At 37.8% G+C, this 72,089-nt stretch overlaps 1 pseudogene; it reads left to right on the top strand.

The window, feature by feature from the left end:
- The first annotated feature begins 19,969 nt into the window (after positions 1–19,969).
- Positions 19,970–50,227, top strand: LOC131508593 (small ribosomal subunit protein uS2-like; annotated as a pseudogene).
- The last annotated feature ends 21,862 nt before the right edge of the window (positions 50,228–72,089 follow it).

Genomic DNA, 72,089 nt, shown 5'->3' with positions numbered 1-72,089 from the left:
CTTGTTTTCTATTCTAAAAATTAGGCTAATAAGTAATCCCAAAAGGTGCTAGAGTGTGAAAAGTTTCACTAATGTATCTAGCAGGCACTCAAAGCTATACAGTTATTTTATCTCAATAACTTGACCAAAATACCCTGAAAGAATCAAGAAGATTAAGCTTTAATACTTCTAGATATGCTTAAGGCATTTTGATAAAATAATCCAGCAGTGTTTTAAGAAAATCCCCTCCCCCAAATCTTGTGTATTTTAAAATAAAAATTACAGCAATAGTGAGATAAAAATGCTTGCTCTAACTTTGCCACTAAATTGTGACAAGATAAGACTATCGAACATGTGAAATGTGTCTCAGTTTGAACTATCAAGAATTACAACCACATCTAGAAATGCACTTTAAATTGTTGTAATGAGCACATGTTAATGATGAAACAAAAATTGTTGTTTGCTTTTGAAAGACCCCCAAACTGAATATTTAAGTACTATTTCAAAACCTATTTTCACAAAGTGCATCAAAATGTTCAGAAAGATTATTTGTGAATAACAAAACACCATTTCAAAGTCAGGAAGAAACTAGAGAATGGCTCACTTTTCAGTTCTCATATTATTAGTTTAATAGATTTATTTAAAAGCCTTTCTGGTCTCCTTCTCTGACTTACTGAAAGCAAATTTTGAAAAGTGAAGAACCTATAGAGGATTTTGTTTTCTATTAAGTATCATCCATATATCCAACATCAATAAAATATGACAGCCCTGGACCTGAATATGACACCCTTTATATTGTTCCTACACATTGTCTAGCCTATCAGCAGAACAATCAGTAAAGTCAGCAGGAAGGAAGATCAGTGAAAATAGGAATGTGAATTTAACTCAGATAGCTGAGAATACCAAGTTACTTTCACATATTCTCAGCACTGATTACTTTTAAAAATCCATAAAACTTAAAAAAAAATAAGTATATGAGTACCAGTGACTAAAGAACAATATATTTCATGAAGATAGTGATCATTTCTGCCCCATTAGACCCCTGGAGATATTCAACTAATATCTACTGAGCACCTATTATACACCCAGACACCTTCTAGATGCTGTGGTTATGGTGGTGAATAAGAAAGAAACACAAGATCACTGCTCTGATGATTTTAAAAGGGAAACAAATGATAAATAAATGGCCAAAATAATTGGACAACATTGTAAATGCTACAAAGCTACAAAAGAGGCTACCAAAGTGATCGGGTGATTAGGGGGAGGGTACTGATTTAGCTTCCACAGTCAAGGAAGTTTCAGGAGAGCTTCTCCAACAACCTGAGACCACAATGACAAGAAGGAGGCTGCCATGGGGATAACTTAAACACAAAGAATTTCAGACAGAAGAAGAAGCATTTTAGCAAATACAAGTTTGAGTTTGGTGTATTAGAAGTACAGAAACAGGGTGACTGTATCTGGAACCCACAAAGCAGAGAGGAGACCGATAGGAAATGAGATCACAGAGTAGGTGAGGCAAGAGAGAAAATTCAAATTCTGTTCTAAGAATAATGTAAAGCTACTGGAATGTTTTAAAGGAAATTTCAGGTGGACGGGACAGGAGGGAGGCAAAAGTGGGAGTTATCAGGATCTATCATAATAATCTACGCTAGGTATGATGAGTTTTGGATTAGGATTAAAAGTGAAAAATGGAGAGAAGTGGTCAAATTGGAATATATATCTGAAGATAAACCTTAAATGACCAGCTTTTGGACTGGGTATGATTAAGGTTAAGACAGAGAGGGGCTGTGTTTTTGGCTTGAGTCATTTATGTGGATGGCTCTAAAACTACAAGAGGAATAGAGATGGGTGGGAAGAGCTCTGTTTTAAACAATGTTTCTTTTCTGCTATGGATATCAACTAATATTCAGCCTTTATCTATAGCAAGATTAATACATTTGCACACTAAATAGCATATATATTATGTACTTTAATGCTTGCTTCCTGCCCAGTATCACTTTACAGCTCTATCCATGAAGTAATTTTTGTCAAATTATATGTCCACTTCTAACTACTTAAAGGTACACAGATATTTTTCTCTTTCACACCATTTGCCCTCCAAATGGAAATGACATTTAATTTATTGTTATTTTTAGAACTGAACAACCTAAATCAATCCTTGAAATCAAAGCCATAAGAAAGTTTTACCTATTCATGGGGATCTGAAAGATCGTAATGACCTACTAATGATTTTAATGTTTTGTTTCTGTGTGAAGCCTGCAGCACTGAGGGTGACAAATGATTTAATTATGTAAATAATAAGGCTCAATCCCTCAGTATCAGAAATTTCCAAGCCAAACTTTATTACACCAAGGTACTCCCAGGGCAGTATCACATGCTTGTCCATAATTAATATTCAGTTGGCTTTTATATTTCAACAATGACAGTAACAATAATAACAATAACAACAATGGTTAACAATTTCTTGAATACATGCTACAGACCTGAATCTCTGAACTTAGTACTTTACATATGTGACCTCATTTAATCCTCAAAAGAACCCTAGTCATAGTTTAGAAAACCAAGTCTCAAAAATCTTAAATAACTTCACCTGATCAAACATTAAGTAATAATGGAGCCAAGATTGGAATTCAGACACGCTGTATCTCTTTCATTTATTCATCCATATATGTATGCATTCAACAAATGAATCTTTTTCTAAAGATATGCCACTATAGTAGAAATATGGCTGCCAATTATTTCTCCCTGTACTAATTGAGAAACAAAGCCCATTTCCTCTCCACTTGAATCTGGGCTTGCCCTGTGACTTAATTTGACCAGGGGAATCTGTTGGAAATAACTGAGTCACTTCCAAGGCTCAGGCCTGGCCAAGGAGATCTGCAGATTTCTGCTATCATACTTGTGGAACATTCTTGGAACTATTCTGTAATAGAGAAGCCCAATCACATAAGAGACCACATGGAGAACAAGATATTCCAGTTAATAGCCCCAACAGGTAGGGCAGCATCAAACGCGAACTCTGTGTGTAAACCATCTTGACAATCCCAGGTCAGTAGAACATCATGATCATTATAGCTCCAATCAACACCACTGGAGCAAAAGAACCACCCAACAGAGTACACAGTCAACACACAGAATAGTGAGAGATAATAAACAATTGTTGTTTTAAACAACTATGTTTAAGTGTGGTTAGTTATGCAGTGACAATCTAAAGAGCCATAATATTTTTCTTCAAAGGAGAGTATGAATTATAGCAAAATGTAACTCTAAAAAGCAAGAAAATACATTGAAAAGACTGCTTTGCTCTTATGGCTGTGTATATTTTTCTAACACTCATAGTCTATTAAAGTAAGAAAATCAGAAAAGATCATGGCCCATTTCCTTCACTTGTTCAATCACTTATTCGTTCATTTACTTAGTCATACATTTATTTGTATATTCATTCAGCAAGTATTTCCCGTTATATGTGAGCCTCAGGGGATTACTGTGGGTGAATCAAGAAACTAACAAAAGACTTTTAAGAACTTTTTAAGAACTTTTTAATCTAAAGAATGGCTTTGGGCACCTGGGTGTCTCTGTCAGTTAAGCAACCAACTCTTGGTTTTGGCTCAGGTCATGATTTCACAGTTTATGTGATGGAGCCCCGCATTGGGCTCTGTGCTCTCAGTGTAGAGCCTGCTTGGGATTCTCTCTCCCCCTCTCTCTATCTCTTCCCCACTCTCTCTCGATCTCTTTCTCTCTCTCAAAATAAATAAACTTAAAAAAAAGTAAAAGAAGGGCTCAACAAATACTTCTGGCTGATTAATTCTTGTTCATTCCATAGGGAATAAAGTGAAATTTAGGAAAGTGGAAGAAAAAAGTAGGATAAGCCTAGTTTACATTGAAAATTTTTCTGTTCTGGGGCTTCTGGGTGGCTCAGTCAGTTAAGTGGCCGACTTTGGCTCAGGTCATGATCTCATGGTTAGTGAGTTCAAATCCTCCACTGGGCTCTGTGCTGACAGCTCAGAGCCTGGAGCCTGCTTTGGATTCTGTGTCTCCCTCTTTCTCTCTACTTCTCCCCTGCACTTGCTGGCTCTCTCTCTCTCTCTCTCTCTCAAAAGTAAACAAACAAAAAAATCCTAAAATTTTTCTGTTGATAACACAACATAGATAATGCAGCATGCACTGTATTTACATTTTACTACTTTATTCCTACCCATAAGATGTTAAATCCCCCCTTCCCCCCCCCCACACACACACAAATAGACATTAAAAAAAAGTACACATAAATTACTTTTGCTCTTCTGTTTGGCTCTCCTTAAAAGTACTGACTCATTTCCTAACCTATCTGAGCTTCAATTCTCTTAAATAAAAAAGTGAGATGATTCTAGCCCTATCGATCCCTAGAGATGCTGTGACATGCAAATGATAATAATTAGATAAATTCTTTAAAACTTGACATTTGGGCCAACAGTTAGTTGCATGACCATCTCATTCATTCAGTGAAAAGGTTCCTTTTTTTAAAAGTGATATTTTATGCACAAGTAAGCAAAGGATAAAAGAAAAAAAATAAACTATAAAATCACTACCTAGACTTAACTAAACAGTGTCTCCTGAAATTTAAATATGTGATTCTAACAAGACTGAGAATCTTGGCCTCAGAACTGGACATGTGATGCAACAGAATAAAAGTATCCCCCTAAGGATATTTAGATTTAGAACCAATGGAGGAAGTGCTTGGATTTTGAATCACTGAGACAAAAGGATGTGAATCAAATAGGCTAGCATCATCTTCCTTGCTACAAAAAGGAAGGTTAGGTCCAAGGAGGGAAGGGCTTCAACTAGAAGGTAAGGGGTATAATCAGGTTGGTGACTGAGGTCAAGTTATCATATGTCTCCTTTGTTCTAACCAGGGTCTTATTTTAAGATTAGAGATGCTTTTACCCTAAGAGATTAATTGTCCAATTTATAAAAGTCTCAGATGACTTCAATATGCCTTTTACGCTCTAATTTTTTTATTCAAACTCATTTGGTTACAACCAATAGAAATTAAACTTCTACTAATTTGAATAATAAAAGGGAATTCATTGGCTCACAAAACTTTGAAGTTAAAGGCTATTATGGCTTCAGGCATGGCTGGATCCAGTAGCCCAAGTGAGGTTTCAAGACTTGTCTTTCCTTCACTTCTATAGGAAAATATGAGGTCCATAGAGAGAAATAAAAGGGAGAGACAAATCCTGAAAATCTCACTTGTATCCTCTTGCCAGCCATACACCAACATAGGCTTTGTCTCACTTTTTCTTTTTAACTTCTATATCACAACATGCTATCCCCCTAGGATGCTACAAAATGAGCTCCAGGCTGGGGAAAGAGCTGAGAAAAGGAGGATAAAATTTAGTTTGCCATCTGTTGGCACAATAACTGATACCTCTAACCCTCAACAGATGCTCAGAAGTCCTGTGCCCAAGAAGCCTTATTCATTACCACTAAAGAAATTAATCTTACGCATTAGCTGCACTGAATATGTTAGGGGAATGGAGAAGCAATGCTATTTGGATAATCAACTCAAAAGAAAATTAAATTTACTAATGAAAACTACCACTAGTCATTTTTTGGATGCATATAAAGATAAAGACAGCTTAAAACAGCAAACAGACAACTAATCTATTAACCTTCAGATATGGTGCAAAAACATGACCTAAAAGGTACTTAATCATTACTAGTAAAGTAGGCTATAGTCACAAACTGCACCTTAGACCACTGAACATCTGCCTGTTTGTCTTGTGCTGCCCTTCCCTTTCAGTGCCCTAGATACCAAGGAACTTAGCTGCTAAAGGCTGAGGCTGTGATCAAAGTGCTCTAAGCTTTCCTACCAGAACTCCAATCATGAGGCAGAAGCAGACTGGGAAATAGATTCTGTCTAGAAACTGCCTGGCCATTCAAAATACTAGGTCTCTAAAATAAATTAGCATGGGGCCAAACTGGACTCAACCCTAGTCCTAGGAAAGAGCAAGAGTTTTGTGGTCATTCTGCCTTGTGGCCTTTGCTTACATCCAGAGCCACCCGAAGCTAAAGAAAGTCTCCTTGGTAGACCATGGTGAGCCCTCTTTTATCCTCCTACTGTCAGGGATGAAAGATTTCAAGCCTTGAGTGCAACAGAGCTGCAGGCGCTGACTTTTCCAAAAGATAGAAATCAAAACCCAAAAAAGACCACAAGTTCCCTTTGAAATACAGAAAAACCAGCCTTCTCAGAGTGGCTACTTTCCAGACACACAAACGCTTTAAAGATAAAAACAGATTGTCATATTTGTCAGGGCAAATAAAAAAGCCTAGAGCAGGGCTCTCAAGTCTCTCTTTTTGTGATAAGGAACATCTTTCCAATCCTTTGCAGCCTTAAGGCAAACGAGGACAGGGAGATGATGGGGGAAATTGCTGAAGAGGGCAAGAAAAGTGCCATATGTCATACACTAGCATACAGGGTCCAATACACAGGGGCAGCCAGAACAAAGAAAAGGAGTTTGGGTGTTCTTCCTGGAGTTTCCAAGTTTTTGGTTGCAGATTCTGTCATTCAACCAAATATCTACTGAGCACTTAACTGCGTATTAGGCAGTATTCTAGGTCCTGTGGATTCATCAGTGGAAAAAGAGAGAGAGAGAGAGAAAAGAAAACCTGCTCAAGTAAAAGTTGTGTTGGACTCCGGGGAGAAAGACTGAGAATAAATAAAATAAGAAAGTTGTAATACCTTAGAAAGTAATAAGTACTACAAGAAAAATTAAGCCAAGAAAAAGTACTAAAAGAAAATAGAAGTTCTACCAAGTACTCAAAGGAAGAAGTATAGGGAGTGCCAGGAAAGCAAATGGTAGGAGTATAATTTTAAATCAGCGTTCAGGAAAGATACCAGTCAGAAGTAAAGTCTGAAAAAATATTTGAAAAAAGATATTTGGGATGAAGAGTGTTAGAGGCAAAGGACACAGCAAATGCAAAAACTCCAATAGGGGACCTTGTGAGTCAAGTTCAAAGAACAGCAAGGAGACCAGCACGGTTAGAGAGGAGTGAGTGAGAGAGGCAGAGGTTAGAGCTGTGATCAGAGAAGTAGATTTGGACCAGACTAAGTATAGATTTATAAAATTTCAGCTTTTTCTCTAACACGGGAAGTCTTTGGAGAGTTTTAAGCTGAGGTATGATATGAACTAACTTAGTTACAAAATTGAGGACAGAAATAGGATTAGTTAGAAGGTGCTCTGGGAATTACATATGCATTTTCATTTTATCAGTCTACCTTCAAATAATATTAAAACACCTCACAGACAATGAAGATCCTCACAACAGAATGCTTACATTTCTCCCTCTTATCCGTTCTGCTATTGTCATATTTTATTCCTGCATGTGTTATAAACTCTACATTACTTTAGCTATAAAGAAAATTATTTTTCAAAGAAATATATGTATACATGGGGAAACAAAGCCTTTTATATTTTTCCACATATTTACCATACCCTTAATTCTTTTTTGTAGTTCCAAGCTTCCATTTGGTATCATTTTCTTACATCTGGAAACTTCCTTTATCACTTATTACAGTGCAAATATACTGGTAGTGAATTCTCTCAGCTTTTGTTTATCTGAAAATTTCTTTATTTCACATTTATTTTTGAAAGATATATTTCAATGAACATAGAATTCTAAGTGTTTTTTCCTGCCCAGGATATTAGAGATGCCATTTTATTTTCTTTTGTATTGTGTATTTTCTAATAAAAAAACAAGTGATTACTCTTATTTTGTTCCTCTGTATGTAATGTGGCCTCTCTGTAGCTGTTCTTAAGACTTCTTTTTAATCAATGGTTTTCAATAATTTCATTATGATGTACTTTAGTGTAGTTTTCTTTGTGTTTATTCTGCTTGTGACTCATTGGACTACTTGGATCAGGAGACTTAAAAAATTCCTTTAACTTTGGAGATTTTTCAGCCATTTTTATTATTTTTTTATGTCCCTGTCCCATCCTTTCTTTCTGCAACTCCAATGACATATGTTAGTTGCCTATGGTCCCAGGAGCTCACTGAACCCCTGTTAATTACATTTAAAACTTTTTTTTTCCTTCTCTGTGCTTCAGTTTGAATAGTTCCTATTGCTATGTCTTCAAGGTCTATGATCTTTTTCTGGGGGAGGGGTGTGAAGCACGTGCCTCAAATACTGTTAATTTTTCATTTCTGATATGGTGTTTCTCCATTTTAGAAGTCCCATTTGCTTCTTTTAAAAAAATTTTTTTTAACGTTTATTTATTATTGAGAGACAGAGCATGAGCATGGGAGGGGCAGAGAGAGGAGAGACACAGAATCCGAAGCAGGCACCAGGCTCTGAGCTCCGAGCTGTCAGCACAGAGCCCAACGCAGGGCTCGAACTCACAAACTGTGAGATCATGACCTGAACTGAAGTCGGACCTTTAACTGACTGAGCCACCCAGGCACCCCTCCATTTGATTCTTTTTACATTTTCATTTATCCCTTTGTTACATTCACATTTTCATTTAAATCCCTGAGCACATTTACCAGACTTGTTTTAAAATCCTTGTCTCTTGATTCCACTGTTTCTATCATTCCTAGGTCTGATTCTACTGAATGATTCGTCTCCTGGTTATGAGTCACATTTTCCTGCTACTTAGAATGTTTAATAATTTATGGTTAGATAATAAACATGCTAAATGTTTTATTAATGAGTGTCTGGATTTTGTTGCCTTTCTTTAAAGAGTGTTGAAGTTTGTTTCGGTAGTCAGTTAACATGACTTGCAAATGGGCTCGATCTTTTCAAGGCTTATTTTTTCTCCTCTGTTAAGGTAGGTCAAAACTAGCTTTTATTTTAGAGCTAGTATAGTCCCACTACTAAGACATAGCTCTTGTGGCATCTTTAATGATATGACGGGTGTTCCGTGAAGTCTCTCCAATATGACTGATTGGAACTTAAGTAGTTTGCAGGCTTTGTGAAACCCCAATTCAAGGGGAATATTATGCTGATATTTGGAGCTGTTTTTCTGAATAATTCTCTACTCTCTGGCACTCTGTACCATAACTTTCAGTGCCCCTGTCCACCACAAATTCCAACATTATTCTTTTCAACTCAGAAATACCACTGGGCTTTGCTCTGGTTCCTCATCTCTGGGATATAGTGCATAAAGTACGTGCATGATAAAAGCTAGAATAATCTTAGGGCTTATCTCTTTCTTTTTCTCAGTGAACACATCCCTACACTGCCTGTTGTCCACTGTCCAAAAAGAGCATTATTTGATATTTTGTACAGTTTACTAGTTGTTTTTTAATCAGATAATAAGAGTGACCTAGAAGGACTTGAAAGGGAATTCCAAGTCTTCATTTTATAGATGAAGCAACAGAGGTGCAGAGAGAGGTTGTGACACAGCCAAGATCACACACACAGCTACCAATAGCTGCCTTAAGTGCAGAAACTACATTTCCTAATTCTAACTCCAATGCATTTCTACCCCACCATGCTGCCTCCTACAAAATGTTTAATAGAAGGTGGTATACTAGTTTCCTAGAACCATTGTAGCAAATTACCACAAATAGGTGGCTTAAAAATAACAGAAACATATTATCTTAACAATTCTGGAAACCAAAAGTCTAAATCCAAGTGTCAGTAAATTTCTGGAGGCTCTGAGGGAGAATTGCTTCCATAACTCCCTCCTAGCTTGTGGTGACTGCTGCAATCATTGTGTCCCTGGGCTTATAGACAAATCACTCCAATGTCTGCCTTGGTCTTCATACAGCTTTATACCCTGTGGACCTGTGTCTTTTCTTTTTATAAGGACACTTTTCACTGGCTTTAGGGGCGGTCCAGTTAATCTAGGATGATTTATTCTAGTGATTTCATTTAATTATGTGTGCAAAACTCTTTCTCCAAACAGGATCAAATCCACAGGTATTGGGGTCAGGGCTTGGATCTATCCTTTTATGGAGGGATACATTCAACTCAATACAGGTGGGTAATGGGAAGAACAAATAATACAGCCAAACTCATAATACAGTTTGGAAATGTTTGCCTCATATAAACGCAAATATTAAGGCTGACTCCACCTGGGTCTATTCTGGAGAATTTGAAAGGGTTTCTATGTGGAGCTCTGAACCATGAGGAAAATATACAAAATCATATTGATAATGTTCCTTTTCATTTAAGCACAATTATGTTACTGGCTCATACCTTCTCACCACTTTCTGTATTATGCATTTAACACTACTGCTAATTTAGCCGAATCACCCAGATGTAATAAGAATAACTGTTTTCATTTCATCTAACCTCTTCTTTCTCTAATAACCATATCAATCATGACTGGAGTCTTGAATCATGAAAACAATGACATAAAGAAGAAATAAATTGCTGACAAGGCCTTACCTATGACAGAAATATTGTCATCACTGTAATTGTATTCTTCTTTTTGGTGAGATGACCCAATGCCACTTTCAGAAAACTTGGGGATAAAAAAGAAAGTCTATCATGTGACATCTAATTGCTATTTTATCTATTATTTTTCATTAACCAATAACCTTTGTTTTTCAGCATGAATTTTTTTTCACTTTTTTCCAACTTTCTCAGTATGTTCAGATGGTACATTGTGAGACAAAAGCAACAGAGAATTATCTCACACACAAAAATTAGCAATAATGCAACAGGACAGGACAATAAAGGCACTATGTTAAAAAAATCATTCTAACATGAATAACTTGCAAGTGTTAATATGTTAAGAAAGATATCTAGAACAGATACCACCCTGGGATCCTTAAGCAATGATCTGAAACTTCATTTGCTACAAACACATCCAATGCATTGCAGTTGGGAATACATCTTTCAACCCAATTTTTAATGGGGTTAAAAGTCCTATCGGCTACTGAGCAGGGGTCATCTATTTGGTTTGCTTTATGATCTGGACCAATACAAACATTAAGTGAGGTCAAACAAAATGTCTACTTGCATTTCTCAAATTTCTAAAGCTGATTTAAAAGAAACTGGAAAATTGTGTTGAACAAAATGGCGAAATAAAGAGACTCATTTTTAAGGAAAAAGGAAACCTACCAGTATCAATCTCCATTGTGACACAGACTCCCCCCTCTCCCCACAAATAAACTGGAATGTAACAGCACAAACTGCCCAAGGAATCACAAGTTGGCAGGGGACAGGCCAGATTTAGAGGGATATTAATGGACCTAGAATTAGAATTATGAATTAGAAAAGGGTATTCTAGGCATGGTAATTCTGGGTAAGTAAAGTAAGTTACAGAGAATAGCCAAAGTAATTAGAAAATGAACCTAATACCGAGGAAGAGATGAATGATAGAATTTTGGCAACTGGAGAGAATTTAGGGCTCATACTCCTCATTTCATTATTTTTTAAATGTTTATTTATTTATTTTGAGAGAGAGAAAGCAGGAGCAGGGGAGGGGCAGAGAGGTAGAAAGAATCCCAAGCAGGGCCTGTGCTCAGTGAGCAGAATCTGATGCAGGGCTTGATCCCACAACAGCAAGATCATGACCTGAGTCGAAATCTAGAATGAGACACTTAACCAACTGAGACACCTAGGTGCCCTTCAAAATCATTTTAAAGATGCAAACCATAAAAGACTCTTAACTGAAGAGAACAAAAAGGGTTGCTGGAGGGGAGGTGGGTGCTAGGATGGGTTCAATATGTGATGGATATCCAGGAGGGCAGTTGTTGTGATGAACACTGAATGCTGTACATAAGTGACAAATTACTTATGGGTCATATTTATTACTAAAATAATGTACTACATTTTATGAGATTTGATAAGACATTACATTAAAATTATGTTTTAGGGGCACCAGGGTGGCTCAGTTGGTTAAGCCTCCAACTTCGGCTCAGGTTATGATTTCACGGTTCATGAGTTTGAGCCCTGTGTCGTGCTCTGTGCTGACAGTTCAGAGCTTGGAGCCTGCTTAGGATTCTGTGTCTCCCTCTCTCCCTGCCCCTCACCTCTCTCAAAATAAACATTAAAAAAATTAAAATTATGCTTTAATTCTGAAAATAAAGACAAAGATGCAGATACAGTCAAAGAAAGTCAGGCCCAACGTGATCAGAACCCATATGCTTTTCAGTCTGGTGCTCTCTCTACTTAATTCCTTCTTCTCAAGGCTATGAGGGTATGTTAGAGTTCCACAGAGTTTATACTTGAGCCCCTTTTCCTTCTCTTTTCTCTTCCATTCATTATTTCATTCTTTTTCCATAGCTTAAAAGATCAGACTAATATCTAAATGTATTTCTCCAGTGCCAACTTCTCTGAACTTCAGACTTAGAGTTAACGGTTCTACTTATTTGTTTTACAGGCACCTCAAACTTAACATGTGCAATGCAAACTTTCAATTCCCATCCTTCCCACTACAAATCTATTCCCAAGTTATTTTCCATCTACTAGATGAAACTACCATCTTACCAGTTCCTCCACCCAGAATTGAAGATATCAGCCTTGAATTAGTGCCTTTCCCCTTATACTATATCCAACTCTCTAAATAAATCTCAAAAATGTCTCCACCCATTTTCACTGCCACCAACATAGTCTAAGGCACCAACACCAATAGACTACCTCCTAAATGGTCTCTCTGTTCTGATTTTCCCACTTCTAATTCATTAGCTACACAGCAGCCATGCGATCTTTTAGAACCATTCTATTTTAATAAAATTCAATCCCCCCATTATTGCTTACAAGGTCCACAGCAATAATGCCACCTTCTCCCTTGACCACTCTGCGTTAGCCATACTGGCCTCTTATATTTCTTTCCCTCTCTCTCTGAGAGAAAGTCAAGAGCTGAAATTTTGAGTTAAATTCAAGAGTCAGATGCTTAATTGACTGAGCACCCCCTGACCTCTTAAATTTCTCAAACACACCATGGTCTTTCTACTTCAGGGCCTTTTCACATTTTGCTCCTTCTGTCAAGAATGCTCTTCTCTGCATTCCAAGATGCTGGTCCCTTTCATATACCTCAGGACTTTTAGTAAATGTCACTTATAAATAGAGGTCTCTGTCCACTCATCTAAACAAGGCCTTAGTGGGGCGCCTGGGTGGCGCAGTCGGTTAAGCGTCCGACTTCAGCCAGGTCACGATCTCGCGGTCCGTGAGTTCGAGCCCCGCGTCAGGCTCTGGGCTGATGGCTCGGAGCCTGGAGCCTGTTTCCAATTCTGTGTCTCCCTCTCTCTCTGCCCCTCCCCCGTTCATGCTCTGTCTCTCTCTGTCCCAAAAATAAATTTAAAAAAAACGTAGAAAAAAAAAATTAAAAAAAAAAAAAACAAGGCCTTAGTTTCCTTTTGCTCCTTTCTATAGCACCACTGTATTCCCTTTATAGCACTTATAATGACTTGTAATCATATTACTATTATTTGGTTATTGGTTATTACCCATCATGTATTTCTCAGCTAAATATCAACAAGAATCAAATCTGTCTTTTCTATTGTTTCACCCTTGTATCACTCACATCTAGCATAAAGTAGGTATTCAATAAGTGTTCTTTGAATTAATGAAAATGAGGGACATTTACAGCAAGTTTCTCTCTACCCAAAAAGGACACAATGGACCATGGACTTTCATTCTATGTCAACATATTCACTAAGATAGAAGGAATGTCACAATTGAGGATTGCTAAAATACTGAAGGTTGTCAACTATTATTCTCTAGACATCTTTCTTAAATAGTGTCCATCCATCAAGGATGAATTAAATTCAGCCCTGCTTGAAGACAGAATGAAATGACTTTACCCAGCCCCTTATGAACTTATGATTCTTTGAAAAATCCATAAGCTCTCATCTTCCCAGCACACTGATAACTAGGTAATTATCCTTTTGATGAAAAAGGAACCCTTTTTATATCTATCCTTACTGAATTATAGACCTCAAAATGGAATTGGAGTTGAATAGACATCAAGCACCACTGCCTACCAGTTCCCAGCAAAGATGAGAGAGAGATCATTTGTAGTGGTATCTGGGGACTCAGGGACAATGCTGTCAGAGTGTCCTTCCTGCCTTCTCCAGTGACTCCTCACTGTGAGCACTAAGTCCACAGTATTAATTACATTCTCTCCTCATTTTGTGAGCCAGTCCCTAACCAAATAGAAGATGCATTAATTGCCCCACCTTGTCTGTTCAAGGGTTTTGAAATTAAGCCATTCGATTGAAGATTTTGTATAGATTAAGTTTGAGATGCAATTTGAGCCATTCCCACCATGTTAACCAAGGTCAGAGGGCTTTGTTCTGACAGCACATCAATTCCCACATTGCAGTGTACCTGTCCCAGAACACTGTCTTGACACCTGTGTAAGACCCTGTCCACAGTCTCCCCCAATTACTAAATGACTGCTGGAATCATACCATTAACTGCCCACCTGACTGTGCCCAGAACCCACAATATTATGTCTGCCCCATGACCTACAGTTTATTAGCACTACTCAATTATCAATACTGGGTCAGAATAAGCCCTCATTAGCTAGCTACCCCACCCCATAGTCAAGGCTATCACTCCAAGATTTTCTCGCCTAACTCCCCATTTTTAGGGCCTCAGACTACAGACATTTACAGTTGAGCTTATACAAACTATCATGCCCACACTTTTACCTGGTCTCTACATATTAATCCTCTGTGATTTCTTTTCATACAACTGTCAGTTTGGAGGCATAATCGTGTAAGCCTTTACCTTCTGGACATGAGCATTGGAAAACTTCATTATTATTAGTTAAGATACAACAGAGTGACAAATGCAGCTTCAAAAAACTACACAACTTCTTTCCCTTTGAGAATTTTTGCACAGCTTTCCATATTTGGTACCCAAGGACATTTCTTTTCTCTCTCTGCTAACTTGGAGTACAGCAAGGTTACATTAGCTAATAAAAGCCCTCTGCTGACAAAAGATGCTTTTGAAAAGTCACTCAAAAAGGGAGCACTGTTGATAGCTTTATTAAAATAAAATGCCACGTCTTTGTGAAGTTAAAAGTCTCTGGATTGCGGTTAAAAGTCTGGTCAGCTCAAAATACAGTGGAAAGTCTTTAAAGAACCATGTTTTTATTAAGCTGGCCTCACACACATAGCAGCTAGAATGTAAATCCAGACAATTCCAACCCATCTATCATTTCCTTTCTATGTCATGAATAGAAGAATTAAATGAGAGATAGGTTCTATTCTGAACACCAATTAATAGAAGTTATTGAACTCATGATATCAAAACAACTTCATGCAAGTTAACACAATAGTTAGCTAACGGATTTTGCTGATCACGTGACAAGAACACTTAAATATGAATGCTGCACAGATTGCAAAGAAATGGTATTCCCACACACTTCTGTGAAAGTATATTTGCGCAGCCTTTCTAACAGACATATTGATAGTTTGTATTAAAATGTAAAATGCAGATACTCTTAAACTCAGTGATTCCTCTTCAAGATATCCTAGAGAGACAATTGCTCACTTGCAGAAAGGGACCTTTATAGGGATGCCCACTACAGAGCTGTTCATAATTATAAAAATATTGAGACTCAGAAAAGTGCCCATCATCTAGGGAATGGTTCTATGTACATCTATTTGGCCTTGAAAATAATAAGGTAGATTTACATTTACAGTGATTGGGGAAGATATCTATACAAGAATACAAAAAATATCCTATATGTGTAAAAGAGAAACATACTTAAATCTTTACATATATTAGTAAATGCACAAAATAAATACATATTTATTTAAATGTATATAAAAAGGTTGTGAAGAAAATATTTACAAATTATATATCTGGAAAGGGACTTGTAGCTAGAATATATAAAGAATGCTTACAACTCAATAAAAGGACAAATAATCAATTTAAAAATAGACAAAGGATTTGAATAAACATTTCTTCAAAGAAGATACACAAATGGATAATAAGTACATGAAAGATGCTCGAGATTATTAGTCATTATGGAAATGTAACCAAGGCCACAATGAGATAATGCTTCACATTCACTACAATGGCTACAGTAAAACAGATAAGAGCAAATGGTGACAAAGATGTAGAGAAGTTGGAATCCTTATTCATTGCTGGCAGGAATGTGAAATGGTGCAGCTACTATGGAAAACAGTTTAGCAATTCCTCATGTAGTTACTACACATGTAGTTACTGTATGACCCAGCGGTTCCACTCCTAAGCCCGTCTCCAAGAGAACTGAAAATATATGTCCACACAAAAATTTGTACAGGAATGTTCATAAAATATTATTCACCACAGTCAGAAAGTGGAAGCAACCCAAATTTCCTTCAACTGCTAGATGGATAAACAAACTATGCTATATCTAAAAATAGAATATTATTTTGCGATAAGAGGAATGAAGTACTGATATATGCTGTGAAATGAATGAACCTTGAAAACATTATTCTAAATGACAGAAGTCAGACATACAAAGCTTATTGTATGATTCCATTTACACGAATTATCCAGAATAGACAAACCCACAGAGACAGAAAGCATATTAGTAGTTATTAAGAGCTCAGGGGGGCAAAAAATGGGGAGTGACTGCTAATGACAAAAATGTTTTAAAATTAGATAGTGGTGACGGTTCCATAACTCTCTGAAAATGCTGAGAACCACTGAATTGTACATTTTAAAGGAGTGAATTTTATGGTATGTGGATACCTCAATAAAGCTGTTATTTTAAATCATTTTTGAAAAATCTTGAAGGATATCCACCAAGCTAATAAAAGTTGTTACCTTGGCAAAGGGATTAACATATATTTTTAAGAGTAAGAATTGAGCCCTGTATTTCTTATTACAATATGGTTTAAAATACATTGAAAAAAAGGAAGAAAAAGTCATAAGAATCACTCAGAATGGTGCTGTAAAAGAGAAATGAATAGTAGTGTGTTTCACCCTTCTTGATTTACAACCTAAGAGCAGATATTCGTTGCAGAAAATAACCTCTGTTTTTGAACACTTTTCTAGGCCCTGGGTATATAAAAATGCATAAACCATGATTCTTTTCTTCCATGAATTTAAGGTGCATATAAGAGTTGACATAGGTACACACAGCCAATTTTTAAATAGTGTGATAAATGGTACAGTAATAGTATGTACATCTAGCTATGGAAGCACAGGGGCAGGGACCCAGGGGAAAGGAGACTTTAAAAAATATGCAGAAGTTAGCCAAGCAGAGAAGAGGTAAAGGCAGGCAGCCAGCAAAAACAGCGTGGGCAAAAGCCTGTAGAGGTGCTGGGGCATGGAGTTTTTAGAGAAGAGTGAACATCAGCAGTTAAGCCTGTAACCAATGGTTTATGGAGGAGATTCTTACAGATGGAAGGGTAGGCTGGAATCAGACTGAAAAAGTCTTTAAACAATGCCTTGAGAAGGAATTAGGACATTATTGTGTAGGCAAGGGAAAGGAGCAAAGGAAAGGAGGAGACCAGATAGAAAGACATGTGACAGAGAGCTAAGAAAAATTCCTGATTTATGGGGCACCTGAGTGGCTCAGTTGGTTAAGCATCCACCTCTTGATTTCGGCTAAGGTCATGATCTCACAGTTCGTGGGTTTGAACCCTGAACTGGGCTCTGTGCTGACATCGCAGAGCCTGCTTGGGATTCTCTCTCTCCCTCTCTCTCTCTCTCTTCTCTCTCTCTCTCTCTGCCCCTCCCCTACTTGTGCATGCCCTCTCTCTCCCCCCTCCCTCAAATAAATAAGCATTTTAAAAAATTTTAGAAAAATTTCTGATTTAACCAAGGCAGGAAAGAGCTTGTGGACTAGAGCTGGGGCAGGGGCAGTGAAGAGTGAGGTCAGACTCAAGAAATATTTCAGAAATAGAATAAGCCAGACTCTGGGACTGACTGGTGTGGGAGGGAGAAAGGGGGTGGCAGTGACTTTCAGAAGCCATTAGTTGTCAGAGCACATATACAGAGATTCCACTCAGACTTGCTTGCCCCTCAGGAAATAAATGGGAGATGAAAAAATGGGTTTCATATACAATAAAAGAAAATATGTCTTGTACTTTGCATACTTCTAGATAGATAGATCCTCTTGAGCTCCAGCTGTTGTGACATCATGTACTAGGGCAAAGAGTATTTAACTTGTAGCATATACATACTTAGTTATATGTTATGCATTATGTCAAGTACTTTATGTGCATAATTTCATTGAGTCCTCAGGACACCCCATTGTAGAGAAAGAAAATGGAGGCTTATTGATATTAGAAAAAAAAAAAAAAAGGTTCAAACCCAGGCAGTCTGACTTCAGAGGCCAATGTTTTTAACGACTGTACTATCTTCTGACAAAGATGCCTCCAAGAGGTTGAATTAAACAGCTTTACTTATCCACTTCCAACAAAGGAAGGTCAGATTATAAACTTACCCTCCTTTCCCTCTCACCAGATCAAAAGCACATCCAGAGCATCCATTATGTCCTCCTGGTGAGATCAAAATGACTCTTCGATCCTGGCAGTGACTTCCAGGATGTTTGCAGTGGCCACGTGAAGCAGACACATCTATCAAAAAGCAGGACAGCTATGTGGTCTGCTGGGGAATCCAGGCAACACTAAAGTGCCTTCCAAAAAAAACACCAGTTCTTAATATGTGGAGATTCAGAGACTCGCTATAGTAAACATAGGTTGTTTTTTACTACTTAGCTTATACTTGCCACTTTTGTGTTAACATCATCCCAACTTTTCTCTTGGGAACCATACATGATCTCAACTCAGTCTGTATGGTTGGGGTGGATGTACTTCATCTCTAACTTCAGGGGTGAGCATATGACTCAGAGCTGACCCATCATGACATCTTACCTCCTTTGCTCCAGGACTTGGCTCAGAGTTGGGCATGTGATGCAGTTCAGTCCAATGATAGGCCCAGGATACTTTTTAAAATTAACCAGTAAGAAAAAAATCTTCTGTTTCTTATGTTTGGACCTGTAAGGAAGAACACTTGAAACTTCCAGGCACATGAATATGGCCAGACTCTGTTTGAGCTGGTTAGCCAAAAAAGAGGGATTAAGAGTTGCAAGATAGAAACAGGGAAACTTTGAGTACCTAAATCAAACCATTCCTGAAACTTAACCTGAACTTTTCTTTTGGTTACACAAGCCAATACATTTCCCTTGCTATTAGCACTATTTTGAATTTTTGACATCTGTAAGCAAATAAACAACAACAAAAAATCACAAGAAAGAAAAACCTAAAACACCTGCCTCAATAAAACTACAATGTGCTGGGTAGGCAGTTAGCTAGCTTTCCTGCAAAGGAAACATTCAGAGGGGGCTGCTACTTCCAAGGCTTTTTCTGCCAAGATCTATCTAGAAAAAGCAGCTAATGTAAGAGCTGTCACATCCAGAGGTGTTCAGCATTGGCCTTGTAAATACTACATTATACAGAGCAACTGTGGGGCATAAGCAACAGAAGAGAAGGTTAAGTAATCTCTGTGTGCATACTATGGACCTGCTGTCAGCCCAACTTTCTCACATTCTGGTAAAAACAATTTCTTCTATCCTGACATCTTGCATGAGGGTGTTCTCTCTCAGAATGTCCTCCATATTCAAGTCCAGCTGTTCTAGCCATTTTGAAGACATTTCTAGATTAATCTACTCCAAGGAATCTTCCCTGGTTATTGTACCCTTTACTGGCATCTCCTGTGAGCTCCTATAATGCTTAGACCTAGTACTTCCCACATGGGATCCAGGCAAACAAGGCAAATTTTTCTATCTGGCTTGGGAGAATATTCCTCAAGTGTGATTTCCATATGTGCTGTAGGCCCACCAGGAGGGCAGTAGAAGAGGAATTGGGGGCTTTTGTCAAGTCTACAAGAGGTATAGATTTTAATATTGCAAGGAGAAATTGATAGGGTTTTTAATATTCTACAATTTTGCAATTCTGAAAAGGGCTTCCTGGAGAAGGACAAGTGCTCACCATAAGCCAAGGGTGTGAGCACTAAGGCTTTAATACAAGGGGCTCTGGGGGCCTTCTTTATTCCTTCCAAGGGTTGTGAACTGATGCAGAACTACAAGTGCAATGCTGTAAGATGCGGTCCAGAAGTGATGCTGAAAGTAAGGCTAAATGTGCAGGTGTTGAGAGCTCAGAAAGCCAGACTTCAACAGACATCAAAGTGTCTCTGAGGAATACTCTGATAAACGAGTCCCCTGGGAACACTCCCGACCAGTAACACTCCTGACAAGAGACACCAAGGAGAGTGGCTTCTGACATTATGGCCACAAACACAGCAAAATCCTTTGTGTGGAACTCCTTTGCAAAGAGCAGCTAGACTCTGGCTAGAGAGTCTGGCTGGGGAACATTTCCCAGCGGCAGCTCAGCCTCTCGGCCCTTCCAACATGAGAGGCTGGATGGCATTGTATTCAGATAATGGGCCATGGACTGACAGACTTGGGCTGTTATGATAGCTGTGCCCCTGACTATTGTGTGACCTTGGGGAAATCTCTAATCACTCTAAGCCTGATTTTTTATCATTCATAAAATATGGATAATACTATCACCTCACAAAGGTCTGCAGCAGATAAAATGCAATACAGCACACGAAGTGCTTAACTCTGCCTGGAACAAGGTAAACTGCTAAGTAAGTGTTAGGCATCATCATCATTATTGTCATTATCCAGAAGACCGTGGTGATTAGAAACTGTTGGTATCTCAAGATGCCATTCACTGAGAAGACAGGATAATAAATTCTTCTGCAGAAACCCAGAGCAGTTTGAGGTCCAGACTTAGCTTAGAGCTCTGGTTAATCATGGAGACCCTATGTTGTAGAAACCTCAGATTTCTAATAAAAGATGTAGCTTATAAAGGAAGATTACACAGATATTATCTTGAATTGCTTGTTAATTTTTCCATACGCTTTAATTTTGTTATCCTAGTTAGATTATAAACTTCTTGGGACGCCTGGGTGGCGCAGTCGGTTAAGCGTCCGACTTCAGCTCAGTTCACGATCTCAAGGTCCGTGAGTTCGAGCCCCGCGTCGGGCTCTGGGCTGATGGCTCAGAGCCTGGAGCCTGCTTCCGATTCTGTGTCTCCCTCTCTCTCTGCCCCTCCCCCGTTCATGCTCTGTGTCTCTCTGTCTCAAAAATAAATAAATGTTAAAAAAAATTTTTTTAATAAATAAATAAATAAACTTCTACAAAACATGACCATAACTTTCAACTCTTATTCTATCAAAGGGTCTAAATCAAGGTCAAAGGCCCTCGTTCACTGGCTGTCGGCAACAATGGCCCAAAATGGATGGCTGTAGTCATTCCCACAGTGACAGAAAATATTGCAGGTTATCAGCAATGTGTGAGGAGAGGAAACTCAAAGGTTACACAAAGAACATGGCATCATAATAGTTCTATAAAAATATTACATAGCAGGAGTCTCAAAAATATTCATATCTTTTGAAATAATAATTCTGTTTCTAGGAAATAGAATTTCCTACCAAAATAATCTAGAAAGTAGAAGAATGTGATGTGGAAAGCCATTCTTCTTGATAGAATATATAAGCAGAGAAATTTTAAAACAATCTATGTAACAATAGAAATATGTTATGTAAACTACGGATCTTCTTTCATGTAAAGTGCTTATTAAAAATAATGCTTAAGGGCTACCAGAGTGGCTCAGTTGGTTAAGCATCCCAGTTCAGCTCAGGTCATGATCTCGTGGTTTGTGGGTTCAAGCTCCACACTGAGCTCTGTGCTGACAGCTCAGAGCCTGGACCCTGCTTGGATTCTTCCTGGCCAAGAAGCCCAGCAGAAGTGAAGGAGCCCAGACCTTTTACACCTACAGGACATTGGAATACCAAAAAAACAAAACACTTCTAAATTCTCCTCTGGGGCAAGGAAAGACCAAGGTCTGTAACTTACATATTCTTTTCTGAGAGGGAGAAGAAAACAAAACAAAACAAAACAAAACTAGCTCTCATTAAAGACACCATCAGTGGGGAGTACTGTCACCAAGATGATGACATAGGTAGTTCCTGACTTCACTTCCTTTCACAAGAACAACTACCAACTCTTCAAGAACAAGGCACCACTGAGAGAATCCTAGCACATGGAGGTAAGGTTCAAGCACCCCCAACCCTGCACCAGGGAGCCCCAGACAGACTGCATTAGAAGTATAAGAGAAGCAGCTACACCCTGACCCAACTGCCTCTCCCCCAGCCCAGCCCATCATCAGGCTGAGAGGTCTTTCCTGAGCTTCAGTGCCTTTAGTGGGAAGAGAAGACCTAGGGGGGACAACCAGTGACCCTAGCATTGTGGGTCACTTTGTGGGAGCCACTAACTCTGATCTCACCCCATGGGAACTTCAGGGGAATCTGCAGGGCACAACCACTGGAAATCTGAATGTGATGGAGCCAGGGGAGCAGCTTGCTACAACTAGCACATGGATCTTGACAAACCTATCTGTACAGTTCATATCTGTAGTGCCCATGTACTACTCCCAACTAGTAGCTTTTCTCACATGCAAAACCAAGTTGTTGGTACTATCTGACCTGAAAACATAAAACAGTGCAGGTCTGATTGATTCAGATCCTCAAACAGGAGTTTTGCCAGCCTGAGAGCTTGGTTTGCCCATGCCCAGGCAAGAAGCTAAATGACAGCCACACCCCCTCTAGAGAAATTGGGGGGGGGGGCGGGGAATTACGCACAAAACAAGATCAACAAAGCAATAGAGAGGAACAAACAAACAGACATCCCATAGGGGAAAAATACAATAAGTAAACTAAAGAATTCAATAGAGAATTTTAAAAACAGACTTGACCATATAGAAGAAGAAACAGAGACCTGGAAAATAGAATATTAGAAAGTATCCAGTCAAAAGACAAAAGCAAAATGAATAAAAAATGAGTGAAGAAAGCCTACAAGACTTATGGGACACAATGAAAAGAAACAATACTTACATTGTGGGAAATACAAAAGGAGAAGAAAAAGAGCAAGAGGAAGAAAGTATATTTAAAGCAACAGGAAGAAAGTATATTTAAAGCAATAATTGCTGAAAACTTCCCAAACCTGAGAAGAGAAATGGACATCCCAACCAATGAGGCCCAAAAGATTCCAAATAGGTTGAAGCTGGATAGGGCTAAACCAAGATACAGTCTGATTATTACAAGTCAAAGAGAAAGAATTTTGAAAGTAACAGAAGGAAAGAAAAAAGTACATATAAGGGAAGCCTAATAAGACTTATCAGCAGCTTTCTCAACAAAAACATTTCAGGCCAAGAGAGACTACAATTGCATATTCAAAATGTTGAAAGAAAAAAATGGTCAGGAAAAAATTCTATACCCAACAAAACTGTGCTTCAAAAATAAAGGTGGGATCAAGACTTTCTTGAATAAACAAAAACCGAGGGAGTTCATTACCATCAGACCCCTTACACGAAATGCTAAAAGGAGTTCCTGAGTGAAAATAAAAGGATGCTTACTAACATCACAAAAACATAAACAGGTAATAAAAAACTAAGGGTAGTGGTAAATATATTGTGAAAGTTATATTCTGTAACATGGTGATAGTGATGCATATCTCATTCAGAAACATAGTTTAAAAGTTATAACAATGAAAATAGTAAAAATAGCCTTAACTATAATAATCTGCTAGTAGTTTTACAATATAAAAATATGTACATTATAACAACAATAACCTAAACTGTAATGGGGAGAAGTAAAAGTATAAAGTTCAGACATCTATTAAAGTTGTTATCAACTTAAAATAGGAGATTATAATTTTAAGATTTTTATATAAGCCTCAAGGTAACCACAAGGGAAAAACCTGTAGCAACTACACAAAGAACATAATAAAAGAATCAAAGCCTAGTGATACCCAAAAGACATCAAAATACACACAAAAAAGACAGCAAGGTAAGAAACAAGAAACAGGAGGGTTTTCCTCGTCCCTCAAACACAGCTGTATTGAGGTCAGATCAGTTGGAACACCCAGGAAATCAGTCTGCAAAGTGACAAAGGATCTCCATAGTTGGAAAGAGACAACGTGGCAGGTGCGAGGTACATGGAAGTGAATTGGGTGAGAGAAAAGCTGTGGTGCCATGGAGGAGGAAGGAACCCCTTCTACGGAAAGACAAAAGGGAGAGAAAGAGAGAGGAGTTGAGTAAGTGTGGCATCGGGTTTGCACAAGAGGAAAACCTCTCTAGACCACAAACTGGGGAGTGAGAAGTACTTAGTACTGCAGGGTTTTTTGGCAAACAGCTTTTGAAGCTTAAACTCTGACGTTTTGGAAGCTTGTGACTTTCTCCAGAGCAGAACTATGGTGCATGTTCCTGGGGAGAAGGAGGGAGCTGGCTTGGGAGTGCATAGTGTGGTGTAGGGATCTCCAGCATGCACTGGGAGAGAACAGTCCCTTTCCTGGAGTACTCTAGGAAGAAGACATATTGCCTCTACAAGGACAAAAGACCCTGTAGGCATCAACAAGAGGTCTTTTCTCAGCAGGAGACAGAGGTGCACCCAGAGGGAATATAACCTTGTTGCTTCTTTCCATACACTGCAGGTGTAGGACTGCCTTTCTGGGACAAAGGACTTCAAACAAAGCATGCAGAGGCTCTACTCCAAAGGAGGGGGTGGGTCTGTGCAGTACTGTGTCCTTTAAGACTTCGAGTTTTTTTTTTTAATTTTTTTTCTTTTAATGTTTGTTTATTTTTGAGACAGAGAGAGAGGGAGACACAGAATCTGAAACAGGCTCCAGGCTCTGAGCTGTCAGCACAGAGCCTGACGCAGGTCTCGAACTCACAGACTGCAAGATCATGACCTAAGCCAAAGTCAGAAGCTTAACCGACTGAGCCACCCAGGCGCCCCTAAGACTTCGAGTTTTGAATCCCAGCCTCATGCCAAAGATAAATGCAGGAAAGCTGTGGCACAAGGTGAACTGACTGCCCTTGCTATTCTGTGAGGGATGCTTGAATGGTGGGCGGCAGGGAGGGGGGCTGAGATTCCTGGTAGGACACAATAGATTGGGGGTGGTGGCACTTCCTGCCCAAAACCAACATGGTAGGATTTCAGAGAGCAGCACAGCAGCCCCCAATGGAGGCAGGACTCAATTACACCAACACCGCCCACCCCCCACTCCCTACTCCCATTCCTGGCAATGCTTATTTACTGGGGCAAGACTGACTCTGAGCCAACACAGCAGGCTTCTCCTCCAGAAGACCAGCACGGCCAATACCCCCCATGCACCAAGTGTACTGAAAATCTAGTACTTCAAAATGACACCTGCAGTTCTGATGGAAAGAAGACCAGGCTTACTTTTTTTCTCTCTCTCTTTTCTTTCTTTTCTTTTTTCTTCATTTTTTCTTTTGGAATCAGGCACATAGTTTCTTGTTTGTTTGTTTCATTTCCTTTTCTCTTTTTTTTGGAATCAGGCTTCAATTATTCTTCTCTCTCTCTCTCTCTCTCTCTCTCTCTCTCTCATTTCTTTTTCTTTGGAATCAGCCTTGTAGTTTTTTTTTTATTCCCTGGGGTTTTTTTCATTCCTTTTCCTTTTCTCTTTTTTTGGGATCAGGCTTTTTTTTTTCCTTTTTTTCCCAGGTTTATTCTAACAAACAAAACAAAGCACACATAGTTAAAGGTCCAAACACTTCCCTCTGCAGAGGACTAACCACTAGGGAAGAGCAGGCAAACAAAACAGCACAGTGCACACAACGTACACCAGAAACACTTCCTGGTGCGCCAGGCCCTGGACAGTGTATAGCATTACTCTCAGGTGCAGGAAACATAGTAAGCTTTTAAAACACACAAAAGACAGACAGTATGACAAGACAGAGGAATTCTTCCCAAAATAAAGGTCAAGAAGAAATCATAACCAGGAACTAGTTCAAAACAGATATAAGCTATATATCCAAACAAGAATTTAGAACAACAGTCATAAGACTACTAGCTGGCTTGAAAAAACCATAGAGAAATACTTGCTGCAAAGATAGAAACCTAAACACTAGTTGGGCTGAAAAAAAATGCTTAAACTGAGATGCATAACTGACTAGATACAGTCACAATGAGTACTAAAGAAGCAGAAAAGAAAGTAGGTGATATAGAAGATAAAATAATGGAAAATAACAAAGCTGAAAAGAAGAGGGAAAGAAAACTATTAGATCACAGAGGAGACCTAAGGAACTTAATAATTCCATAAGATGAAACAATATCCATATCATAAGAGTCCCAGAAGAAGAAGAGCAGGAAAATAGGGCAGAGGTTTATTTCAACAAATCATAGCTGAGAACTTCCCTACTCTGGGGAAGGAAACGGGCATTAAAGTTCAAGAGCCACAGAGAACTCCCCTCAAAATAAAAAAAAATAAAAATAAAAAAAACAGGTCAACACCACAACATATCATAGTGAAACTGGAAAAATACAAAGAGAGAATTCTGAAAACAATTAGGGATGAAAGGTCCTTAACCTACATGGTAGACACATAAGGTTAGCAGCAGACTTGTCCACTGAAAGTTGGCAGGCCAGAAGGGAGTGACAGGAAATATTCAACGTGGTGAATGGGAAAACTAAGCAGCCAAGAATTCTTTATCCACCAAGGCTGTCATTCAGAATACAAGGAGAGATAAAGAGTGTCCCAGAAAAACAAAAACTAAAGGAATTCATGACAACTAAACCAGCCCTGCAAGAAATTTTAAGGGGGACTCCCTGAGTGGAGGAAAAAAAAAAAGGACCAAAGCAACAAAGACAACAAAGGACCAGAGAACATTACCACAACAACATAAACCTAGAAATCAATCGTAAAAGGAAAACTGAAAAATTCACAAACACTTGGAAATAAAATAAATTTATCCTAAACAACCAGTGGATCAGAAAAGAAATTAAGAGTGAAATAAGTCAGACAGAGAAAGACAGATACTATATGTTTTCACTCATATGTAGATCCTGAGAAACTTAACAGAAGACCATGGGGGAAGGGAAGGGGAAAAAAAGTTACAGAGAGGGAGGGAGGCAAACCATAAGAGACTCTTAAATACTGAGAACAAACTGAGGGTTGACGGGGGGGTGGGGGGAGAGGGGAAAGCAGGTGATGGGCATTGAGGAGGGCACCTGTTGGGATGAACACTAGGTATTGTATGGAAACCAATTTGACAATAAATTATAGTTTTAAATAAATAAATAAATAAATAAATAAATAAATAAATAAATGTAAAGGGCAAAAAAGAAAAAAGAAAAAGAAAAGAAAGAAAAATCTACAGCCCAGGTGTATTTAGAAATAGGTCTTAAACTCTTGAATCTCATGTAATAAACTATTCCCATATCATTAAGTGCTCAAATTTTTGTCATAATTGGAAAAGGTAGTCACTCTTCCAGTTGCCAGCCTCAAACAAACAAATGTGAAGCATGTGAACACAGGTGCACTAAAGTTTTTTGTTTATTGCAAACTTTGGTTCATTCTCTTATTTTGTAAGATACCAAAATTCCCGTTTCTAATCTAATTGCACAGGGATAGTTTGATTTTTCTGGGAGCAAGAGAGAGACTATGTATAGCATTCCAAAAGTAAAACAACTTCAACAACAACAACAAAAAAAAAAATTAAGAGAAAATAAATGGTTTCTTGAGACAAATGAAAATAGAAATACAACAAACCAGAACTTATAGAATACAGCAAAAGCAGTTCTAAGAGGAAACTTCATAGCAATAAACACCTATATTAAGAAACAGGAAAGATCCCCCATAAATAACTCAACTCATTACTGTAGGGAACTAGAAAAAGATGAACAAACTGAGCTTAAAGTTGGGAGAAGAAAAGAAATAATAAGGATTAGAGCAAAAATAAACTGAAGAGAGAATACAAAAACAAGAGAAAAGATTAACCACAGTAAGAATTTGTTGTTTGAAAAGATAAACAAAATTGACAAGATCTCGGCTAGACTAACCAAAGAAAAAAGAGAGTGGTACCAAATTAATATGGTACCCATATGTATTCTGAACCCACAGAAATACAAAGGATCATAAGAGGCTACTATGAACTACAGGCCAACAAACTGGACATCCTAGAAGAAATGGAAAAGTTCTTAGAAACATACAGCTTAACAGGACCAAATCAGGAAAAAAATTAAAAAGCTGAAGAGACCAATTGCCAGTAAGGAAATTGAATGAGTAGTAAAGAATCTCCCAATGATGAAAATCCCAAGACCAGATGGCATCACTGGTGAATTTTACAAAACACTTAAAGAAGAATTAAAAACAATGATTCTCAAACTCTTCCAAATAATCAAGGAAGAGGGGACACTCTGAAACTTATTTTAAGAGGCCAGCATTATTGTAATGTCAAAACCTGAAAAGGATGTTGCTAGAAAAGAAAACTACAAGCCCATATCCCTTATGAATACTGATGTAAAAATTCTAAATAAATACTAGCAAACTAATTCAACATCACATTAAAAGTATCACTCACCATGAGCAAGTGGGATTTATCTCTGGGATGCAAAAATGGTTGAAATATGCAAATCAATCAATGTGACACATTAATAAAATGAAAGAATTGTATGATAATTTCAATACATAGAGAAAAAGTATTTGACAAAAGTCAATGTCCATTTGTGATAAAAAAAAGAACTATTTGGCATAGAAAGAACATATCTCAACATAATAAAAGTCATATATGACAATCCTTCAGCTAACATCATACTCAAGGGTGAAAGTTTGAAAGCTTCTCCTTTAAGATCAGAAACAAAACAAGGGTGCCCAATATCACCACTTCTATTCAAAATATAGTATTGCAAGTCCTAGACAGATCAATCAGAATAGAAAAAGAAACAAAAAATATCAAAATTGGAAAGGAAGAAGTAAAACTGTTTCTATTTGCAGATAAGGTAATATTATATATCGAAAATTCTAAACAACCAATATTAGATCCAATCAATAAATTCAATACAGTTGTAGAATACAAAATTAATGTATAAAAATTTCTTTACAGCAACAATGAATTTTCTGGAAAAAATAAAGAAATCAATCCTATTTACAATAGCATCAATCTTTCGCTATTCAAGTTTCCATATATTCAAGTCTATTTTTGTGGTTCCATATAAATTTTAAGAATGTTTTTCTACTTCTGTAAAAATCTCATTCGAATCTTGATAGGGGATACATTAATTCTACAGGTAGCTTTTTGTATTATACATATTTTAACAATATTACTTCTTCTAATCCATGAACATGGGATATCTTTCTATTTATTTGTGTCTTCTTTGATCTTTTTCACCAATATCTTGTTTTCAGAGTAGAGGTCTTTCACCTCTTGGTTACATTTATTCTTAAGTATTTTATTATTTATAGGCAGTCTCTTCACAAATGATGCTGGGTTAATTGTATATTCACATGTAAAAGAATGAAAGTGGACCCCTATCATACCCCATTCACGAAAATTAGTCAAAATGGATTAAAGACTTAAATATAGGGTGTGAAACCACAAAACTTGCAAAAGAAAACAAAGGAGTAAAGTTCCTTGATGTGAGCCTCAGAAATGACTTTTTGGATGTGACATTTAAAACATAAGAAACAAAAGAGAAAATAAACAAGTGGGAGTACATAAAACTATAGACTTATGTACAGCAAAAGAGACCATCAACAAAGTGAAAAGACAAACTACAGAATGGAAAAAATATATTTGTAATCTATATATCTGATAAAGGATTAATATCAAAAATGTATAAAGAACTCATAGAACTCAACAGCAAAAAACAACCCAATTAAAAAATGGGTACATGATTTGAATAGACATTTCTCCAAAGAATATATACAAAAGGCCAACAGGTATGTGAAAAGATGCTCAACATCAGTAGTCATTAGGGAAATACAAATTAAAACCACAATGAGAGATATCACCTCATGCCTGTTAGAATGCCCACCAACAAAAAGACAAGAGGTAACAAAAGCTGGCATGAAAGTGGAGAAAAGGGAACCCTTCCACACTGTTCATGGAATTGTAAATTGGTACAGCCACTATAGAAAACAGAATGGAGGATCTCCAAAACATTAAGTATAAAGAACTACCATATGGCCCAGGAATTCCACTTCTAAGAAAATATCCACTGGGGTGGGGGCGGGGGGAAATACTAACAAAAAGTTATCTGTACTACCACGTTTAAAACACCATTATTTAGGGGCGCCTGGGTGGCTCAGTTGGTTAAGCATCCGACTTCGGCTCAGATCATGATCTCACAGTTTGTGAGTTCGAGCCCCGTGTCGGGCTCTGTGCTGACAGCTCAGAGCCTGGAGCCTGCTTCACATTCCGTGTCTCCCTCTCTCTCTGCCTCTTCCCTGCTCATGCTGTGTCTCTCTCTGTCTCAAAAATAAATAAACATTAAAAAAAAAATTTTTAAACACCATTATTTAAAATAGCCAACACATGGAAATTACCTAAGTGTCCATCAATGGGTGAATGGATAAAGAAGTTGGCGTGTATGTGTGTGTGTGTTTGTGTGTGCATGTGCACATGTACAGGGATATTATTTGCCATAAAAATAAGGAACTGGAGTGCCTGGGTGGCTCAGTCGATTAAGCGTCTGACCTCAGCTGAGGTCATGACCTCACAGTTCATGGGTTCAGGCCCAGCATGGGGCTCTATGCTGACAGCTCAGAGCCTGGAGCCTGCTTCAGATTGTGTGTGTCTCTCTCTCTGCCCCTCCCCCACTTGCACTCAATCTCCCCTCACCTCTCAAAAATAAATAAACATTAAAAAAATGAGAAACTGCTACAACCTGCAACAGCTTGGATGAACCTTAAAGGCATTACACTAAGTGCAATAAGTCAGACAGAGAAAGATAAAAGCTGCATATTCTCACTTGTATGTGGAATCTAAAAACAAAAAAATAAAAACAACAAAAAACTCATAGAAAAAGATATCAGATTAGTGGTTACCAGAGGCAGGATTGAGGACTGGGAGGAAAAATTGGAGGAAGGTGGTCAAAAGAAACAAATTTCCAGGGATAAGATAAATAAGTGCCAGGGATGTTAATGTACAACATGTTGACTATAGCTAATACTGCTATATGATATACAGAAAAGTTGCTAAGAGAGTAAATCCTAAGAGTTCTCATCATAAGGAAAAACTTTTCATCCTTCTTTTTTGTTTTCATTATATAGTATCTATATGAGATGATGGATGTTAGCTGAACCTACTGCAATAATCATTTCACAATAAATGTAAATCAAACCATACTGCTGTATGAGCTAAACTTGTACAGTGATGTGTGTCAATTATTTCCCAATAAAACTGGAGGGGGATGTGAAACACATCATTAACTTCTCTCTTTTTTTTAATGTTTATTTATTTTTGAGAAAGAGAGGGAGCGGGACGGAGGGAGGGAGGGAGGGAGGGAGTGAAGGAGGGAGAGAGGGAAACAAAGAATCCAAAGCAGGTTCTAGGCTCTGAGCTTTCAGCACAAAGCCTGATGCAGGGCTCAAACTCACACACCTTGAGACTATGACTTGAGCTGAAGTCAGATTCTTAACCGAGCCACCCAGGTACCCCACCATTAATTTCTCAATCAGGTTAACCTGCCATATACCTTTCAGGGCAGTGAAGACAAAACCTGTCTCCTCAGCCCTATCCTGTCTCCTCAGTATCTCTGTGGGCTGCTATCCTCACTGCAAATCACCTTCTCCAAAGAGGTGAAGAAACCTAAATGCCTTGAAGCCACAGGTCCCATTCTCACCTTCTCATCACCATTGTCTCTTTCAAATACCCATGACCCCTGACTATCAGGAAACTATATTATTAGTGTATGTGTTCATTACTGTAAGGTTCTATTCATAACACCACTTAATAATGATAATATACTTTAAGAAAGAATGGATTTATAATCTTCCCAGATATCAGAACAGCTAGATAAGATTACTGATATATTTATTTGGAAAGCAATATTTTAAATATTCACTTTGTTTCAATACCTCATTGGTGAATTGTATATCTTACAAAACCATCTCTCTCTACCTGATACACTTGTTCAGCCATGTTTTCCAAATAATAAAAAACAAGATGAAAAACAAATTATTTCCTTTTTCCTTCAGTGTTTCAAAGGACTTGGGTTGTGAATACTAATAAGATGATTTTTTTCCAGTTTCCTAGATTCTGGTCATCTGCCTGCTCATTAATTAATTAGGAATTCAACTCAACAAAAAAGTTCTTGGAGATAGAAAGTTAATGCATCAGCACAGAGAAAACAACATCAAATTACTTTTGCTGATCATAGTCTGAGAAATGTCTAAAGACAGCAAGATATTCTAAGGATGCTTCCACTTCCCTTATGACCCTCTGACTATTCAGAGAACAAACTCAGGATTTCAGCACCCTTCACTAAGACCTAATCATTAAAAAAAAACAAAACAAAACTTCATGTATTATTGATGAAGACAGCTAAGCAGGTAAAAATAGTCTCCTATCACTTCAAAGAAATTGTGAGTAAATATAAAATCGATTCATCAGATATGTTTTAAAATCACAGCTGTTAGACTTAGAAAGAATCTCAGAAGATCATTTCACTCCATCTACTGGCTTTATAATAACAAAGTATTATTCTTTCCACATGAGCATAGAGGCAGCCCAGAAGGTTAGGGGAAGATCTCTTGGCACACAGCTGATTAGGACCAAGAAACAACATGAAGTTAGATTTCAATTTCCAGTGTCCTCATATAGGCCTCTTCCCACTGTGCCCAGCTGCTTTTCTTCTAAAAATTATTCTGTTTGGAGCATTAGTGGTCATTCCTGTATTCATTCTATGTTTTTAAAGCATATACTGTTTGCCAGGAAGTATGCTAGACAATGAAAAGAAAAAAGAAAAAAATATATAGTATCAGCACTGTGTGTATGTGTGTGTGTGTGTGTGTGTGTGTGTGTGTGTGTGTGTGTGTGTGTATACAGCTCACAATCCAGCAAGGAGAAAGTTACCATAAACAATGAACCGTATACTAATTTCATAGCGATAGCAAAGTGCTCTGAGAACATATGAATTCTGCCAAGAAGATCGGAAGTTTTCAGCCCCAAAAGATGAGGAGGAGGTATTCCAGGCAGAGGAAATCATGAGAACAAAGGCATGGATGTGAATGGCATGCTTGAGAAGCAGCAAGCATAAAGCGACAAAGACATTCCACATCAAAAACAAAAGAGCCTTTGCTTTCACACAAACCTAATATGATAAAGCATCCTCACAGCTGTACACATTTAAGTCATCTCTGCATCACACAGGCCATCTAAAGGGCATAACTAGGTTTTCCTTACCTTTATTCCATGTTCCCTGTCAGGAAAACCCCTCCCCTCTTCCTCTGGGCCAACTCCCCAGTGTCCTTCCTGATAGATCTCTGACATTACCACTTTTTCATCCTCCCAGGAAGAGTTCATTATCCCTTCCTTTGTGCCCATTTTTTATATCTCTTTCTAGAGAGTATTCTAATTATTTGTTTACTTACATGTCTATCTCCCAAACAATTCTGTGAAGGTTTCAAAGACAGTCTACCTTTAGATCATTGTATGTTTGGTAAACCTACAAATGAATGAATGACCTTTTAGATGGAAACCTAGGTGCTAAGGATGATAGATAATATGTGTAGTATGAGCTCTAAAGAAAAATAGGTGCATACATAACTTATAAGTGGAAGAACAATTTTCAGAATTGAAACCCCCAGGGAAACATTTCCACTCAAATGAAGTCCATAACTGTGATTCAAAGATTTTCATATACAACTGTTTTGGTATTGATTTAAAACTCCACCTACATAGATTCATAAACTCAGATGATTTTCTTGTTACATTCTTAGAGCTCATAAAGAGTGGCCTGAAAAAGTAGGTCTTTAGGTATAATTTAGTCATATTAAACAGAAATGTAAGGGGGAGAAAATGGTCTTTCTTTCATCACTGGCATGTAATTCATTATAAAGGTGTTAAACTCATCGGTAAGTGTGAAAATGAGAAGAAATGAGTCTACTGACAAAAAAACTGCAATGAGACAGTAAACTAAAATTAATGCTTCACATATCTTCAGCTTCTCAGCCTCATTGTCTCAATTTGTTATTCTCATGAATTATCAAAGTGAAGCACAGACACTGCTCCTAAAAATAAAGATTTTATTAAACTTCATTATGCACCAAAATGCCTGAAGACATTGCCTCTCCTTTGACCTCATGAGCTTTTCAAGCTACTCAATCCCAGGGTTAAAGAAATATCTCATTAGCAGTACCTGATGTCAGCAGATGTGTTATTAAACTGCCTGTCACTCAAGCCCTCAGTACTGAAAAATACCTAGGTCATCCAATCCTTTACACTACCTCCATCTCTTTGCAATATAATAGCAGAAACTGTAGTGCCTGGAATTGTTATAATAATAATTCTAGAAACTTAGTCATTTCTGGGATGTCTTTGAGTTGATGGGAAAGAAGCTACCACCTGCTAGCACATTGCTACACATCAGTAAGAGATGACTGATAGATGATAGACAGTACTAGTTTGCTCCGATTGTCCTAACAAAACACTACAGACTAGGTGGCTTAAACAACAGAAATTTAATTTTTCACAGTTTTGGAGCCTGGAAGTTCAAGATCAAGTTGTCAACGGGGTTGATGTCTAATGAGGCCTCTTATTCTGGCTTTCTGGTGGCCATCTTATCACTAAGTTTCCACATAGCCTGTCCTCTGTTTGTGCTCATTCCTGGTGTCTCTTCCTCTTATAAGGACATCAGTCCCTTATGATTTCATTTACCCTTAATAATCTCCTTATATAAGCTATTTCCAAACACAGTCACTTTGAAGGTTAGTGCTTCAACAAATGAATTGAGGGGTGGGAACACAATTCAGCCTGTAATAGATATGTAGGCATATAGATAGGTAGGTATGTGATAGATAGATAGATAGATAGATAGATAGATAGATAGATAATGGGAGGGGGGAACCTTTAACTTGCTAGGTAGGTAGACTACAATCAGATATAAATCTGCAAGAAGTAAGCCATTGTCTATGAGGTTAAAAGTGAAAATTGTTAGAAAAGTCCACACTGCTCCAAAGTGTTGTACATGCATGCATGCGTGCGTACACACACACACACACACACACACACACACACACACACACGAGGCACTGTGCCTAAAGTTTCACATTAATCATTCAACAAATATTTATTGAGTAAGAACTTTTAGTAACTGAGTAATACCTAGCGCTGAGCTAGGTATTATGGACTACGTTAACTGAATTCTGGACTGAAGATGCTTATATTCTAATAAAGATGAAAGAATCTATGTGTTAAGAATGTTGTTCTGAGCCTTTATTGATAAAAGGATCACTACTGGGAGTGTTAAAATACATATTCCATAACCAAATCTTCTTGATCTAAATAGCCTGAAGAGGGCCTTGGACATCAATATATATATATATATTTTTTTTTAATCTCTTCAAGTGATTCTTATACATCACTAATACAGAAAACAAATTCAGTCTACTGAGATAAACATTGGTCTTTCCTTCTAAATAGCAACATCTCTGGAAGATCGTACTACTTCAGTGTGGATGAACTCAATAGACAGCTAATAATAAATGATACATGACAATATTAGACTACTGAGCAAGAAAAGGCATAATGATTTAAGATAGATATATATGAAACTTGATTGCAAACATGAAATCCTTTCATAAATGTAAGAGATTATTATGCAGCAGGTCACTATTTTATCAAGTAACCATTCCATTTGAAGTGCTTCCAAATACTGAGCCAATACTTGTCTTTTTGTAACTTTCTTCCAATGTTTCTAGTTCTAAACTTTTCAACTCCCTGCCTTTTCTAGAAATTTTCAGGATAAGACTCCACAAGGCCTTAGGTCTGTGACCATAGCCCTATGGGGGTCCCTGAATAAAAAAGAACCAAGGCTAATAAAGATCACTAGGCTTAGCTGCACAAACAGTTAAGAGTCTGAAATTAGTCCTGCTGTCATTACCCTGGGCTTCACTGGGTTGTGAGCCCAGGGTAGCTTTGTGTCTGTTAAGCAGCAGACTTCCCCTCAATCTTATTCCACCACACCCATCTGATCCATTCAAGTGGGCCTCTGTCTGGGTTTCCTGTCCTCCACTAGAGCTTCCACTAGAACCTTAGCTTCTTGGTTGGGGCACTGACACTTTGCCCAGCCATTGCCACCTATATCTTCTAGGGCTGGCTTCCATCCCCTGTATATCTATCTAGTCAGTGGCTGGGCTACTTTCACTCTTGGCATGCCAAAGCTGCTGTATGGACTCTTAGACTAATGCTTCTCAATTGAAAAGGCTCTGCCTCCAATGCAGTGTTCAGAAATTGCTGATGGTATATTTGGTTGTCACAATAGAAGCTGCCTCCTTCCACAACACCACTCTGCTTTGACTGTGCTTTGACTCCTAAAGTGTAGGAGTCAGTGAAAATAGACATCCTACAATGCAATGGACAGCCCCACACAAGCACCGGCTGTACTATGTCTTTCTAGACATTCATGTAAGTGGAATAACCTCTTTGACATTATCTGAGCCTGGATGCTAACTTTGTTTTACATATATTCTCAAAGTACTTTTGACACAAGTTCTAATACCTAACAAATTGTCCAGAATAGTCTCCAGCCTATAAATCAAGAGGAGTCTGTGCCATCTAGCTAGGACCTGTACCAAGAATTGTTCATTATTGTGAAAATCACGTCACCAATAATGCAATGACATTCTTCGTACTTGAGTCACAAGTATGAAACTCCTGTATGAGTATACATTTGTGATTTCCATTCTCTGTGTGAGTATAAGCATGTGACTGCTTCATCATGTCTTTTGTATCAGCCAGGCCCATATACTTACAAATTTAAATACACATTAATTTATTATTTTTAATTACTCTACACTTGGCTAGTCCATTATATTAAAATTAGGGCATTGTGGGGCGCCTGGGTGGCGCAGTCGGTTAAGCGTCCGACTTCAGCCAGGTCACGATCTCACGGTCCGTGAGTTCGAGCCCCGCGTCAGGCTCTGGGCTGATGGCTCGGAGCCTGGAGCCTGTTTCCGATTCTGTGTCTCCCTCTCTCTCTGCCCCTCCCCCATTCATGCTCTGTCTCTCTCTGTCCCAAAAATAAAAAAAAAATAAAATAAAAAAATAGGGCATTGTAACGATTTATTTTCTGTGTGAAATTATATATAAACATGGATTTTATTATCTATAAGTCATATTATCTTTGGGAATAAAAAAGTGCATTACCAAATATCTGTTAGCAAGAGGAGATATTAGTTCTGATAGGTTTGAGATATCAATATTAGCCTTTATTCAATGAACATTTACAATGATTCTTGTGGATCTTTGACATACTCTTTCAGGGTTCAGCTACACTCGTCCCTGCAGTCTCACTCCCATAAAGGCACTGTCCATACCAGGGATATCTCAGTATGCCTTGCAGCCAAGACTACCGATTTACAGATACCATCCTAAAATTCAAGAAGAAATTGTAGAAATTATGTCATTCATTTAACTAAAAGCTAGATTCATATTAATAATGATAGCAGATGAGAGATTAATACCTATTTTTAACCTATATTTAAATGCTTTTACATGTATTGATTTTATTTGATATTCATAACACCCTGTGAGATCGTAGGGATGACAGTGTATTTCTGTCCCTGCTTAACAATGGAGAAACCTGAGGCTCTTCAAGGCAGACTGGCTCAAAGTCACAGGTCTAGCAAGAAAGAGCCGAAATTCAAACCTGCACTTTCAGAAGACAAAAGCTGTACTCTTTTCGTTTATGTAATGCTGCCTCTCAAGTAACAAGAGGAGAAAAAAAATAATAGAAAGACTAAAATAAAAATAATCAATATAAAATGCTGCAACATCCAAATATTCTAACGGTGATTTCTGAAAGCCTAAAGAGGAAATTCAACACCATAATCTAGAAGACTTAATTAAGGTGGCTCTTTTGACATGTGAATATACTCTTCAAATGCAACTGGCCATAGGTCATATCTTTGGACCTGATGTGTACAGTGCCCATGTACATGCATAAATGGCTCCCAAAAAAGACACTTGAAAATAACTGTGCTGCTCTCTACTGTTGACAAAGGGTAGGCACATAAAGAGCAAACATTTGCTACTTGTGTCTCTGAGGTGATAATAAAAATGGACAGCTACAAAGTACTACTAACATCATTTCACTTTTATTCATGATTGGTTCAATAGCAACTTTTTCATTGAAATAAATATTTGACTAAACATATTTGTTTAATGAGACCAAACAATTCCTTTGGCTTAGAACAGACCCTGCAGGGGTGCCTGGGTTGCTCAGTCAGTTAAGCACCCAACTCTTGATTTTGGCTCAGTCATGATCTCATGGTTTGTGAGATTAAGCTCTACATCAGGCTCTGCACTGACAGCGTGGAGCCTGCTTGGATTCTCTCTCTCCCTCTCTCTCTGCCCCTCCCCTGTTTGCATGCCTGTGTGCATGCATGCTCTCTCTCAAAATTAAATAAATAAATAAATAAATAAATAAATAAACATTAAAAATAAATAAAACAGACAATACAATTACAGTTTCTAATTGTTTTTATTTGAATTCTGTGCTCAAGTCTAGCTGAAAAGAAATGAACTAGCTGAAAAGACATTCAGTACCTGTAGCTAGTTTGCAAATTCTTATGTCAGGGTTAAATGAGTCCTGAAGGTCACAAAAAAGCAAATGAATGTCTTATAGATGACAATTCATCCATAGGAAGCAGCTGCCTAGAGAAATGTGTTAAGGTGTCTGAGGTTCTGTCGAGGCTCAGTGAGAAAGAGTGCTATAATTGTTTAGTAATGTCTTCCGTGGAAGGTAAAATGAGATGGTTGTACACAGACAACACACCTGTGATCCTGCACTAATTTGATCCACTCATTTTACAGGTGAAGAAATTGAAGTCCAATAAGATTAAATTCAAATTCAAATTAAATCAAAGATCTCCTCACTGCCTGACGTTAGGCTAGGTCAAGAATTCAAGCATCTCATATTGTGGAACATTCTTCTTGCAATTATATATGTTTCTTAGTTAAACCTCCAAGAACAGTGCTCAAAAAATTCCAGCCCAAATTTCAGAAAGTAAAAAGTAATGTTCATTTTCAATATAGCTTAAGATAGTTGTTTACTGGCATCAATGTGCATGTTTTCTTCTTTACATAGATCAAGAGCCTTTGTGAAAGGTATGGGCACAGACAAAGCCCTTTCATCTTACAATTGATCTTTTTGATGATTTGTTCATAAGGAAATAGAATTTCCCATTGTAGAGTCATTTCCATGGTTACCTATTGATTTCCTATAGGAAACATCCAGTTTACACGGCCATCATGTCTTTATTGTGGAGGGTAAATCACCTTCTGAGTTTTCACTTTATCTGCAACCTGAGCCATGTAAAAATGAGCTCTGCAAAATTACCAGAACAAGATAAATAAATGATTCATGTGAATTGGTTTTGCATGAATAAGTGATTAATCCTTTCTTTCAACCTTGTTAGGAGAAAATGCAGAATTAATGTCATTCTATGCAAATAGAAGCCCACTTTCCTGAATTCTGACCTAATTACAGGTATTTGTGAGGCAAAGTATATGTGGAATTTCTTGCAGTTTTTTTTTAAATAAGACTGCTACTGAAAATCAGAAATTCAACTTTTCGTTATAAGTCTTAACTGCAGATACACATAGATGATATTGAGATTTACTCTCAAGGTTCTTTCAAAATGTCCCATTTTTAGCATGCCAAAGATAAATGACCTTAATGGTTCAAAATAGGCCTTACTATTGCTTACCAAATAGTTGAGCCCAGAGGTCATGTCACAACCGTACCAGCCTGAACTGACTATACTCTTAGAAGCAAAACACCCAGGATACCAGTGTCTTGGTGTAGTGAAAAATGAGTGAACCATTCATTAAATCAGTAGAACACTCAAGAACCCAAAACAACATCAACAAAATGAAATTCCCTTAACTCTGGGGCAGAAAATTATAATTCCATTCTCTAGAAATGTGCCTCAGCTCTGTGCTAGAGGCTTAGGTCTCTGCCTCCAATAGCATTTTACCTGTAGGTGGGTACTTTGAACATAAACTAAGACTAACCAAATAATCCTGCACAAGTCACAAAATAAGAATACTTGAAGGAAGAGGTCACTTTGGACTGGAAGATGGTCAAAAAAGACTTCTTGTGTAAGAAGTGGAAGTATATTTTGAGAAATGGCCCTGAAGAAGCAGTAAGATTTGGATAGATACAAGTGGAAAATTACAGGGGCTAATATTTAGTGAGCGCTTACTATAAGCCAGGTACACCACCAAATCCTTTACACTCCCTGTCTTACTTCATCTTTATAACTACCCAGGTTGGTGAGAAAGCTATTAACATCTCCTTTTATATGTGAGAAAGCTGAAGTTAAACATCTAGTTTTACAGGGCTAGTGGCAATGATTTCAATGCAGACTGACTCCTGAGTCTACAGTTGTAACTATACCATTCCAGGCAGAGGGAAATAAGGAACACCATGGCAGGATGCAAATCATAGAGCAAGAGGGTGGCAGAGGGTAAATCACTCAATCAAGACATGAGTCCTATAGGGAGAGGGAGGGAGGGCTAGGAAAACAGCATGGCGATGGTATATAGAGATCTCTGAACACCATTCTTGGTAGAATAAGATATGTGAAAATGGAACTCCAACTGAAAAGGTGCCAATTAATTCAGGTGGCACTGACCTGTGAGGCAGAATAGGTCTTAATCACCAGAACACTAAATGTTCATTATCCAACCTTTTAATGCGCAGCCTGGAAAGTTATCCTTGAAGAACCAAGATTTGATCATGCTGTTAAGGGGAAGAGAAAAAAGAAAAAGAATGAAAGAAACAATGCTTTGATCTCTCCCAGACAACAACTCTGTATTTCAGATGCATGTTTTCATTTCTTCCAGGTCCCTAGTGGAGATAAAATGAACAAAAGGAAAGAACAGATGGGACTAAAAGCAAAAGGTAGCTGATGAAAGAAAAAAAGCAAGGCTGGGGGAAGAGTGTATAGAGAAGGACACAGAATTAGAGAAAGGGTTTTGAAATGTAAGGTTATCTCCCCTGCTGAGTTAAATACAAAGCAACTCTATTGACTACTTTGCTAAGTAAAGTGGCTTTAGCAAGTCCTGTTGGAGACTGGTGCCTGGGAATAATCATATATATCGTTCAGCAGAAAGGTCACCTGATGGAAACAGGTCAGCTATAAGGGCCTGGGGCACACGCATCAGTGCTTCCTTGTGAAAACAAGGTTAGAGACTACTCCAACATCTTAAACCAGTACAAGTGGAAATTAAAACCAGAGAAGGTCAAATGAAATGACATTGTATTGAGAATCAGGAGAGTGGTTCCTACTTTTCCTGAGAGGATAAATGCATTTTCCCAAGGTGACAAGATAAGTGGTAGAGTGCCCAGATCACATGTCCTGACTCAGGAGAGCATGCTTTCTTCTATACCCATGAACTGTAGAACGAACCAGACCTTTATTCAAATTCTAGCTGTGCCACTTATTAGATATGTGACCTTAGGTAAGTTATTTTCCCCCCTGCTGTCAAGATTTAAAAAAAAATGCAAGTTCTCTGCTCTCAAATAAGTAAAGTAAATCTAACACAAATTGAAAAGGTTGAAAAGGAGGAGCCAGTGCTATTACTTGACTTTCTGCCCAGCATCAGACTCATTGTCATAATTATAAGTGGGTAAAGTGTACTGATTTCTTCAGCAAGTGACAGTCTCCTTCTCCTTCTCCATAGCTGCCAGACTGACTCTCAGAGTTGGTCTGATTGTCTTGGGAAAATGGCAGGAAATCAGGAAAGTACCTTCAACACCAGATAGTATGTATTGATTACTCAGAGCTGTCTACTGTACTTAGAGCTTTATATACATGATCTCCTTCAATCCCTCAATAATCCTATGGATTACTATCTCAGTTGTACAAATGAGAAAAGTGAGTTTCAGAAAGATTAAGTGACTTGCCCAAGTCCTACTGGAATTAGCATGTGGCTATAAGCTACTAGCAATCTAGCAATTTCTTGTGTGAACCACAACAAAGCTGCCGACTTCCCAGTATATTTAGCGTGACCAAACTCAGGACTGTCCAGTACAAACAAGGAGGTCCTGCTAGTCCAAACATACTTCTTAAATCCCAGGCCTGATTTCTATTCCTCCATGGAGCAGAATTTTTAATGCCAATTCAATAACTCTTTTGCATTTCAACAATTTCCAAGGCACTGAAGTGGCAAATAAGTCCCTTCCCCTTCCCTTTCCCCTTCCCCTTCCCCTTGCCCTTTCCTTTCCTTTCCTTTCCTTTCCTTTCCTTTCCTTTCCTTTCCTTTCCTGCCCTGTCCTCAAGGCAGTTGTAGTTTAGTATGAAGCTGACAAGGAAAGAAATAACAGCAGGTTAGATTGTCTTATTCTAAGACATACTTGAGCAGTATAGATGTACAAAGGATAGAGACAGGAAAGGAACAGGCAGTGAGACAGTGAGGGGAGACTAGGAAGGAAAGGAAAGGAAAGGAAAGGAAAGGAAAGGAAAGGAAAGGAAAGGAAAGGAAAGGAAAGGAAGGAAGGAAGGAAGGAAGGAAGGAAGGAAGGAAGGAAAGGGAAGGGAAGGGAAGGGAAGGGAAGGGAAGGGAAGGGAAGGGAAGGGAAGGGAAGGGAAGGGAAGGGAAGGGAAGGGGGAGAGGAAGCAGAAGGGGAAGAGAAAAGGAAACGGGTCTTTGTGCACTTACTAGCATACTCTGTGCTAGGTTATGTACGCCTTATCTCTTAATTCTCCCAACACCCTGTTGTAGGTAACATTACTCCCATTATATCCCTGCTCCAAATCCTGCAGTGGCTTTTCAACACACTCAGAATGACCTGGTCCTTTGTCTGTAGCACACGGACTCCTTTACCATGCCTTGAACACAGAAAGTTCCTGTTAACCTTACAGCTATTCTTGCCACTCAAAATACTCCCACCCTACTCCCAGATAGCCACATGGTCTGCTTCTCTCCTTCCCTTCATTCTGTTATCTACTCAAAATTCGTTTCCACAGAGAGGCTTTCCCTGACTCCCTAATAACCTACCTCCCACATTTACTCTGTCTTCTTACTCTGTTTTATTTTTTTAAGGCATTTACCATTACCTAACCTTCTCTGTAACTATTTGTTTACTGTCTGTCTCCCAACCCCTCCAATAGAACTTGAGTTCCATGAGGGCAATAATACATCCCCAAAGCCTAAGGAGTGTCTGGCACATAGTAAGTGCTTAAGAAAAATGTCATAAATGAGCTAATCAATCTGTCTTTGTGATTGAAAGAAAAAAAAAAACTGAGGCTCTGAGAGTTAAGTTCTTTAACCAGTTCACATAGATGGACCGACTGACATCACGGGCTTGTTATAAGGCTCACTCCTGCCTCATGCCTTTGGCCTTCAAATCGTCTCTGTTGCCTGATCTTCACATAGCTGGCTCCTTTCCTTCAGAAAGGTCTTCTGAGGTCCCTCTATAAAATTGTCCCCCACTCCCAGTCACCTTCTATCATGTTTCCTTATTTTACATTGTTCATAACACTTACCTCTCTCTGACATTATCTTATTGGTTTCCTTTTTATTGTCTTCCTTAGTAGAATGTAAGTACCATGAACTCTGAGACCATATCTTTCTTTTTGCTGGTCCACTCAGAACACTGCAAATGCAGATTAGGCAGTGAAGAACAAACCAATACAGACATACCTCCTTTTACTGTGCTTTGCAGATACTGCATTTTTTACAGATTAAAACTTATGGTAATCTTACATCAAGCAAGTAAGTCTATCAGCACCATTTTTCAACATTTGCTTTACATCACGTCTCTGTGTCATACTTTGGTTATTCCTCCAATATCTCAAATTTTTCTTCATTACTATATTTGTTATATTGACCTATGATCAGTGATCTTTAATGTAACTATTGGAGCTTGAAGATGTGACTGAATTGTTGCAATCTCATGATAAAACTTTAATGGATGAGGAGTTGCTGCCGATGGATGTGCAAAGAAAGTGGTTTACTGAAAAGGAAGCTAGTCCTGGTGAAGATGATGTGAAGAATGAGGAAATGACAACAAAGAATTTAGAATATTACATAAACATCGTTGATAAAGCAGCAGCAGGGTTTGAGAGGGTTGACTCCCAATTTTGAAAGAACTTCTGTAGCATTTACCTACAGAGCATTGCATGCTACAGAGAAATCGTTTGTGAAAGGAAGAGTCAATCAGTGTGGCAAGCTTCATTTGTTGTCTTATTTTAAGAAACTGCCACCGCCACCCCAGCCTTCAGCAACCACCACTCTGTCCATCAGCAGCCATCAATATCAAGGCAAGACCCTCCACCAGCAAAAAGATTAGGACTTGCTAAAAGCTCAGGTGATGGTTAGCATTTTTAGCAATCAAGAATTTTAAAATTAAAGTATGTACAATGTTTTTTTACACATAAGACTATTGCACACTTAATAGACTACAGTATAGTATAAACATAATTTTTATATGCACTGGGAAACCAAAATATTCATTTGACCTGCTTTACTACAATATTTTTTGGGATGGTTTGAAACCAAATGCACAATATCTCTGAGGTATGCCTGTAAACGAAAGAGAGTGTGCATGGAGATCTCTTGGCACTATTCATGGTCCATGAGAAGTGCTTAGTAGCTACTAATTATTTATTTTGTAATAGTAGAGTTGATGAAATTAGTAATAAGGTTTTAACAGGCAAAGATCACGGGAAAAGAAATTCAAAATAAAAGGGATAGCATAAACAGAGGTGGCTTATCTATTAGATTGTATTACCAAGGTAGTGTTGCCCCATAAGTCTGTGGTCTGGGTTAAAATAGTAGAAACTGTCCTCAGTGTAATCACAGGGATTCTGGGAGATTCTTTCACTTCTTATGGATCAAAAACACTGTGTTTCAAACAAGAGCATGGCTTAGGATACCTTCCTGCACCATTCTACATAATTACAAGATGTGTAATATTTTAACTTCAGGAATGGTACCTAATGTGCAATGTAATTTTCCAACTCTAAAAAGTTGGCAAAGGTAGTTATTTTCACTTGTGGCAAACAGTTTGGCGAAATTAGGAGTGACTATCCAGGATTGGCAAGAAGCAAAACACCAATCAATTTTCCAACTCTAAAGAGCTGACAAAGGTAGTTATTTTCACTTGTGGCAAAGTTTGGCGAAATTATGAGTGACTATCCAGGACTGGCAAGAAGCAAAACACCAATCAAAGGCAATAAAACTGGAAATCCACAAGACATGTTGTCTGAAACATGTATAGTTTCTTTTAATTAAAAATATTTTTTTTAAAGAAAGAGAGCATTCAGCAGGGGAGAAGGGCAGAGGGAGAGAAGGAGAGAAGCTCAAGCAGGCTCCATACTTAGTGTGGAACCCAACATAAGGCTTGATCCCACAACCCTGGGATCATGACCTGAGCTGAAATCAAGAGTTGGAGGGTCAACTGACTGAGCCACCCACATGCTCCTGAAACATATAATTTTTAATTAATAATTTAAACAAGAATTGATTCTTCCAGAAGAAAGAATTGAAAGAAGTGATAAAAATTCAAGGCCTAATATGGAGAAAAATTAATTAAGTATTCATATGATTTCAAGATTCTCTCACAACCAATAGAGAGTGGAGGGTAACTTCATCATCCTAGAGTAAATCTTTATTTCAGGATTTTGGCAATAACTGCTATTGCCAAAAAAAACAAAAAACAAAAAACAAAAACAAAAACCCTGATTCACACTATACCCAACTCCCACAGTCTCCACCATTCCTGGGAAGGAAGGAAAAAAAAGAAAAGAAAAGAAAAGAAAAGAAAAGAAAAGAAAAGAAAAGAAAAGAAAAGAAAAGAAAAGAAAAGAAAAGAAAAGAAAAGAAAAGAAAAGAAAAGAAAAGAAAAGAAAAAAAGGAAGGAAGGAAGGAAGGAAGGAAGGAAGGAAGGAAGGAAGGAAGGAAGGAAGGAAGGAAGGAGAGCTGAAGGATGCTGCAAAGAACAGTGAACTGGGAATAAAAATATATGTACTCAAACTTTGACTCTGTAGTATATATGACTGGAGGGATGAACAAGAGTGTCAATGTGTTGAATCTCTGCTCAAGTATCAATTCCCCAACTGCCAGCCTCTCTCTTCTCTGTACTTATACCATTTCCCTTGAGACAGAAGGGTTAACATGCCAAGACTTATCTTGGGAAGGCAGGCCTCCCCGGAAAGAAGTTAGCTTTCTACAAAGCTTCACACAAACTCAGCAATGACCTATTGCTTAAAGCAATTAATCCTGGTCAATGGCGGCAAGTCCCAGGCCCCATTTCCCCAGTCATGCCAGATTCTCCAACCTGAATGTTTATGTAAAAAATCCTGCCATTAGTTTGCTAGATAATACAGCTGCAATCACAAGTCTTACACGTAAGCCCACTAATCACTTCAGGGGAGAGGTTGTACCCCCAACCATAAATGCTGAGTTAGCAGCATGAAGCTAGAGCCCACTCTTAATGGTGTTGTACCCTGGCTGGCCACGTACAACAGCAAGGAAGAGCTGATGCTTCCCTAATAATTCATCCTAAAAGCCCCAAATCTCAAGAATGGAAATCTCTTTGCCAGAATCTGATTTCTAGCCATGCCAGATTGCTTTGTGCTTCCCCAGAATCTTATGAACAGAGAAAAAAAAAACTACACATCTGCTACTAGATGACATTGGAAGTTTTCCCCCAGGGCTGATATGTGTACATTCTGGCTATTTGCCCTGGTTGCCACAATATTATTACTGATAATACTTATCAAGGGAGGAATAATATCTCTTGTTAACCATTTAGTAGCTTGCTTAAATAGAAAAGGATGGTTAAAGTATATATATAGACTATAGATATAGACATAGACACATATATACATACATATATAATACATATATATGTATGTGTGTATAAATATATTTACATATATATTTATATAAATAAGTATATTTATATAAATACATATATTTTTAAAGTTTATTTATTTATTTTGAGCACAAGAAGGGGATGGGCAGAGAGGGAGAGAGAGAATCCCAAGCAGGCTCTGAACTGCCAGCACAGAGCCCAATGCAGGGCTAAATCTCCCAAACCACGAGATCATGACCTGAGCTGAAATCAAGAGTCTAACACTTACGCGAGTGAGCCTCTCAGGCACCCCAAAATGTATTTTTTTACATACAGACTTATATATGGTTTACTCCATGACTTCTCATATCATATGAGTCTCTGCAGTAAATATGTAAAAATAAATAAATAAAATTATATATTTTATTTTTGAAATATATTGAAATAAATTATATATTTAGTTTTGAAACATGTTTTACCATGTATTATATAAAATATAAGAATATAGTATACATATTTTCAATATGTCATATATTTGTGTATACTTACACATTTTAAATATGTATTAATAAATATAAATATAGATTAATAATATAATTAATATATAATATATTAATATATAATATAAGTAATATATTATATTAATATAATTAAGTATATATAATATATAAATATATATTAAATAATATAATAAATATATTTCTATATAACAAACATTATATATGCTATACATAAATAAATATATGTGTGTTTTATACATATTTATATAAATATATTTATGTGTTTTTAAAATATATATTTATAAATGATATTTCTATTTCTAGGCATTTTGGGGTTTGATGGTAAAGGACTTAGCCATATCTGTACACAGCCAGCATGGGTATCCTCAAAGCTACAAAGCTTTTAGGTAACCTAGTTGGAGGCTAACAGAGGTAGGATGCCTGGGATACTGAGCAGGGTGGTGTGAGAATGTCTTGTAGTCATGGCAGCAACCACTGGGACTGGGCTGCCACTGACTCTCATAGAACCTTTGCAAAAGAGTCCATGGATGTGTAGTTTCCCCTACCTTTCTGAGCTGTCTGCTTCTTCCAGTTTTTTAAATGATCCAGACCACCCCTCCCATACCTGCACACATGCATTCTTCTGCAGTGGATTATGTCAAATATTAGCTTTGGTGTCAAAGGCTCACTGTCAGGAGAATCTGGAGTAATGCCTGTCCTAGCACATAAACATCAATTCTGCCTCAGTTTCCTAATTAACACCACATTATCCTTTTCTGCCTGTAAACCTGCCCTTAATTCCAGTCCAGCCCAAGATATTGTTGGACGTGGCTTGCAATACATTCCTACATATTCCTCTCTATTCTGGATATACTAGTTACTAGGTGAGCTCAAATTCTGAACCCAGTATCCTTCCCATGAAGATCTAGATTTTATTTTCATCTGTTAGGAGTTCTTATGGCTTGAATTATGTTTCTACCAAAAAGAAGTTCTAACTCCTGGTATCTCAGAATGTGACCTTATTTGAAAACAGAGTCTTTACAGAGGTAACTGAGTTAAAATGAGAGCATTAGGTGGGTCCTAATCCAATCTAACTGGAGACCTTATTAAAAGAGGAAATTTGGACAGAGAGGCAGACATGCATAGGAGGAAGGTGATATGAAGAGACTCAGGGAGAAAATGGTCATTGACAAGACAAGAAGAGAGGCCTTGGACAGGGATCCTTACCTCACATCCTTCAGAAGGATTCAACTTTGAACATACCTTGCTCTTGGACTCTAGTCTCCAGAACTGAAACAATATATTTTTGTTAAGTATCAATATGTGGTACTTTGTTACAACAATCCCAGCAAATGAATACAAGAGGGGTCCAGAGTTTCCAAACTAAAAATGCGCGTACCTGAACATCAAATCATTGTGGTCATCCAGAGGACACATTGCACTGCTCTGGAGGGCAGCATTCCCATGGTCATATCATGATTCATACCCAAACTGGGCAGTTTATACTCTGGACAGCCTCACATAGTGTCCCTGACCAAGTCAACTGGTGGATAGAATTGAATAGTGGACAGAATACCTCAATGATGGTCAGGAAGCACTTACTATGTACATTTAAAAACCAGCTTTACATTTAGCTAACTTACAGGCAAATTAAACATTATAAGAGAATGATATTAGGAAGGGGCACCTGAGTAGCTCAGTTGGTTAAATGCTTGACTCTTGGTTTCAGATCAGGTCATGATCTCATGGTCTATGAATTCGAGCCCCACATCGATCTCCACACTGATAGTGAGCCTGAGATTCTATCTCTCCCTCTCTCTGTCCCTCCCTTACTCGCATGTGTGCTTTCTCTCTCTCTCTCTCTCTCAAAATAAATAAATAAGCTTAAAAAAATATTACATAGGCACTACTTGGTTTTCACAGTGCTTTTAAAACTAGAAAAATTAAGCCTTTCCGCACTACCCAGAGAGGAGTCCATATGGCATTGTTTTGCATTCCAATTGTAACTTAAAGGGAAACTTTCACACTGTCTGGAACCCTTGATGTCCTACTAGTGAAGGAGGAGGATGTCCTCAAATTCTTTGCAGCAGGAATCCACTTAGGTGATACCAACATTGACTTCCCAATGGAACAGTACATCTACAAAAGGAAATGTGATGGCATGTACATCATAAATCTCAAGAGAACCTGGGAGAAGCTTCTGCTGGCAGCTCATGCCATTGTTGCCATTGAAAACCCACTGATGTCAGCGTCACATCACCCAGGAATAGTGGTCAGTGAGCTGTGCTGAAGTAAGCTGCTGCCACTGGAGCCATTCCTATTTCTTGCTGCTTCACTCCTGGAACTTTCACTAATCAGATCCAGGCAGCCTACTAGGAGCCAAGACTTCTGGTGGTTATTGATCTAGGACTGACCACCAGCTTCTCACAGAGGCTTCTTATGTTAACCTGCCTCCATTTGTATGTGTAACAAAGACTGTCCTCTGTGCTATGTGGACACCGTCATCTCTGCAATAATAAGTGAGCCCACTCAGTGGGTCTGATGTGTGGACACTGACCTAGGAAGTTCTGCACATGCATTGCACCATTTTCCATGAACACCATAGGAAGCCATACCTGATCTTAACTTCTACAAAGATTTGAAGAAATGAAAAAGAAATTGAAAAGAAACTGCTGAGAAGACGGTGACAAAGGAGAAATTTCAGGGTGAATGGACTGTTCGAGTTCCCGAGTTCACTGCTATTCAACATGAAGTCGCAGACTGATCTGAAGGCATGGTTCTCTCTGTGCCTATTCAGCAGTTCTGCACTGAAGACTGGAGTGCTCAGCCTGCCACTGAAGACTGATTTGCAGCTCCCACTACCCAGGCCACTAAATGGATGGGAGCAGACACTGAGTGTTCTCTTAAACTACTTTTCCAAACACTCAGACAAGACAGAAATAAGGTTGATGCAAAATAAGCAGCTTATAAAAGTTGTAAAAAAAAAAAAAAAGAGAAAGAAAGAAAAAGAAAAGAAAAGAAAAGAAAGAAAAAAGAAAAGTAGATAACTTAAGGTCAATAGTATATTGGGATGTCTTTTAGCACAAAATTACAAAACCAGAGAATATATTTGTGGAGTTAACGTAGCAGGACACTCACCTGAGTATGAGCTGGGAAAAATGTTTTCATTATCTTTGTAAAGCTGGGCTTCCCACATACTTCCCATTGGTCATTGATCCAACAGGATCAGTTCTTGAGGTAAGAAAATGGGTGCAAGCTAAGTAGCAGGATCAGTTCTTGAGGTAAGAAAATGGGTGCAAGGTAAGTAGCAGGATCAGTTCTTGAGGTAAGAAAATGGGTGCAAGCTAAGCAGTAGTGGGTGACTTTAGGTGGTGCACTTGAATATTCAGGCAGCTGGGACACAGCACTGTTTTCTGATAATGAGATTTAGAAGGCTTAAAGATTTAAGCTATCCCCAGAGTGGAACGGGTTTCCTCTTTTAGCCTTTCTAGCACAGGGATATTCAGCTAAAAATTGTATCGGTCTGTCTATCCATCTCCATAGTAATACTTATTCATTATTAGGAATGTCCTGGATATTGAAATACAAAGAACAGTCATAGTCATATCAATCTGTTCTCCAAGTGTTTACATTGTAGTAGAAGATATAAGATAGATATATATAACATTCCAATACAGAATAGAAAATTATTAGTGTCACAAAAATACAGTTAAAGTGTCACAGAAGTTCAAGAAGGAGGATATTGTGGAAGTGATGGTATTTAAGTGACATAAATTGCATTAACAGGTAGAGAAAATGGCATAAGCCAAGACAGAGTAGAAGTTGAGGAATGACTAGAGTACGGGCATGTTTAGAGGAACTAGGAAATATGGTTGAAAGGTCAACTCTGTGTCAACTATAGAGGATTTTAATTACTAGACTAGGAATGTAAGTTTTATTCTGAAGACCAACAGAAGCCACTCAAAGATGACATTACAGAGATGTTGTGAGACAAATTCCAGAGGAAAGATGTCACCCTATCATATGACTTCTGATGGTTGTCTTCCTTCTAAGATCCCCTCAGTCTCTGGATTCATGTTTAAGAAGAAATAATCCTTCAACAAAGACATGGACCACATTGGTTGAGTTAAGGCTTGGGGTATGGGGAAGCTACTAAATATTTCTGAAAATACTGGCTATATCACAGGTGAGGACAGAGGGAGCAAAGTTCAAGCAACTAAAGGGAATAGCAAACCAAAGCCATGGGGGCTCTTCCCTTCCTGGCAATCCCTCTAGGCAAGAAGCCAGTTCAGAGATGTCGTCAGCTTGTCTTTTCACAAATGACAATTTCTCAGCAGGAAAGTGATATTTTTCCTCTTTGCCTCATTCCCTGACACATAATTGGTAATCTCTTCCAATACTTGATGGTCTAATAAAAAAAAGCTGATGGGAAAATAACTGTGGGCTGGAAGGAAGAACCTAAACTCTAGGCATCTTTAGCCTGATTCAAATCATTAACAGTGAACTTTAGCCAAGTGAAGCAAATACTTACAGAGCAACTAGAAAGGACCTACAGGATCCACTGAACTGGAATTTGCTACACTGAGCCAACCCTGCAAAAGTGTGATTACAAAACTACAAAGCTTGACCAAGGAAATGTTCATGTGTTCCAGGGCCTTGTATCTAAAATTACACTCGTTCTGAAATCCACATCCTTTCCTACTATAAGAATTGACCAACTGTATTGCTCTACATACATAATTTTGTATCTAAATATTATGATCAACTCGAAGTGTGGTTTCTAGAAATTTATTATGAAGAAACACAAATATGCAAAGATGCATGAAGAAGGATGTTCCCTGCAGCATTGTCTAATTTTTTGAAAGTCTGTATTCATTTATCCATTTAAGTAATCTCTACACCCAACGTGGGGCTTAAACTCATAACCCTGAGATCAAGAGTCATATGCTTTTCCAACTGAGCCAGGCAGGCACCTCCAGCATTGTCTAAACAAGCAAAAGACTGGAAACAATATAAATATCCAATAGGAGATGATTGCTTAAGTGAAATACAGTAATACAACGAACAACCAGTCACCCAATAAAAAGAATAAATTAAATGCACATACTGTCTTTGATGATATTAAGAGGGAAAAACAATAAACATTCAATACAAACCATACTTCAAATTCTGAAACTTCTGAATTTTGATCCTTTCCCAGGCTAAGTATATGCAGCATGACCCATTTGCATGATACTGGACAGAAGCAGCAAGCTGCAGCTCCCAGTCAGCCACACAATCATGAAGGTAAACAACCAAAACACAACCACTGTGTTTTGCACTTTCAGTACAACATTCAATAAATTATACAAGATATTCAGTACTTTATTACAAAATAAGTTTTGTGTTAGATGATAGTTTCGATGATGTGTGTTAGATGTGTTAGATGATAGTTTTGCCCAACTATAGGCTAATGTAACTGTTCTGAGCACAATTAAGGTATGGTGTTCAGTAGATTAAGTGTATTAACTACACTCTCAAATTATGATATTTTCAATGTCTGACGGCTTCAACAGGATGTAACTCCATCATAAGTGGAGGAAGTGTAGTAATAAGAAAATATGTCTATGTATTGTTGTCCATGTGTCCCCTAAATATTGTCATGAAAAAGGACTAGGATGCAAATGGTATAATACAATCTAATTTTTAAATACATATATAAAAATTTTATTTATGCAAGATATTTGTATATATTTGTAACACACACACACATACACACACACACACACATATATATATATGCCTATCATCTCCATGTAGAGAGATAGAATCTGTGATATATAGACATATATGAAAAAAATGTGTGTGTGTAAAACCTAAAAATTGTGAACCAAGTTAATAGTGCCTCTGAGGGATTTAGATTGTGGAGAATCCTTCATTTTTGAGTTTGTGCACTTCTGAATGGATTGAAATTTCTTACAATAATCAAATACTATTTTTATAATCATATAAAGGATATTTATATCTGAAAAGATGGTAAAGGCACCAGTCCTTCATTAACTTTTCAAATTTCATTATCATTACATCAGAGATAATTTTAAGGTCTTTTTAAGCATGGTGAAAATTACAGCATGGCACTAAATAAGCCATGTGGCATAGTGGAAATACTGGAAATAAAGTCCAAAGCCTTCAGTTGAGCCTGAGCTCTCCACTTTCCCTTTCAAGCCTTATCTTTCCGCATGTATAAAATAAGTTGGTATATTTACTGACTCTCAAGGTCCTAACCAATACTAACATTTCATTATTCTAACTGGAAATAAATATTCCAAGATTCAGTTCTCCCTTATTAGAAATGGCCTACAATGAGCCTCACAAAACTATAATCAATGTAAAGAGAAGTGGAACTAGTCCCTCTACACACTTGGAAGGGCTGGAATGGAATAAATTTCTATCCTAAATCCCCAAATCACAAGCATATTCTACTTCTTTTAGCAAAGAATGTGAGGGAAAGTGACCAAGTTGTTTTTATAGACTTGCAGTCAGAATTTTTGCCAATAATTCTATAATAATTGCCTAAGACTCACTCATTCACTCACCATTTTTTAGACATGAAATTGAGACCAAACAGGTAAAGGTACCTGCACAAAATCTTACAGCTAATGAGTAGAAGATTCAGGACTATGAACATTTAAATCATATCCAGACTGAGTATAATACTCTTCAGACTTTACAGCTTCAGAATAAGCATAAATTGTCATAAGTACAAAATAATGCTTCAAATTTCCCCATAGTCTTTACCTGATGAGTCTCTTTGTAATACCTCTCCCAGTCCAACTTACTTCTCTGAAACTGTAACACATTACAAGGGAAAGACTCTTAAAGATGATTTCCATCTCCCTTTTCCATGTCCCTTTTCAGGCACACTGATAATTACCTATCATCTGCTTTAGGGATGCAATTACACTCAAGGTGTGATCTAAGTTATCCTAACCACTTGCAAGAAACCAAAGAAACAACTACTATAAGATGGAAAGTAAATTAAAAAGGGTCAACTTAGAAGCATAGAGAAGCTCTGTTTAATAAAAAAAAAAATCACAAAACAAGGAAACAGAAGACCTAAGTTTAAGTCCTACTTCTGCTATTCAGTTTCTTTAGGACCCTGGTGAAGCTATTTAAGAATTCTGTGGCACAAGAACAGACACTCAGATCAATGGAACAGAATAGAGAACCCAGAAATGAACCCACAAACTTATGGCCAACTAATCTTTGACAAAGCACGAAAGAATATCCAACGGGATAAAGACAGTCTCTTCAGCAAGTGGTGCTGGGAAAACTGGACAGCGACATGCAGAAGAATGAACGTGGACCACTTTCTTACACCATATACAAAAACAAACTCAAAATGGATTAAAGACCTCAATGTAAGACAGGAAGCCATCAAAATCCTTGAGGAGAAAGCAGGCAAAAACCTCTTTGATCTTGGCTGCAGCAACTTCTTATTCAACACATCTCCAGAGGCAAGGGAAACAAAAGCAAACATGAACTACTGAGAACTCATCAAAATAAAAAGCGAAGGAAACAATCAGCAAAACTAAAAGGCAACCCACAGAATGGGAGAAGATATTTGCAAACGACATATCAGATAAAGGGTTAGTATCCAAAATCTACAAAGAACTTATCAAACTCAACACCCAAAAATCAAATAATCCAGTGAAGAAATGGGCAAAAGACATGAATAGACACTTCTGCAAAGAAGACATCCAGATGGCCAACTGACACATGAAAAAATGCTCAACCTCACTCATCATCAGGGAAATACAGATCAAAACCACAATGAGATACCACCTTACACCCGTCAGAATGGCTAACATTAACAACTCAGGCAACAACAGATGCTGGTGAGGATGTGGAGAAAGAGGATCTCTTTTGCATTGTTGGTGGGAATGCAAGCTGGTGAAGCCACTCTGGAAAACAGTATGGCGACTCCTCAGAAAACTAAAAATAGAACTATCCTACAATCCAGAAATTGCACTACTAGGTATTTATCCAAGGGATACAAGGATGCTGTTTTGAAGGGGCACATGCACCCCAATGTTTATAGCAGCACTATCAACAATAGCCAAAGTATGGAAAGAGCCCAAATGTCCATCAATGGCTGAATGGATAAAGAAGATGTGGTATATGTATACAATGGAGTATTACTTGGCAATCAAAAAGAATGAAATCTTGTCATTTGCAACTATGTGGATGGAACTGGAGGGTATTACTCTAAGTGAAATTAGTCAGTCAGAGAAAGACAAAAATCATATGACTTCACTCACATGAGGACTTTAAGAGACAAAACAGATGAACATAAGGGAAGGGAAACAAAAATAATATAAAAACAGGTAGGTGACAAAACATAAGAGACTCTTAAATATGGAGAACAAACTGAGGGTTACTGGAGGGATTTTGGGAGGGGGGATGGGCTAAATGGGTAAGGGGCACTAAGGAATCTACTAAAATCATTGTTGCACTATATGCTAATTTGGATGTAAATTTTTTAAAAAATTAAAAGAAAAGAAAAAAAAGAATTCTGTGTCTCAGTTTCCACATGTATAATTGAGGAAGCATTCATTAATTCATTTGTTGAACAAATATTTGGTTGCTAACATGTAAAAGGCACGGTAGTAGATGCAGAAGATACAATATTGGGAGGAAAAAAGATAAAATATTGGGTCAAACCAGATCCAGTTAGTACTTGTTCTCGTGGAATGAGTAGTCTAGAAGGAGAGTTAAACATTAAATAATCATACAAATTAATGACAATTAGAATACTAAAAATGATCTTTTTAGAATATATAAGTACCTGAACTGTTCTTGAGCAAGTGATGCCTCAACTTGGATATGATAGATGAATAGTTACTAAACTGGTGAAAGGAGAAAGGAGCAAAGAGGAAGCACCATGTTCAAAGACCCTGTGAAAACAAAATAGCTTTGGTTTGAAAAATGCAGACTAATTGTGAGATGATACGAAACAGGGCATAGAATATTGCTTTAACAATTAAAGTACAAGATACACTAGGTGTTAATAGGAAGAGAAAAGCATACAAATCAATTGAAACAACTCTCCTCCTAATTGAAAGGCACTGTTAAAATACTAGCTAATAGGGGCATCTGGGTGTCTCAAGTCATGATCCCGCAGTTTATGAGTTCAAGCCCCACAGAGGGCTCTGTGCACAGCTCAGAGCCTGGAGCCTGCTTCAGATTCCGTGTCTCCCTCTCTCTCTGTTCCTCTCCTGCTCACACTCTATCTCTGTCTCTCACAAAAATAAATAAAGACTAAAAAAATTTTTTTGAAATACTAGCTGATAGATTTCAAGATACACTACAAAGCTGTAGTAATCAAAACAGTATGGTACTGGAACAAAAATCGACTCATAGATGAATGGACCAGAATAGATAGCCCAGAAATAAACCCACAATATATGGTCAATTAATCTTTTTTTTTTTTGGTCAATTAATCATTGACAAAAGAGGCAAGAATATGCAATGGGAAAAAGTTTCTTCAACAAATGGTGTTGGGAAAAGTGGAAAGCTATATGCAAAAGAACAAAATTGGACCATTTTCTTGCACCATAAACAAAAATAAACTCAAAATGGATTAAAGACCTAAATATGAGACCTGAAACCATAAAAATCCCAGAAGAGAACACAGACAGTAATTTCTTTAACATCAGCCATAGCAACATTTTTCTAGGTATGTTTCCTGAAGCAAAGGAAACAAAAGCAAAAATAAAATATAGGGACTTCATCAAAATAAAAGGTTTCTGCACAGCAAAGGAAATGATCAGCAAGACGAAAACCTACTGAATGGGAGAAGATATTTGCAAATGGCATATCCAATAAAGAGTTAGTATCCAAAATATATAAAGAACTTATACAACTCAACACACACACACACACACACACACACACACACACACAAAACCCAAATAATCCAATTAAAATGGGCAGAAAACATGAAAAGGCATTTCTCTAAAGACATACAGATAACCAGGTCCTCTGGGTGGCTTAGTTGGTTAAGCATCCCACTCTTGGTTTCAGCTCAGGTCATGACCTCACGATTCGTGAATTTGAGCCCAACATCAAGCTCTATGCTGACAATGCAGAGATTGCCTGGGATTTTCTCTCTTACCCTCTCTCTGCCCCTCCCATGCATGCTCTTTGTCTCTGTCTCTCAAAATAAATAAGCTAGCTTTTAAAAAAAAACATACAGATGACCAACAGATACATGAAAAGCTGTTCAATGTCACTCGCCATCAGGGAAATGCAAATCAAAACCACAATAAGATATCACCTCATACCTGTCAGAATGGCTAAAATCAAAAACACAAGAAATATGCATTGATGAGGATGCAGAAAAAAAGGAACCCTCATACACTATTAGTGGGAATGCAGGCTGGTGTAGCCACTGTAGAAAACAATATGGAGGTTCTTCAAAAAATTAAATATTGAATTACCATATGATCTAGTAATTGTACTATGGGGCATTTACCCAAAGAATATGAACACACTAATTTGAGAAGATACATGTACCCCTATGTTTATTGCAATATTATTTATATAGCCAAATTATGGAAGGAACCCAAGTATCTATCAACAGATGAATGGAGAAAGATGTTGTGTGTATATGTGTACACACACACCGTGGCATATTACTCAGTCATAAAGAAGAACGAAATCTTGCCATTTGCAACAACATAGATAGATCTATAGGGTATAATACTAAGTGGAATAAGTCCATCAGAGAAAGAAAATACCATATAATTTTACTTGTAGGTGGAATTTAAGAAATAAGACAAATGAACAAAGAAAAAAGAGAAACAAAACACACTCTTAACTATAGAGAACAAACTGGATGCTTACCAGAAGGGAGACGGGCAAGGGAATTGGTGAAATAGATGAAGAGGATTAAGTGCTATCGTAATAAGCACTGATTAACATATAGAATTGTTGAATCACTATATTGTACTCATTGTACTCATTGTATGCTAAATGTAGTGGAATTAAAATTAAAAAATTAAATAATAAGCAGGGCCTGGGTGGCTCAGTTGGTTGAGGGTCCAACTCTTGATTTTGGCTCAGGTCATAATCTCAGGGTTCATGAGTTTGCACTGACACTGCAGAGCCTGCTTGTGATTCTCTCTCCCTCTCTCTGCCCCTCCCTGACTCATGCTCTCTCTCTCTCAAAATAAATAAATAAAAGCTTTAAAAGATAAAATAAAATATAAATTAACTAATAAAATCAAATGTAATACTAGCTGATCTTGTTCAGTGACTAGGAAACTCTGTTAATGAAGGTAGGAAGAGAATATAACAAATATAATAGCACTACAGTGGCTTTCTTCAAGGTGAAAATCTTCTAGCAGCAAGAGCAAAAGATATAGATTCACCATGTTTAAAAGAAGGGTCTGCCTTTATGAAAACAAATGTCAGGATTTGTCAGAGCTACCAGTGGCTGCTGACCCAGTCTGATACAGTGCAGGTGAAATGCCACAACCAGTCACCCAGGTTGTGACCAAATGTAGCTGCTTGGAAACAATTCAAAATGCAGACACATGACTTCCCAAACTCCTGGGTCAAGTTCCAACCACAGAAATTATAAACTTTGTCACAAACAAAATTTCTTACACAAAATGGATATTTTATTTTTTACTTAAATGAAATGTTTTAAAAAGTCTCAAAAAAAATTGGTGGGTTTTTTTCTTCCTGAAGAACACTACTGAAAAATTTACTAATAGACTTATAAATGAAGGTGATAGAATGTCAGCTTTGATAAAAATATTAATTAAAAGAAAACTGACTGTTGACATTTCTGCAAGTGCAAGTTAGTTGATCAAACATAAATCGAAAGGAAGAGAAAAAGTCCACATGATATTTTACATGCCAGAAAGTGGGTTAAAAGTTTCTGAATAAGCTAAGATACATGAAGTTGCAGACCTATGGACTTTTATGCTTAGAGAAAATCTAAAATAGAACCATCTAAATTTAAGCGGCAAGAAATTTGTAGAAACAACATATTAGGTAGTAATCAGCATGACTTAATATAGAACAGACCAATGTACACTGTCTTCTTTGACGAAGTGGCAGATCGCACAGATAAAGGGAATAAGGATATGTAATCAACTGCAACTTTTAAAGTGGTACCATGAAATACATAGTACCATATAAGAACAATTCTAGATTTTATAGTAATGAGGTGGCTGGAAGGTTATCCCTCAAAATAATTAACTTTATACCAGAATAAATCACAGCATTTAAAGACAGAAATATACAAAATAAAATAATTTTAAAACTAATTCAATATTTATTAAAGCTTTAAAAAAGAAGTTAGAAGCAATTTGAAAAAAACAGAAAGAAAAAAAAGGAAAATAACTTACTACATTACCTTCAAATGAACTTACTACTGAATATCAAAAACATAACCAAAATAAAGACAAATAACTGAATGGGGAAAAATATTAGCAAATAATGTAACTGACATCAGATCACCATTTTTAGTATACAGCAAGGTCACTAATGTACCAGCAGGAAAGTGGGTAAAGAATGATAAAGACATGGAATTAAGGCCTGGTTTCTAATGAGGTCTTGTTTGAGTCACAGCTTTGATCCCTATGTATATTTGTCACCTAGTGTCACAAAACAAATTACCTCAAAACTTAGTAGCCTAAAACACCAAACATTTTTTATCTTCCTTTCCATGAATTAGGAATTTAAAAGCAGCTTAGTTGTCTGGGCAACAGCCATCTGAAGACTTGACTGGGGTTGAAGGATCCATTTCCAAGATAACTTACACACATGGATATTGGAAAGCAGCTTCAGTCTCACCACATTAATCTCTCCATAGGCTGCCTGAGTATTCTCAGGCAGGGCAGCTGATTTCTCCCAGAGTGAATGATCCAAGAAAGAACAAGAAGGAAGCCATATATTTTATGACCTAGCCTCAGACATCACACTGTCATTTCTACAACATCCTACTGGTTACATGGGTCAACCTTACCCAACATAGGAAAGAACTAAATTGGGGATTGAATGTCATCAGACCATTGATTAATAATAGAAAATGTAAATCTTTCTTTCATTTACTAAATATATATTGAGCATATACTATCTAGAGCACTAAGTGCCACTCTGATAAGAACCAGTTCAAAACAGTGAAACTCACATTCACAAAAAAAACCCCTAGTATTAGTAGTTTATTCAAAATTGAGCAAACGTGAGAAATGCAGTTTCCAAATTCTGTGGGCCACTGCAGCAATGGGGATGCTGACAACTCTACTCAATGGCTACAGGGCTGTCCATCAATATCAAGATACCTCTGCCCAACACCAGACTTGTCGCAAGCAAATTTGTCAACACAAACTTCCAAACAGAAACCAATACCTTTTTAGCTAAGACCAACATAAGAATTATCAACCAATGTTTAAGAGGTGAAGATTTGAAGCTTGTAGAAATTCTCTACATTGTTTCAGATCCAAATCATAACCCTTTTGGGGGGTTTAAAACTTTATCCTATGTACCAAAAATGACATTTTTTGTTCACCAACCCTAGAGTGAACATTTTACTTTGTCTACTGACCAATCAACAAGTATCTATGGAGTATCTGTTAGGTGTCAGGCACTATACTGGTTCTGGGGAAACATTCATTGTCTTCATGAGAGAAATAGGCATTGAGCAAACCAACAAATAAGCTACATTATACAACTCGTTAGGCTCTAGGAATGAGGACTTTAATTGTTCCCAGTGCACCAAATCTGGATTGTTCTTCTTAGGATCTTGCAATGTCTGATCATACTCAGGGAGATCAACAAATTCAGAACACTACAGCAGATGCACAAACATTTCTCATTCTGGGAAGAGCATTCTCAGTTAAAGAATGCTTTGCTTAAAATTCTTGTTGCCCCTTATGGCGCCTGGGTGGCGCAGTCGGTTAGGCGTCCGACTTCAGCCAGGTCACGATCTCGCGGTCCGTGAGTTCGAGCCCCGCGTCAGGCTCTGGGCTGATGGCTCGGAGCCTGGAGCCTGTTTCCGATTCTGTGTCTCCCTCTCTCTCTGCCCCTCCCCCGTTCATGCTCTGTCTCTCTCTGTCCCAAAAATAAATAAAAAACGTTGAAAAAAAAAATAAAAAATAAAAAAAAAAATTCTTTTTGCCCCTTAAATATTTCAAGAGATCTTGCTTTCTAAGATTCCAGATCTGCTAATGTTATAATCAAAAATGGTTGGGTGGCTCAGTCAGTTAAGTGACTGACTCTTTTTTTTAAATTTTTTAATGTTTATTTTTGAGAAAGAGAGAGACAGAGCATGAGTAGGGAAGGGGCAGAGAGAGAGGGAGACACAGAATCCAAAGCAGGCTCCAGGTTCTGAGCTGTCAGCATGGAGCCCGACATGGAACTCGAACTCACAAGCCCTGAGATCACAACCTGAGCCAAAGTCAGAAGTTCAACCAACTGAGCCATTCAGGCACCCTAAGTGACTAACTCTTGATTTCAGCTCAGGTCATGATCTCATGACTCATGAGTCTGAGCCCTGCCTCAGACTCTGTGCTGACAGTGCAGAGTCTGGCTGGGATTCTCTATCTCTCTCCCTCTCTGTCTTTGCCTCTCCCCTACTCTCTCTCAAATCAATCAATAAATCAATCAATAAATAAAATAAACAAATTTTAAAAATTATTACTATTATATAGTATTAACAGTTCAGGATATAAGTTTTCATTAATAGTATCTTATTAAAATATAAGATGATGGCTTATTATTTTGTATTATTCTGTACTAATAACAGCTTATTAAGCATTATGAAAATGCTTGGGAAGACCTGGACCTACCAGAAGATAGTTTGGCTGAATCAGGGAGAAAAGGGGAGAGTCCTTCAAAATGAGGGGTGCCTAGGTGGCTCAGTCTGCTATGCATCTGACTTGATTTTGGTCTCATGGTTCATAAAATCAAGTTCCATGTGCTGCTCTGCGCTGACTGCACGGAGCCTGTTTGGGATTCTGTCTCTCTGCTCCTCCCCCATGCTTTCCTCTCTCACACACATTCTCTCTCTCTCTCTCTCTCTCTCTCTCTCTCTCAAAATAAATAATAAATAAACTTTTTTTTTAATGAGGTAATAGAGCTAAGAGGAAGGGGCCAAACTGAACGGGGGTCAAACTTAAGGCCTCTGATCTGGAATTTGGATTTTATGCTCATATAGGGAAACCAGTGAAAGATTCTCAACAGATAAGTGCCAAGGTCAGATTTAAATTTGAAGTTCATGTCATAGCACATTAGACCCATGTCTTTGTGTGATAGCAGCTAAGAAGTGAGGAAGGCAGTCAGGGCCAAGGAACCAGGAAGCCTGATTTAGCTCATATAGGGAGAGATCTGACCCTTGGCCTTATCTTCATTACAACAGTGCCATTTATACTTGGGCATGAAATAAATGCAGCTATTGCTACTGATGTTTAGTCTGTCCTCATTTACTAAAAGTGAAAGGTCTTCTCTTCATGACTCATCCACAAATCCTGCTGATCTTCCTAATTAAAAAGTTTTCAAACAAGTTGATACATTAGTTATTATGAGCCCAGACACACCAGGCATAAATCCTTTCCTGCCACCCATATGCATGCCAGTACTTCACTGCTGCATCTTTCATCGTTGTAAGGGAGATTCTTCAATATAATTTTCATGACACCATCTGCCCTATTCTTTATCAACTTCTTTTTTTGGTGGGGTGACTTCTCAGTGATTATGAATATCATATCTGCCATATTTAAAAAATGAAGCCTTAACAGAGACTCAAGAGAAAAAAGAGTCATAAAACTTACCAACTGCAAGTGCTACAGACCACAGATTTAGGAATGTGCTGTGAGTTAGTCTTTTTTACACCAAAATCAATAATGCTGCTAAAAATGGAGTAAACTGCATTTGTGGTCATCTTAGTTTTCAGCAAACTGACTGACTCATCCTTGCTTCCCTTTTGAGCACTGCACCTTTTCATTGGTATAATTGGTTACACATTGTGAACTCTTAAAGGGGGAAAGGGCAATTCTGAAAATTAGGCTGTCTCTCCACTCACCTTAAAACTATTTATCTAAGGCTCTGATGCTCAATCTCCTCTGTGAGAACTACTCTAATTCAAACACATAGCTTAATCACATTATGTGACATTATATGTGGCCTCTGACACAAAGCCATTAGCAAACAGACATGTATCTTATTTTTTTCCCTTTCCCACCCCACCCCCAAAAAAGCCCATATGGACTTGGGTGCAAGGAATTTATTGTGGAGATACTCCCAGAAAGCAGCAGTTAGGGAATGGAGAGAGTGAGAAAAAGAAGTATGAAAAAACAGGGGTATGTGTTGTTAAACTGATGTTCAGTGGACAACTGATGTTTAGTGAAGCTGGGGATCAATTCTTGAGAGACCATGTAGAATGTACCTAAGAATGTTCTCTGAAGAACAAGGGCAGAGGCATTTATTCTACTTTTCATTGGATGAGGTTTGCTCCTGGGGGCATTAACTCCCCCACAATTCTGTGCTGCCCAAAACAAGAGAGTTTCAGAGGATTCAGAAAAAGCCTTGAGGCAGAATAGAGAGAAGTGGAAGGTTCTTAAGCTGACATCATGCATGGGAAATGTCCAACACGGCTACACCAGAATTTAGTGGCAGGTCAAGGGAATGTGGTACAGGACAAAAAAAAAAAGTGTCTGCTACAGCACAGAAGTGATGTCACCAGTGATAACAATGAGGTATGAATAATCATTTCTCTTTTTTCTTAGTGTTACAGAGAGACTGACCATCTGGCTGAGTCTAATAAATGTCTATTGAATATGAAATGAGCACATACTGAGCACTAGCTAAATAGTATGGGGCAGTACATATGTTGAAGACAAGGTGCCCAACTCTCAAGGAGTTCACAGTCTGGTAGGGATTATCAGTAACCACAAACAAACTAATATGTAACTGTTGGTTGTGACTATAAAGGCAAAAAAAAAAAAAGTGAAAGTGTAATGAAGTGGTTAAGAGATTCCACTCTGGAGTCATACAGAGCTAGGTTTATATCTAAGCCAGGATCTGCTCTGTGACTATGGATGAAGTGTTTACTCTCTGTGTGGCATAATGTCTTGAGAGAGAGAGAGAGAGAGAGAGAGAGAGAGAGAGAGAGAGAGAAAGAAAGAAAGAAAGAAAGAAAGAAAGAAAGAAAGAAAGAAAGAAAGAGAAAGAAAGAAGAGAAAGAAAAAGAAAGGAAAAGGAGAGAGAGAAAAAGAAAAGAAGGAAGAGAAAAAGAAAAAGAAAGAAGGAAAAGGAGAAAGAAAGAAAGAAAGAAAGAAAGAAAGAAAGAAAGAAAGAAGAGAAAGAAAGAAGAGAAAGAAAAAGAAAGGAAAAGGAGAGAGAGAAAAAGAAAAGAAGGAAGAGAAAAAGAAAAAGAAAGAAGGAAAAGGAAGAAAGAAAGAAAGAAAGAAAGAAAGAAAGAAAGAAAGAAAGAAAGAAAGAAAGAAAGAAAGAAAGAAAGAAAAAAGAAAGGCAAGGAAGGAGAAAAGGAAGAAAGGAAGAAATAATGGCATCTGCTTAATGAGATAAATGTGAGAATTTAACATATGTAAATTACTAAACACTGACTGACATAAGTATTTGGTAAATTTTCATTATTTTTGTCAAAGTTAAGTAGAAATTTAATAGTAGAATATGATGTAGGGAAAAGAAGGGTCTCGTCTCCATGTCACAACTTTTCTTTCTTTTTTTTTATTTTTTTATTTATTTTTGAGAAAGAGAGCATAAGCCTCTAGAGCCATTTTACCTCTTCTAGAAGCTATATTATCTAAGGAACTACTTTTATTAAAAAAAGAAGGCAGGCACTTAAAGTGCAGATATATGGTACAAAATGCATGGCCACTGCAGCAATAACCAACTAATTTCAAACCCATACATCTTGCCACTGCATGACTTGGGTAAATTTCTGAAGTACTCTGCCATTTGACTTTCTTACCTACAAAATACAGACAATATTATTTGCTCATAAGGCCACTGAGAAGAGTAAGTGAGGTATCTCTAAAGGGTTCCCAGTGCATTTTAGACCCTCAAAAGTGCTGATTATCACTATTCGCTATTCATTCAATGGACAGTTATAAGGCACAGTACTAGGTTTTGGGCCACAAAAAGAAAAAAAGCATGAATAAAACATGGCCTCAACAGACAGACAAAAGTCCTACAGGTGAACATTGTTAATACTACTTAAACAAATTTAGCCTTTTAAAGGTACGCAAATTAGTAAGTTACCCTAATATCAAAAGCTATTACCCTAATATTAAGGAGAGGGAGGGAAGGAAAGAATGGAGGGAGGGAAGGAATTAAGCTAGTTAGCTCTAAAGTTTCCTGGAAATATAAGATAATGAGAGCCATCTAAATTCATATCCTTTATATGAGCAATCAGAAAAAGCCTGCAACATGAACCAAACTCAGAAAAGTTTTCTCTAACACAGGACTAGGAATATATAAAGCCAATCTTACTCACCCTGGTCTTGAAATATATAATAATGCTGTTGTTCCCCAATCCTACTCACCCTGGTCTTAGAACATATAATAATGCTGCTGTTCCCCAATCTTTTAATACAGGTGAAAGCAGGATTAAAAGTCCATCAATGACAACCAGAAAGGGAAATGATGTCATAAGCTTGGGTAGAGAAGAAAAAAAGAACAGGGTGATCATGGGGATTGCTCTACCAGCTGAGGTACACATAAGGCCTCACCTCTTCCCTAAGTCAATGCCTTGCAGAATAGATGTTCTCCAAAGTGGAAGACCTAAGACAACATCCCAATATTATTACACCTCAAGAATGGGTTTCAGGAAGAGGATGGTCTTCACAGGTCTGTACCCCTCTTTGGCTCAGTAACATTCCTTCCTGACATTTGCAGAACACTTCATAGTTCATAAGCCACTTTAATGTCATTATCTAACTTAATTCTCAAAAAAACTGTGTGATTTGAGGCTTTTTCCCCCATTTCATAGATGAACAAGCTGATACACAGAAAGCTTAAGCAACCTGTTTGAGGTCTTATACCAAGATGCAGAAGATCTCCGATGGAAACCCAAGTCTTCTGGTCCCATTTCCAAGTCATTTCTCACATTTGCATGCAGCCTCTGAGGACAGGTAAAGTGGAATCAATGGAACTGGGAGGCAGTGACAACAGGAAGCAGTTTGTCTTCAGAGACCTTGAGGGATCTCCCTCAAATCAGAATTCCTAGCTAAAGAACTAGTGACTCCAAATCTGTGCCATTGCTCCAGGCAGTCAAATGTGAAATCCTTTATGAACATGGAGTCTACTCCATGAAGAGCACCATTAGATTCATGACAGTGAAATTCATTTGAAACTAACTGGTGACTAATGAAGTTACTAAGCTTTATGAGCCTTGTGCGAACACTAATACAGAGGTACAGTGTCAACAATAAAACTGTAACCGCTGACAAAACTAGCTTTCTGTGGAGAAAAGGCAGGCCTTTTTCCTAAGTCTAGAGGCAAAAACAGCATTAGACAATTTCAAGAGTGACAAAGCAAAATCACTTTTTCTTGCATGGTGTTAAATGGTGAATAGAAAGAACAGCTTTACCCTTAGAAATAACTGAGTATTTGATAATGGGACAAGGGAAAAATGTATAATTCTCTAGCTAATTTTAAGCACTTACAAGAATGGTGTGTGTATATAATGAAATATCTTCAAAGGATGGCCAGAGACCAGAAGAAAATACAGAGCCCCTTTATACCCAAGCTTGCACATGCAGTTGTCTGCTACCACAGCGGGGTGCCAGAGAAAATGTGATTATAAGTAGAAAAGGACTAACCCCTCTAGTGGACCTATCGAAAGGTGTTATCCTCCTATGTGCTTCCTAAAAAGATGAACAGATAAATCCATTGAGTGGTTAGGAACACCTACTGCAAAACAATTATTTTGGTTATTGCTTGGCTGGTATTGAATTGTTCTTCTTAATTGTACTGCCTAAAAGAAACAAGTGTGTCTAGAGGTCTGTCCTAGACAGTGTCAGCAAGCCAGGACATCCCCACTGAGAAGGACCTTATCTTCACACTGACTCTAGAGCCTCACAGTCCAACATAGTCTCCACAAGTCACACATAGCCATTGGACACAAAAATGTGGGGGGCGCCTGCATGGCTCAGTCAGTTAAACGTCCGACTTTGGCTCAGGTCATGATCTTGCGGTCTGTGAGTTCAAGCCCCGCATCGGGCTCTGTGCTGACAGCTCAGAGCCTGGAGCCTGTTTCGGATTCTGTGTCTCCCTCTCTCTCTGACCCTCCCCCATTCATGCTCTGTCTCTCTCTGTCTCAAAAATAAATGTTTAAAAAAAATGTGGTTGGTTCAACTGACACATGCAGCATATGTAAACTACACCCCCGATTTTGAAGACTTAGCAGGAAAATAATGTAATATATCTTATTAACAATTTCTATATTAATTACATTTAAAGCAATAATATTTTGGATACAGTGGATTAATTAAAATAGATTATTGGATGTATTTTAAAAATTAATTTCACCTGTTTATATTTTAATTTTTTTTCTTCCAAGTTTTTCTTTAAAATTCAGGTTAGCTAACATATAATGTAGTATTGATTTAAGGAGAACTGAGTGATTCATCACTTACATGTAACACCCAGTCCTTACCACAACAAGTGCCCTCCTTAATACCCATCACCATTTACCCATCCTCCTGCCCATTTCCCCTCTGGCAACCCTCAGTTTCTTCTCTGTATTTATAAGTCTCTTATGTCATTGAGGAGGGCACCTGTTGGGATGAGCACTGGGTGTTATATGGAAACCAATTTGACAATAAATTTCATATTAAAAAAATTTTTAAAGGCTCTTATGGTTTGCCTCCCTCTCTGTTTTTATCTTATTTTTTCTTCCCTTCCCCTATGTTCATCTCTTTTGTTTCTTAAATTCCACATATGAGTGAAGTCATATGGTATTTGTCTTTCTCTGACTTATTTTGCTTAGCAAATACACTCTAGTTCCATCCATATTGTTGCAAATGGCAAGATTTCATTCTTTTTGATTGTTGAATAATATCCCATCATATATATAAACCACATCTTCTTTATCCATTCATCAGTTAGTGGACATTGGCCTCTTTTCATAGTTTGGCTATTGTTGATAGCGCTACTATAAACATTGGGGTGCATGTGCCCCTTCGAAGCAGCATTTTTGTATCCTTTAGATAAATACCTACTAGTTCAATTGCTGGGTCATAATGTATTTCGATTTTAATTTTTTGAGGAATCTCCATACTGTTTTCCAGAGTGGCTGCACCAGTTTTCATTCCCATCAACAGTGTAAGAATGTTCCCCTTTCTCTGCTCCCTTGCCAACATTTGTTGTTTCCTGAGTTGTTAATTTTAGCCATTCTGAAAAGTAGTTTTGATTTGTATTACAGTTTTGATTTGTATTTCCCTGATGATGAGTGATGTTGAGCATCTTTTCATGTGTCTGTTAGCCATCTAGATGACTTCTTTGGAAAAGCGTCTCTTCATGTCTTCTGCCCATTTCTTCACTGGATTATTTGTTTTTTGGGTGTTGCGTTTGACAAGTTTTTTGTAGATTTTAGATACTAACCTTTATCTGATATGTCATTTGCAAATATGTTCTTTCATTTTGAAAATTGCCTTTTAGTTTTGTTGATTGTTTCCTTTGCTGTGCAGAAGGTTTTTATTTTGATGAAGTCCCAATAGCTCATTTTTGCTTTGGTTTTTCTTCCCTCTAGGGACGTGTCTAGTAAGAAGTTACTGTGGCTGAGGTCAAAGAGGTTGCTGTCTGTTTTCTCCTCTAGGATTTTGATAGTTTCCTGTCTTACATTTAGGTCTTTCATCCATTTTGAGTTTATTTTTGTGTATGGTATAAGAAAGTGGTCCAGTTTCATTCTTCTGCATGTTGCTGTCCAGTTTTCCTAATACCATTTGCTGAAGAGTCTTTTTTCAATTGGATATTCTTTCCTGCTTTGTCAAAGATTATTTTGCCACACATTTGTGAGTCTGTTTCTGGGTTCTCAATTCTGCTCCATTGATCGATATGTCTGTTTCTGTGCCGGTATCATACTGTCTTGATGATTACAGCTTTGTAATACAGCTTGAAGTCCGGGATTGTGATGCCTCCAGATTCGGTTTTCTTTTTCAACCTTACTTCGGCTATTCTACATCTTTTCTGATTCCATACACATTTTAGAATTGTTTGTTGTAGCTCTGTGAAGAATGCTGGTGTTATTTTGATGGAAATTGCATTGAATATGTAGATTGTTTTGGGTAGTATCAACATTTTAACAATATTTGTTCTTCTAATCCATGAGCATGGAATGTTTTTCCATTTCTTTGTGTCTTCTTCATTTTCTTTCATAAGTTGTTTATAGTTTTCAGTATACAGATCTTTTACCTCTTTATTTCAGTTTATTCCTAGATATCTTATGGTTTTTGGTGCAGCTATAAATGGGATAGAATCCTTGATTTCTGCTGCTTCATTATTGTTGTATAGAAAGGCAACTGATTTCTGTATGTTGGTTTTACATCCTGTGACTTTGCTGAATTCATGAATCAGTTCTAGCAGTTTTTTGGTGGAGTCTTTTGGGTTTTCTATGTAGAGTATCACGTCATCTGCAAAGAGTGAAAGTTTGACTTCTTCCTTGACAATTTATATGCCTTTTATTTCTTTTTGTTTTCAGGTTGATAAGGCCAAGACTTCCAGTACTATGTTGAACAACGGTGGTGAGAGTGGACATCCCTGTCATGTTCCTGACCTTAGGGGGAAAGCTCTCAGTTTTTCCCCATTGAGGATGATATTAGCTGTGGGTCTTTTGAATATGGCCTTTATAATGTTGAGGTATGTTCCTTCTATCCCTGCTTTCTTGAGGGCTTTTTCCAAGAAAGAATGCTATATTTTGTCAAATGCTTTTTCTGCATGTATTGAGAGGATCATATGGTTCTTACACTTGTTTATACTTTTTAAAACGTGGCTACAAGAAATGTAAAATTATAAAAATTATACTAAAAGTTATAAAGGTGGTTTGCATGTGTGATGTTCATTCTATTTCTATAGGAGTGTGCTGCTCAGCAGTGCTATGTAATAGAAACTGGAGACCAGAGATCCAGACCCGTGGCCTGACTTTGTACTGATGTCTCGGTAACCTGGGATAATTCATTTTCCTCTTGGTTCCGAACATCCACCTCTATAAAATCAGAGCTTAGACTCACATTTAGTCTAATCTTTTAATCCCAAAGCACCTGGTTGACCAGTATAAATGTCATGTTTGAATGCCCTTGAGTTCAGTTATGTTGGAAATGGCTTACTTGCTCTCCAATGTGCTTGGAAGTAAAAGGATGCAGAACATGTGTTTGCTTGCTTGGCTGCTTTAGGCAGCTTGAGCTTTCACTGTTTCTGGCAGGAACAGTGTCTTTTTAACAGAACTGTAGGGATTCAGCATTGCATGATGGGGCATGTGGGTGTTTGATTGTGACACTTGAGGAGAACGCTTTATAGCTCAGCTGATAAAATGTGGTGCTGATGAGTCTAAGGTTAAGGGTTCAATTTGCATCCAGACACACTTAGCTCAGCTTTTTGTGAACCGGGGATATACTCCATACCTGGGCTTGCTTTCTTGCAAACTTTCACCATGAGTGACAATAAGGTCCAGTAATATAATGGTACTATACGTTCTTCCAATCCATCATCACTACTACAACAAGCAGCTCAGTTTTATCCTTTGAGGGGAAAGCATAATATGTACCAAAATTTTTTCATTTTAAAGGAAAGCATATTGTTTTCCTTTGTTTAAACATAGTTTTTTTTAAAGCATATACATTTCAAAACCAAGCAAAGGCAAAAGCTTATAAAAGTTGTGTCCTTTCCCTCATTAGCTTCCCAAAAAGCCATTTTCAAGATAAAAAATGGCCCAAGCTAAATCCTACCCACCTAGTGGAAAGCATTTCCTTATGTATTATACCTTCATATAACTTTTCAAAACCTTACTATTAAGCAACTCACTATATTAGATTTTTACATGACTTTTGTCCTTCAAATTGCCAAGAGACATAGGTCAGCAGTGCTATGTAATAGAAGCTGCAGACCAGAGATCCAGACCCCTGGCCTGACTTTGTACTGATGTCTCAGTAGCCTGAGATAATTCATTTTCCTCTTGGTTCTGAATGTCCCCCTCTATAAAATCAGAGCTTGGACTCACATTTAGTCTAATCTTTTAATTCCAAAGCACCCTCGGTGAACATTTTGAAGAGCCAAATTATATATTAACTTTTTGGAAATCAATTTTTTTCCTGTTCGTCTTCAAGAGCGATAGACATGACACCTCATGAATTTGGCTGACCTTCACTTTCAACAGCTGGGCCACATAGCTTTGGAATAGGCTCCTGTCTCCAGTGGCTTTTGCACCTGTGGTCTGGCTGGCTTGAGCTTTCTGATTTCTGCCTGCTCTAGCAGTGGGCTGGAAGTGAGAGCAGTTGTGTGTGGTGTTCTCTGAGCTGAGCCAGGAGATACCTAAGGATCTTATCAACAACTAAGCCTGCCTCTCCTTTACCTTGACTCAAACTATCATCCTGGGATTTACCTTGGCTTGGTCTAGCTTACGGTGTGCCTTCTGAAGTGAAGGCTGACCTTTTACTAAACACCAACCAACAAGAAGGCTAGAATAAAGTGGTTCTATCATAACTCACCAACTTTAATATATCCATAGAATTTGGACAGCAGATGCTAAAATGATCTTAAGAGATACCACTGAGCACCTACTATAGACTAGACACTTAAATAGTATATGT

Source organism: Neofelis nebulosa, chromosome 4 (genome assembly GCF_028018385.1).
Source record: "Neofelis nebulosa isolate mNeoNeb1 chromosome 4, mNeoNeb1.pri, whole genome shotgun sequence".
NCBI lineage: Eukaryota > Metazoa > Chordata > Mammalia > Carnivora > Felidae > Neofelis > Neofelis nebulosa.
This window is presented reverse-complemented; position numbering and strand designations above follow the sequence as displayed.